The sequence below is a fragment of the Macrotis lagotis genome, chromosome 4, assembly GCF_037893015.1.
Source record: "Macrotis lagotis isolate mMagLag1 chromosome 4, bilby.v1.9.chrom.fasta, whole genome shotgun sequence".
NCBI classification, from domain to species: domain Eukaryota; kingdom Metazoa; phylum Chordata; class Mammalia; order Peramelemorphia; family Peramelidae; genus Macrotis; species Macrotis lagotis.
In genome coordinates, this window is record NC_133661.1 from 65408060 (window position 1) to 65480148 (window position 72089).

Here is a 72089-nt window from a genome sequence, read left to right on the forward strand (position 1 = left end):
CCTGGGAGTTTATTTGGGGGGTGGGGGTCTCTTTCTGGAGGTGACTTGGTATAGTGCCACAATTTCTATTTTACTCTCTTCTTCTAGGATCTTAGCAAAATTTTGCTGTATTATTTCTTAAAAAATGAAATCTAGGCTCTTTTCCAGATTATGACTTTCAAATAACCCAATAATATTTAAATTATCTCTTCTGGATCTGTTCTCCAGATCAGTTGCTTTCCAATGAGATATTTTATATTTTCTCCTAATTGTTTTCATTCTTTTGCTATTATTTTATTGTTTCTTGGTTTCTTGCATAGTCTTCAACTTCCTTTAGCTCCATTCTACATTTGAAGTAATTATATTCTTCAGAGAGATGTTTTATCTTCTTTCCTAACTGGCCAATTCTTCTTTTTAAGACATTCTTCCCCTTATTTTCCTTTTTGGGTTGCTTTTTTCCATTTGACCTAAACTGGTTTTTAACGTATTGTTTTCTTCAGTATTTTTTGTATCTCCTTCACCAAGCTGCTGACTTAATTTTCATGATTTATCTACATTTGTCTTATTTCTCTTCCAAATTTGTCCTCTACCTCCCTTAATTGCTTTTCAAAGTCTTTCCTAGGTTCATCTATAACCTGAGCCCATCTCATTTTTTCTCTTGGAGGCTTTGGATATAGAAGCTTTGGCTTTTTCATCTTCTGAATATGTATTTTTATCCTCCATGGGAAAATAATTTTTCTAAGGTCAGGTTATTCTTTTTCCTGTTGTTTTCTCATTTCCTTGGTCTATCATTGATTTACTGCCCTTCAAAGGTATGTGAGGTTTTGGGGATAGCCCACAGGGCCATTAATTACTCCAAGTTCTTATGAGAAGCTCTGACTGCTGTCTTTTCTGTTCTCTGGTCTGTTGATGACACCAGGCCCTCCCCTCTTCCCTGGAGCTGTGAGGAGGGTCCCTGCTCCTCTATCATAGTATGGGGGCCCAGACTGTGACTTGGATCTGAGTGTGGGCAAACAGCAGAGTCCTGCCCCAGGGAGAGCAGAGAGACCTGTGCAGTTCCTCCCCAACCCCTTAGAGTCTGTGGGGTGAGGACTTTGGAAGTGTTGGGGCCTCCACAGGTTCCTGTTGCCAGGCTGCTCTGAGGCTGGCACTGACTCAGGCTCTGCACTTACTTTAGTGCAGCACAGTTCTCTCATTACCACTTTAAGCCATCCCTGGTGATCCCTGATTCAAGACCTCTGGAAACATTAATCTGCCAGGGTCCCAGGCACCCTCAGGAACCCAAGGCACCCTGTGGGCTATTTCTGGAAGGCTGGAGCTGGCTTGCTCCAGCTGGGCTATGCTGCAGTTTAGCTGCACTGTGGCTTGTGCCAATCCCAGGTTCTGGTGAAATAAACCATTTCCATGTATCTTCTAAGTTATCTTGGACTTGGTAATTGTATCATTCAGTCATTCTGTGCATTGTGCATTATAAATTTTGGCTAGAATCATAATTTGACAGCTTTTTTCATTTTGGGGGGGATGAGTTTCTGAGAATTCCTGTCCTTACATTGCCATCTTTTCTCTGTGCCTCAGAATTACTTATATTCTTAAAAATTTGATTCAGTTTTCTATATGTTTTAGAAATGAGGACTTTATCAGAAATACTGAATGCAAAAATTTCAGATTTCCTTCTAATATTGCTTACATTAGTTTTGTTTGTATAAAAATTTTTCAATTTAATGTATTCAAAATTATCTATTCATAATGTTCTCTATATCTTATTTTGTCATATGTTCTTCTACTCTCCATATATCTGACAGGTTAATGAGATTTTGCTCTTCTGAATGGCTATTGGTTTCATCCTTTATGCCTAAATCATGTATCCATTTCAACTTTATCTTGGTATAGGATGTGAGATATTGGTCTGTGCCTGGTTTTTGTCATAATATTTTCTAGTTTTATTAACAGGTTTTATCAAAAGTGAATTCTTATTTCAGAAGTTTGAGTCTTTATGTTTATCAAAAGTAAATTATGATAATTATTTACTACTGTGTTTTATAAATCTAATGTATTTCACTGATCCACTTCTCTATTTCTTAGCCAATACCAAATAGTTTGGATGATTGCCAAATTATAATATAGTCTTACATCTTTTACAGCTAAGTTACCATTCTTTCCATGTTTCCTCATTAATCCCTTGATATTGTTGACCTTTAGAACTTTCAGAAATATTTTGTTATAATTTTTTCTGACTCTATATAATAATTTTTGGCAGTTTAATTGTTATGGCACTGAATAAATAGACTAATTTAAATAGAATTTGTATTATTTTAGCTTTCCTTACCCTTGAACAATTGACTATTTTCTAGTTATGTAAATCTCATTTTATTTATATGGAAAAATAGTTGTAGTTATATTCATGTAATTCCTTGTTTTTTCTTGACATTCCCCCCCCACACACTATTTTCTTAGATAATTCTAGGGGAGTGTAAGTTTTTATGACTTCCAAGATGATGTCATCTGGGAAGAGGTGTGATCACTCTTTTCCTGGTCTGTGCTCTTGTTCTTACTCAAAGAAAGCATCTACACCCTCATGGTCAGAAACTCTTTCCTTTCAAGAACCACAATTTGTCCCCAGAGAGGGTCCCTGCACCCTGATCTTAGTTGCTCCTTTGAAGCCTAGAACTTCAACCTATAACTAGAAGACAAGCAGTGAAGATATTAAATAGTTTCCTGGTTTACTACCATTACCAGTACTGGTTTCCCCTATAATTTCTTTCTGACAGGATCTTCACTTCACATGTCATGTCTGGGAAGTGAATTCCCTTCGTATAGCTTTTCCTGTTCCTGTTGTCCTATTTTCAAAGTCCTCACTTGGTGACATCACCTGTTATGATCCTAGACATCTCACAACCATGTATCATAGACCTCTTCTTCTGACCTAAAATTTTTATATGACAGGGGCTATTGCACATATATAAACTGATGGAAATCTTCCAGGTGATATGGGAAAAGGATGTTATCACCCAGGATTTTAAAGACGTCTCTTGTCCATCTCTATAAAGGTAAATATATTGTTCTGTTACAATCACAGAAGGATCTTTCTTCTAGTTATTGTTGACAAATTCTTATAAGGTCATCCCTTCACCTGAAAGATGACCTTCTACCCGAGAGCCAGAGGATACAATGAGACCCAAAGAAATGATGAGATATTCACTACAGGACAAATCTAGAAATGACAGCCACAAAACAGAGATCTATAAATAATGTTCATTGATCTCTTCAAGGCCTTTGAAACTGTCAGTCATGAGGGCTTGTGGTAAAATGTGACAAAATTTGGTTGCCTGGTGAAGTTGATCAGTATTATATATGTTTCATGATGGCATGCTTGCACATGTGTTTAGATAATGGACAATGCTCTCATTCTTTCCCACTTACCAATAAAATGAAAAAAAAAGATTGTATGCTTTATTGCAAGATGTTTTCAACATTTTTTTCAGACACACTCCAAAAGGACAAAAATGGTTTCAGCTACTACATTTATCCTAAAATTTTTAACTTGAAAAGTTATAAGCCAAAGATACAATTTATGAATTTTTTATTTGTGGATATTTTGTATACTCAATGCAACCTTTGAGGCTTAGACACAATGGGCCTACCATTGCTCACCAAAAAAGTAAGATTCTCTACCATCCATCTATGGAAACTTCAGTTACAGAAAATGGAGGAATATCGAATGGTATGGGTAAGTTCACTGACTTGATAGTTTTTTTTCCAGGGATAAACAAATAGATGAATTTGATGCATCCATTGTCAGGGATGACTCAGTATTTGAGATGTATTAACCTGACAGTTGAAAGTCTACAAAGCTATTGTGCTGAGCTCATTATTATACCTGTGAACCTGCATCAAATACCAGTGCCATGGAACAAACTGAATCCCTTTTATTTGAACTGACTTAGGAAGATTCTGTAGCTGACCTAGCAAGAGGGAATATCAAACAATGGGGCCTTTCTTTTTATCATCATCATCATCATCATTATTTTTATTATTATTATTATTATTATTTTATTATATTATATTTTTTATTTTGCTACAAATGATGTTTTATACATTACTAAAATGTTCTTGTTTAACAGTAAACATAATACCACCCCCAAAAATATAGACCCTTATGAGCAATAAAGAGAAAAAATTAAAATTAAAATTAAAAAATAATAATAGGGGCAGCCAGGTTGTGCAGTGGACAGAGCACCAGCCCTGGATTCAGGAGCTCCAGAGCTCAAATCTGGCCTCAGACACCCAACAATCACCCAGTGGTGTGACCCTGGGAAAGTCACCCCAACCCCATTGCCCCACAAAAAACAAACAAAAAAATAATGGTGATAATAATAATAAAAAGTATGCTTCAGTCTGTGTTCCAACACCACTAGCTCTGTCACAGGTAGATCACATTCTTTATGATGTCCATCACAAAAGCTACTTCCATATTTTTCCATTGTTGCCATTGGTGATTGCAACTCCCTCCATTCGTACTTCCCCACTACCATACACTATATTTTCTCTCTCCTTTCACTCTGTCCCTCTTCTTAAATGTGCTGTAGGGTAGCTGAGAGGCACAGCACACTGATCACCAGCCCTGGGGCCGAGAGGCCCTGAGTCCACATACCACCCCTAAAGTCCAGCAATCACCTGGCCCTGTGGTCCCGGACAGGCCATCCAATCCCAGCCCCTTGCAAGAGGTAAAAAAAACAAAAGAAAAAGAAAAAAGAAAATGTGTTATATCTGACCAATCTCTCCCACAATCCACCCTCTCCTCCATCACTCACATCCCCCCCCCTCCCCTGTCCCTCCCCCTTCTTCTTACTCCACATATCTATACCCCATTGAGTATATATGCTGTTGCCTCTCCTAGCCACCTCTGATGAGAGCCAAGGTTCCCTCATTCCACCTAGCCTTCCCCCTTCCATATCAATGCAATAGCTCCTTGTAATAACATAAAACAATCTTATTACATGAAATGTCTTAGCCTATTCCACCTCTCCTTCCTCTTACTCCCATTACATTTCCCTTTTAGCCATTGACTCCACTTTTACAATATATTATATCTTCAAATTCAGCTCTCTCCTGTGCTTGATCTATAAAAGTTCCTTCTACCTGCTCTGTTAAATGAGAAGTTACTTATAAGTATTATCAGTATCATTTTTCTATGCAGGAATATATGCAGTTCATTATCATTAAGTCCCTCATATTTTCCCCTTCTCCTCCACTCTCTATGCTTCACCTGAGTCCTGTATTTGAAGATCAGACTTTCTGTTCAGCTCTGATCATTTTAACAGGAATATTTGAAATTCTCCTGGTTCATTGAAAGTCCATCTTTTTCCCTGGAAGAGGATGTTCAGTTGTGCTGGATAGTTGATTCTCGACTGCATTCTGAGATCTTTTGCCTTCCAGAATATTATATTCTAAGCCCTATGAGCCTTTAATGTAGCGCACCACTCTGCCACAGGGCTGAGGTGGAGCAGGGCCTGCTGTTCTGTGGCGGGGCTAAGACTGTGATCAGCATCTGAATGGGGTCAGTGTCCCAGAGTTCTGTTCCAGGCTGAGGACAGACCTTGGAAGTCTCTCTCCACTCCTCTACCTTTGGTAGGCTGAGCATTCAAGGCTCAGTTGCCTGGAGGCTCCTGTTTACGGGCTCCCCCTGCTTCTGTTTCCTGGATCTGGGCTGTTGGGCCACCACTGCTTGCTGAGTGCCCTGAGGGCTGGGCTCACTCACTGGCAGAGGTTCCGCACTGATCTTCCAACTTGTGCCCAGTGCTCCCCAGGGTGTAGGTCAGGAAATTGTCCCCACTTCTGTGAGCCACAGCTCCCAGTGCCCTGAGGCTGCCTCCAGGAGGCAGAAGTTCCTTTACTCGGGCGGCAGCCCCTCTAAACCCATGGAGCAGAGCCTTTCCACTATTTTCCTGGTTACCTTGTTCAGGAGAATTGCCTCACTGGATTCCTCTGTGGGCTCTGACTCTTGAAAATTTACTTAGAGCCATTATTTTATGAGTTTTGAAATATTATGGGGAGAGCACCTAGGAGAGCCTCTTCTCTTGTCACCATCTTGGCTCTGCCCCTCCCCACAAAAGGGTTCTTTTCTTGAGCTTAACTGCCAAGCATTCAAACTTCATTGGAGAGAGCACAACTCCTATGACTTAATCCTGGTTTTCAAATGTCAAATGTATGTTTACCTAAAAGACATTTTTGGACAATTCACAAAAGGCAAGAGTTCACGTTGATTTAAGATGAAAAGATAAAATGACACTTTTTTAAGTCTCTATGAAGAACTTTGTAATTTATTGGGTGATATAGGAGATATTGGTAAAGGATGGGCAACTTGACATGCCTACATCACATTTCCACTGTTTATGTGATAATTTGTATCTGATCTGAAGTAGAGCCTCCCAAGCTTATATTCATCTGATTAGCAACAATTGGACACACTGTTGTATTATGACCACAATATATTGATGCCATTTTGATTTTCTTTTAGAACAATTGGCAAAAACATAAACATACTCATTAGTGGATGTGGGTGTAGGGTAACTATGTGACTGTGTCTTCAATATTTAGTACAATAAAAGTATTAGACATATATACAATCCATATGTACCATATACACATGTATTTACATACCCATATGGATAGGCAGAATGACATGATAGAGTCTTGGCTGTGAAGTTTAGAAACCTGGACAGAAGTACTTTAGACCTACTTGTTCAATAATTATCTTTGCTACCTTAGATGCATTTAGTTATGGACTATATAATGACTTTGTGATTCTACATAATTCATTTGACCTATCAGTATTCAACCAACATTTAAAGACTATGTATTACAAAGGTATCAGGGTTTCTGTAGTGTAGTGGTTATCACATTTCCTTTAATTTAATAGTTCTCCCCTATGATACTGGATGGAAACAAACAGCTTTCCTTTTAATCAATAGATAATCAGAATTTATTTATACTGGTTATCATAACAGGTTAATATATTCTACTTCTACTGCTAAATGTGACTTATTTTTAATAAAAAATAATCTGCCAATTTAAACTGGTAGACAAATATCTTCATCAAAAGTTCCTTAAACAGAGAAAATCACAGGTTCTATAAACAAATAAGCACACAACTAGTATTAGCCATCCAATTTTTATGAAACTGTTTTAAAATTGTTTTTACTATGTAAAATAAAAGAATTGTTATAGATGATTTCTAGGGTCCCTTCTAATTAGAAGTTTTTATATTCTGACTTCTGTACTTTCAATACATTTTGTTCAAATATACATGTCTATGTATGAATGGAATGAATTCTGTGTTTGTGCACCTACAGGCATGTATGCATATACACATATATTTGCTTAGTGATTGAAAAGACCTTTCATAAAATTTATTTTGTGGTATAAATGAGAACATTTAATGTTCTTTGAATTAATGGCATATGTTTGGTAGTCTGGTTCCCTGGGACTCTTTTCTGCTTCACTGTACAATTCCATAAATTGCTTGTAAGAACTTCTGAAAATTATCTTCATATGCTTCCTCATTGGAAGTTGAAAAGTGATTCACTTTTTACATGTCTTGTATTCATTGTGAAAAGCCTATGGGCAGATACTATCAAGAAAGTGATTTAATATTCCCAAAAAATGGTAATAAATTGGGGCAATGTAAAATGTATTTATTCAGTTTTGGAAATATTTGTTGATAAAAATCTCAGTTTTCCACTGTGCAATCACATTGGATAAAATATTCTTTCATCCAGCAAACTTTTATGATTTTTTAATATTTCTGTCACATATAGGAACACTAGATTATTATAAACAAATAAGTTATAAATAAATTGAGAATTTTATTTTTGATATGTAATATAGTTGAACATATAAGGAATATTAATGCATGTTTGTATTCTGTTTAGAAGTTGAAAGTATGTCCTTAATGATTCAAAGAAACTGCGTATCTTTTGTTTTGTTTTGTTTTGTACTAAAGGATAATTAAATCCAGATAGCTCAATGTATTGTCTTATTTTTCTACACCAGGAATGACTAATCAAATTCAGATCATTTCAAATTTAGAATGAATGAAAAGGGAATCATTTCCCCATTCCTACAAATTATTTTCAAATGGTTATTGAAAGTTTTTGTGAATATACATTGATTCAGAATTCACATGCATATTTGTGACACAAATGTGTAATTTAGCATTCCTAGCCCATTTCAGAATAGAAAATCAGAAGGACCTAGTGACTACCTGATTAGTACTCTTCCTTTTGAGCATTCCTTACTTATTCAAACAGAGGCAGAAATATTGTAAAGTACCAATTTGCTATTTCAATATCTCACTTAACATTAAAATAAATGAACATAAACAGAAAAACCAACATTTCACTTGATCCAACCATCCTTGAGAGTTAGCATCTTATGACTCTTTTTCTTTTTTTGGCTAAACTTCTTTATTTTTTATTTTTATTTTTTGCAAGGCAATTGGGTTAAGTGGCTTGCCCAAGGCCACACAGCTAGGTAATTATTAAGTGTCTGAGTCCAGATTTGAACTCAGGTACTCCTGACTCCAGAGCCAGTGCTCAATCCACTGTACTACCTAGCCACCCTAATGGCTAAACTTCTTAAGAAAGCTATCTGCAATCGTGCCTCCAATGTATGTCTTTTTTTTTTTTCAGTGTAAGTCTTCTTATTTTATTTTAACCTCTTTGCAATCTGGCTTTCTACATCATAAGTGAACTAAAATGATCTTTCAAAAGTGTCATGGTCTCTAAAGGGCAAAGTCTTATTTCTCTTGGTTTTAATCCTTTATTTCTCTTCATTCACTCTTTGTCATTGGTAGTCACTCTCTGCTCCTAGAAACTATCTCTTGTCTAGATTTTTTTTTGACATTGCTCTGTTCTGATTTCTTTTGGTGCTTTTTCTCTGTTCCTTCCCAATCTCATTCATAGTGCATACATTTCTATAAAAGTGCTATGAATGTTATCTGCTTCTCAGTCACTAAGAGCCACTGATTAAGCAACAACCTAAAATGAGCTATGTATTATGACAAATAGAAGTGGTACAATCATTTAAAAAATAAGCAGAGGAATATTATTTCATATTATTGTACTCACCACTATCATTGTGAAATTTTGTTATAATTTTCTTTTTCTATCCTAGTCATTCAAAAAGTGTGAGATGGTACTTCAGAATTATTTCAATTTTCATTTCCCCAATCAATAGTGAGTTAGAGCATTATTTTTTGTATGACTATAGGTAGATTTGATTATTTCACTTGAAAACTGTCCATATCTTTTCATCATTTATCAATTTGAAAATGATTCTCATTTTTATAAATTTGACTTAGTTCTCTTTATATTTCAGAACTGAAGCCTTTATCAGATAAACTTGTTTTTTTCAGTTACCATTGCTAACCATATTTCTTCCATCTTAGTTCCCCATTTCTTCCATTCCCTCTCTCTCTTTTCACCCTGTCCTTCATCAAAATGTTTTCTTTCTGACTACTCTCTCCCCCAGCGTGCGCTCCATTTTCTCACACTCCTTTTCTCAAATCCCCTTCCCAGCTTACCTTTATGTAGAATAATAATACCCAATTAAGTATATATGCTATTTTCTCTTTGAACCAATTCTGATGGCAGTCCAATAATTTTTAAATCATTTTAATTTTTTTGGTTTGGTTTTATATTTCTTGTTTTATCATAAAGTCATTGACTTTAGTTTGCTCAATTCTAATTTTTTTAGTTGTTTTTTTTTTTTCGCAAGGCAATGGGGTTAAGTGATTTTCCCAAGGTCACATGGCTAGGTTCAATTCTAATTTTTAAGAAATTATTTTGTTCAGTGATTTTTTTACCATCTTCTCCATTTGGTCAATTGTACATTTAATCAGGTTTTTTCCAGTGAATTTTTGTATCTCTTTTTATATTTGGTCAATTCTGCTTTTTCAGACATTCTTCTCCTCACTGGATTTTTTTCCTTTTGGCCCATTCTGTTCTTTAAGTTTTCATGTGTCTCTTTTTTGTGTCTCTTCTTCCAAAGATATTTGGGGTAGAACTGTGGTAAGTCCCTACCTTTACATTGCTGTCTTGGCATTGTTTCAACTTTGATGTTATCTTAATGAATTTGCTTTCATTCCCTTCAAATCTCAATAATTATTTTCTATATTCACAATGACTCTCTTCTTAGACAGTCATCAGCTGGGTAAAGACCTGCACTGCATCATCCATTAATTATAATAATTAATACTATTGTTTTTTCCTTCTATTTCAAGTCTTTCTACTCACAAGATTATTCTTCATTAAACTGTCAAAGTGATTTACTTAAAGCCCAAGATTGTACCATATTATCCCCACTTAATAAAAAAACAGTTATTTCCTATTAACCTCTAGAATCTCCAGTTTAAAGGTTTCACAGTTTCACAGCCTTGTCTCTTTCTTCTTCCCAGTCTTTATTACACTTTACTCCCATACACATATTCTATGAGCAACACTTGCTTACGTACTCTTGCTCTTATATAATGTTCTATCTCATGACCCTTTCCCATTCGTACTTTTCTTCCACTGATTAAGCCTTCCTTCTGAAATTATCGCCTAATTGCAGGGTACAGAAAACTCTGAACCTGTATGTATGTAATTGTCTGCAAGTTGTGTCACTGATTAGAATGTGGGCTCCTTGAAAACAGACCATACTAAAAAAAGGCCTTGAATTCTTGGAAATTGCGACAGTGCCTGGTAAATAATAAATGTTGGACTGATTATTTAGTTAAAATGGAACAGAGGACATCTGGGTGGAATAATGTAGGATTTAAGAATTATATCATAATTTGGCAATGATAATGGTGATGATCTCAATATGTAATAATATTCATCTATTTATTTTTTTTTAATGATTGAACCACTGACATTTGTCATAACAAATTGCTCAATTTAGGTTGTTGTTTAATCAATGGCTCTTGACTGACAGAGAAGCTATTTGCACTCTTGAAACTCTTAAAAAAAATGTTTGCACTGGGAATGAGAATTTTGATCAAGTATCTGAATGTTTGTTGGTGGACAGTGAATCCAACTTGTTCTTTCTCTCTCCAGAGGTTCAAATTAAGAACAATGAGTGGCATTCACAGAGTAGATATTTCTCTCTAAAATGCAAACAAAGCAAATGTATATATTAATCTTAGATCTATTCGAAAAATGGAATTGACCAACCCAGGAAGAAATGGGATCATCTGCTACTAGGGGATTTTAGTGCATATGCTCAATGACTACTTATTAGGTATAATAGATAAAGGATTGTGTCAAATATTGGTGAAACTACATGGATTTTTCAACTCCTTCAAAATCTGGCCTTCTATGATGGTATGGATATAATCAAGTTCTTTCTTTAATTCCTACATTGAAGGGAAAAGATGAATTATGAGAGCAACAAATATCTGAGGAAATAGGATTAGAAAATTTAGCCAATAGAGACTTATTTTGTTCTTTCCAAGAATCTTATCTTAATGAAAGTGTTTTAAAATGAACAGTATTTTAGAGGAGGTTAAATGAATGATGATATCAGTAGAATGATCAAAAATGGTAAAAGATACACAAAAGGCAAAAAACAATAATTTTATCTACAAACTGTGAATAACTTTTATTAGTAACTGTATAATAGTAAAATAAGCCTCAATTTCCTACAGTGTTTATTGATGAGGCACATCCTGTAGCAGTTGACAAGCATACATAATTTGCAGATATGCTAAACAAGTATAAGACATGCAAAGAAATGCAACATACAGTTTATTTTCTTAAGACAATCACAGTCCAATAGGATAGAGAACATGAAAACATCTATATTCAAATGAGATATATATACCAGTTAATTGGAGAAAATTAGTTGAGTGAAGATACTAGGAACAATATGTTTTACAGTACAAAAATATTAGGGGAAAAAAACACAAACTATTCAATATTGTCCTGGTTTCTGAGTAGCGTAAGATTTTAAGGAAGCATAGCCTATGAATAAAATATAGGATAATATAGGATAATGCCAAAGTATTTTTAGGAATGTGGCATAGATAAGAAGAAATTCAGAAAAAAATTATGGTCTCTAAAAATGCTTTCAAAACATTTTCTCATGCTTTATTATCCCTACTTAGAAATGGAGGTAATAATAGTTATATTAATTTATAGATGAAACTGTGAATATTGAAGATTTTATGTGAATCCAGTCAACAAACATTTGTTAAGTGTCTACTATGTGTCATTCACTAGATTAAATATGTACAAAGAAAAAATAAAGTAGTCCCTGCCTTCAAGCAGAATACTCTAATGGAGAAAGCAATATGTGTATTGCTATATACATGGACATACCTGTATACAAACAACATCTATGCATGTATGTTTATACGTATGTGTGTGCTTGTATAAACATGCATATATATATATATACATATATTCAAGAAATTTATAAATCATGCAAAATTCAAATTGGAACTATTAGATTTATAGGCTCCAGAGTCACTATGCATCTTTCATATGTTACCAAAAAGATAGCAAAAAAAGGGTAATTGGGGATTTGAATCATTTTCATTTCAATTCAATACAGCATCCATTGCTTAAATGTATAGGATACATATGGGACACAATGTAATGGTTCTAAGGGCTTATAAAGGCAAAAAAGTAACCCTTTCCCTTAATGCCTTTGTGCTTTACTGGGTCAATTTTTATCAAAACAAACCTGGGAAGCTGGATTTTTTTTTTCTCTTCCAGTTTTCTGGCTAGGTTTGTTATCATTCATTTGTCCTTGTTAATTGACCTAGCGACATTGGAGAGATCATGATAAAAGAAACCAAATTTATATAAATCAAAATATCTGCAATTCCCAGTAACATTACTTCCATTTAATTTTGCCACCTATTGTCTTTCCTTATAATTCAGTCAATCCAATTAGAAAGATGAATCATAATTCCTTGAACCAAACTACTCTCTGAAGCATCACACCTTTTAAGTTCTTTTAAAGGACATTTTCTTTTCTTGATCCTTTGTAACAAATAGTATTAAAAGTGTAAAAGAGGGAGCTCACCTAAATGAGTGGGGATTCTTATTGAGTTTTTCAATAGGTCATACTCTTCTCAGAGTTTGTCCTAATCAAGGACAAATGTTAATAGAGGTTTTGGCCCCAAGAGAGAACAAACAGTATTAGGTTAACAAGTATATTTACTAATATTTCCATAAGTTGAAAATTATGCTCTTGTGTATGTTTGTGTCTGTGTGTGTGTGTGTGTGTGTGTGTGTGTGTGTGTGTGTGTGTTTGTGTATGTATGGGGGGTGGCTAGCTGGAGACCTAGACTCCCCAGGATGGAGACATACTGTCTTCTTTAAATTGCCTTGACCATCAGAAGACAGTGATCTGAATCACAATATATATAACTCCCTAAAAGAATATGGGGCAGGGGGGAGGAAGGGAGGAGTAAGGTAGGGAAAAGATGGAAGGCAAAGCAAAGTATAATATGAGGACCTCTTTTTGAAATTAGGAAGGCAAGGAATTATTCTGTTTATATTTAAAATAATTCTCTCTAAACATGTTATTCAATTGCTAAATTTACTTGATTAAATATGACCTCACCCAAACTCTGCTCAAATAGATTAAAAGGCAAGGTTGAAAGAACTATCCTGAACATAACTCACAGGGTGAATTTTTTTTCCCTCTTTTTCTTTAAATGAAATATAGTGAAAGTCACTTTTTCATGACAGCAATGATATCCAAAACCTTTTCTCTAGGGGATATAAATGTTTTTTTCAAGAATATTCTGGTAATTTTGAATAAATGACTTGCGTGTTTTGTGTGTGTGTGTGTATGTGTGTTTGTGTTTGTCTGTGTGTGTGTGTGTGTGTGTGTGTGTGTGTGTGTGTGTGTGTGTGTGAGGAGGTAGGGAAAAGATGGGGCAGGGAGAGACAGACAGACAGAGACAGAGAATCTGTTGTGGATGCCAAGATTCCTAGAAATTCAGTGGAATATTTGATAGCATTACATTTTACCATATCCTTTCAAGTTTAATGTTTACTTTCCAGAATGTGAACTACTCCCTAACCCAACAATGCATTTTGAAAGAAGTGTTGACATTTTTCCTCAGACCTTTTCTTTTAATGTAATTCAATGAAAAACATTAGATTTGCATATCTTCTGAGAGCTACCTTTTTCTCATAAACTCTGCCTAAAACATTCCCACCTTAAATTCCAGATGGTCTCCAGTATTATTCATCCTCCAAGGCAAAATACCTTACTGATCAAAATGGAACAAGGAATGACTTCTGTCTTTGACAGAGTGTGAAAGAGATTTTAGAACTGCAAAAAAAAAAGTAAAGGCAAAAAATAGATTCTTTTGATTGCTCCATTATAGTGCCACCTTATGGAAGAACTTCTGAATTCATACCAAAAAAGCTATATATACCCCTCATAGTTGAATGAATATATTCTTAGGTGAAAGAGATGTCCTTATTTACTCTTTTCCCCTTCTCCATGGCTATTTATTGACAAGCACTGTCATAGAGTCCTACATTCTAATCATAGTAAGCATAAACAAAATAATATTTCAATTAATTTTTCCAACCATTTTAAAAGTAGGTGTAAAAAAGTTTTATGAATAGATCCATCCAGTAATGTAGATCAATGTTTAGTTAGCAAATTATAATTTATAAAGTAACCTGGAAACAGTGAGGGCCAGAGTGATTGTTTCCTTATTTTATGGAAGAGACTTTCAGATCAGTTAGCATAATATAGCAGAAAAGGAAAGTCATAAATGTTGGAAGGAATGTTGGAATATTGGGGCATTAATGCATTGTTGGTGGATTTTAAACCCATCCCAACATGTTGGAGAGTAATTTGAATCTTTCTAAAAGGCTATAAAACCCTGCATATTCTTTGATCCAGTCCTTATTAGATCTGTAGCTCAAGGAATTCATAATAGAGGGAGAAGGACACACATACAAATATATTCATAGCCTTTACAGGTGGCAAAGTATGGGGATAGAGGGGATGCCCATTAATTAAGGAAATGATGTAACTTACTGAGGTATATGAATATAATGGAATTTTATTGTTCCATAAGAAATGAGTATGTTGATTTCAGAAAAATCTGGAAAGACTTGCATGAACTGATGCTGAGTTAAGTGAACGGGGCAAGAGGACAATGTACACAGTAACTGCAATGTTGTGTGATCATCAGCTATGATAGACATAGCTTTTCTCAGCAAGACAGTGATCAAAGACAGTTCTAAAGATTTATGATGGAAAATGTCATTTATAATTGGAGAAAGAACTGGGGAGCCTAAATGCAGATCAAACTACTTTATTTTCATTTTTTTAAAACTTGTTTTTTATTTTTCTCTTTCTTGTGGCTTTCTCTTTTGTTCTGATTCTTCTTTCACAGCATGAGTAACATAGAAATATATGCAATATGATTGTGTATGTATAACCTATATCATATTCTTGTTATCTTGGAGTGGGGGGAGGAAAGGGTAAGGGGAAAAATCATACAAAAATGAATGTTGGAAATTATCTTTGCATGTAATTAATAGATTAATCAATCAACAAATCTTTATTAAATACCACCTATTTTCATATCTTGTCTTAAGTACTGGGAATTCAAACAAGTTGTAAAATCCTAATTTTTCCCCAAATTTTCCAATATTCCTATATTTTTCTCTTACTTTGAAGATACCCCAACCTCTCAATTGCTTAGTTTCATTACCTAGGTGTTATTTTTGATTCTTCCCTCTCTCACTCTCTTGTCTGTTGAAGGGTTTGACACCATTAGTACAACATTATTCATAAACAAGATCATATAAGACATTTCCCTATCTTTATGGGTTAAATTTGAAGACATTCTTCATAGAGTAAACAGTTTTGTACAGAAGGGATCAGGTACTCAACTTTTCACACCTGGCAATTACTCCTTTGTCATTGATTGATTGATTAATAGTCAAGTATTCACTTGTTATGAATGATAGCTGGTCTGAGTGTGATTGTGTTTGAATCAGGTAACTTTGAGGGAGATTAAATGTGTGGACAATTGTACTATATAATAGAGGGAGAAAACATTGTGACTGTGATTGTGTGACACAAAAGATTGTGTCATTTGAATAAATAAGGTATGTTCAAGAGTTTCAGTAACTCCAGTAGCTTATGAGTCTGAGGGCTTGGGACAACTGGAAGATTGTATTTATTCCTGGAGAAGGGAGAATTGACTCTAATAGAGAAATCAAGGATCTGGAAACTTCTAGACCAGGAACGGAAACAATGACACCTTTAATCAGTGCACAAGCAAAAGGCATAATGCGTGAACTCTGAATCATATTATCAGTTTCATAGTGGAAGGGATGGTTGAGATACAAAGAAAAGAGAATATTATTACAGATTTTTTTTCAAAATATCATATTTCTGAGACTCCTGAAGTGTTTGCATAGGACAAGAGTACACATATAACTTGACCTGGAGCCCAAATAGATTTGTAAGCAATGTCAAACTCAGTGCTTTTAGTGAGTGACTATGAGTGGATCCAGAGAAAATGGAAATCCCTCTTCCACTTAGTTTTTTTGTGAAAAGCAATATTATGTTAGAAGTAAGCATAAGGGAGAATTTCTTGCCTTTCATAATACTGACAGAGGACAAATTGGTATTTGTAAAATTATCTTTGTGGCTACATCTCTATTTAACTATTTTTTTTAATGAACTTTAGGTACACATATGAAACACAAAGGAAGAACAGATGAAGTTTTTTTTCTCTTCTGAGTCAAATACTTTTTTTTAAAAAATTGAAAAAATACTGCTCGATTTTATATTCTTTAGAATTCTTAATCAATTTTGTGATTATGATGATGTGTTAGGAATTTTTCCATTCTTTATTCCTGAATTTTCATCAATGAAATACATAAAACTTACAGATTATTCTCATAAAGAATTTTATAGAGATGAGAAAGTTGGTCTTTAATGTAGCAGTTTCTGAAAACTCTCATATCACTTATTAAAGGATGACTTTGTTGCATAGTAGATAGATCACTCGGTCTGGAGTCAGGATGACCTGAGTTCAAATCTGATCTGGGATATTAACTTATTAAGTCACAACCAGGAGTTCTGATAAAGGTCTCATTTTTAAAATATATAGAGAATTGCATCAAATTTATAATATCACAAATCATTCCTCAATTGATAAAAAAGTCAAAGTATATGAACAGTTTTCAAATGAAGAAATTAAAGCTCTATATAATCATATAAAAATGTTCTAAATCATTTTGATTAGAAAAAAGCAAATTAAAAAAACAATGAGGTATTACTTCACACCTAATAGATTAGCCAAGATCAGAAAAAGGGAAGGTGATCAATGTTGGAGAGGTTTTCGGAGGATTGGGACATTGATGCATCGCTGGTGGAGTTGCAAATAGATCCCACCTTTTTGTAAAGCAATATGGAACTATAGCCAAAGAGCAGTAACACAGTTCATACTTTTTGATCCAACAATTCCAATTCTAGGTCTATATCTAGAAGAAATTACAAAATATGGGAAAAGTCCTTCATGTTCCCAAATATTCATAACAGTTCTTTTTGTGGTGGAAAAGCATTGGAAATTGAGGGGATGCCCATCAATTGGGTAATGGCTAAACATGCTGTAGTACATGAATACTATGGAATATTTTGTTCTATAATCTTAAATGGTCAGACTCTAGACAAGCATGGAATGACTTATAGGATCTGATGCTGAGTGAAGGGAATAGAACCAAGAGAACAAGGTACATTTAAAAATAGCATTGTGAGATGTACAAACTTGATGGAAGCACATCAGCAGTCCAGGGAGTTAGGACTATTGCTTTTGAATGGTTATGGATCATACTATCACAAACTAGAGGAAGAAAAGTAAAATAAAAAAAAAAAAAACACACAGAAAAAAAACAACCCTCCAGAATCTGATGAATACTTTGTAAAAATTATCTGGTATGTATCTCTTTCCCTTAATCCTCATTCTTAATTCCAAAAATTACTAATTTGTAAGCATGTTTAACAAATTATCTCTCTATGTTTTCCTTCCTCATTCACATGAGAAATCCACATTTCAGTTACTGGGTTTAGGATAAGTTCACTTTTCTTCTTACTGAACTTCATTCTTATATTTAAGAACAAGCAAACAACTTGTAACTTATTCCATGTGTGCTAGGGTGGCAGATGTCAATAAAGCAGAAGAAATTTATACAAAACAAAAAATTATTATAAAAAAAATATATATATGTAAAATGCTAATCTAACTGTTCCTTGCTGAGGGGAGGGGAATGGGAAGGGAGGATGGAGGGAAATTTTGTAATTTGGAAATATGTGTGCACATGTGGATGAAAACAAATTTTTAAAAAAAAAATTTAAAAATCAAATGAATAACTCTCTCTTTATATATGTATATAATATATATATATGTATATATATATATATATATATATATGGAGAGAGAGAGAGAGAGAGAGACATTATTAAGGTAATAATATTTGTCAATTCGTTTTCCCTCATTGTTATGGAATCATCCCCATAAAAAAAAACTTGAAAATCAACCCCTAAGTGCCCATAATCTTTTGCCATCTTCAGCAAAGATTTTTTTTAGGTTTTTGCAAGGCAGATGGGGTTAAGTGGCTTGCCCAAGGCCACACAGCTAGATAATTATTAGGTGTTTGAGACTGGATTTGAACCCAGGTACTTCTGACTCCAAGGCCAGTGTTTTATCCACTATGCCACCTAACTGCCCCAGCAAAGATTTTCTTTGCTGATATATGACCAATTCTAGACACTTTTCTTGAGTTTATTTTCTTGAATATTATTTGAATATCAGATACTGATGTATGAGAGAGGCTAAATATGTTGGTTCTGCTGTCATTCATAATGAAAATAGATTACTCTAGAAATCCTTGTTGATGGATTTCATTTCACATTTATTTGTTTCCTCCTCCTTGTTTCACCTGGACATTCTATTGGGATAACTTGGCCTATTTGAATCTCACATCCCACTTTCAGCATTTTTTTTTTCTCCTCACCATTGCATTTTCCTATTTTTGTTAGGTTATGCTAATCATAATTTTCCAACCATGTCCTCCTGAATGTTTTGAACTGAATTCAAACTCCAAACCAGGAATTCCTTTGTCTTTCATATTTCCGAATTTGGGAAGAGATCAAGAACTTCAGGGATTATTTTTTTCAGTCCTTAGTAGGAGCCATTCCGTTGTATTTGAATGTAATCTCCTTGAGGGGAAGGATCAGTTTTTTTTTTTTGTAGTTTTACAGCTTAATACAATCTATGATATGTTTTAGGTGCTTAACAAATGTTTGCTAATTGATAGAAATTAGTTAAATTTTCTCAAATAGTGACTATGTGATTCAATATTTTTAGTTTTATATTTTTACTTATGGCATAATGGATAGAGCACTTCACCTGTAGTCAGGAGAAACTTAGGTCAAGTTGAGCTTCATACATTACCTAGAAGCAAGATTTTGATCAATTTTAAAATTAGGAAAATAATGACCCTTATCTCTCAGAGTTATTGTGAAAAGTAATATTGGTAAGTGCATTAGTTGTTTTATAAATGCTTGCTCTTTTCCCCTACATAGATTAGGCTTGAAGTACTTAGAATTATAAAAAGCCATGTTCTCATCTCATTTCCTTTAAAGATGTAATTTTTCTAAATTTCTCAAACCATACAATGTTTCAGTTAACCACAACTCTAATGTTGACAATTATGAATGTCCTCTCTGTTAATATATTCAATTAACTTTATGAAATGTTATACAATGTTCCTCATTTCTAGTGGTTAATAATGCTATGTAGCATTTTTTGATGAAAGAGATCTGGTAATTCACTTTTTAAAATTGGATCTATTTCCGTTTTTAATTATGAAACATTTTCCAAAGTGTGGTAGAATCACAGAACCCTTTATTTACTTTAGCATTTAATTACATGAAAATCAAGATGTATATTGACTTGCATTCATTTATGAGGTCAAGCTCTTCATACAATTGTTCAATTTTATTCTATTTACATGTGTGTGAAAAACTCAATTATCTTCATAGTGGTCCTTTGCTGAATGATGATGGGCCAAATATTAAAAGAGCAAATTGAATATAAATTAATGTTGGGTTAGGTGACTGGAATAAAACAAATCCATGTTATAAGCATAAGATGGATGAGGTAGACAAGAGTTTCTTGAGGGAAATGATCTGGAAGAGTTAGTAGATTACCAGCATAATATATTTCAATATTGTGACAATAGTTAAAACAAATACAAAAAAAAACCCTAATGTAATATTGTACTTCATTTTGAAAGGCAGTGTATCCATGACTAAGAGTGTGATAATCCTAACCCTGGCCTAGGCAGATTTCAAAGAAAAGGTTTTTTTTTTTTTAATTTATTTTAACTCAATGGGATTAAGTGAATTGCACAAGGTCACATAGCTAAGCAAATATTAAGTATCTGAGGTCTGATTTGAACTCAGGTCCTCTTGATTCCAAGACCAGTGGTCTATCCACTGCTCTGCCTAGCTGGAGCTCAAAGAGAATTTTACATTCAAATCTGGCATCACAATTTGAAAAGGCATCAATAAATCAAGGAGTATCCAAAGGAGGGTTCCACGGTTGGCCAAGATGTTAAAAAACAAACAAACAAAAATAAACAAACAACAAAACAGTGAAAGATTCTCAGAATGCTTAAAAAAAAGGATTAAAAATTAGGGGCAAGGTCTATACACTCCATTCAGGAATCAAAATGATTTTTCTAAGTCTTGGTTTGACCATGTCACCCACCCCCCCAACCCGTATGAATTTCTGCAGTGCCTTGTTACTTCAAAAATATAATATAAAGGGGTGGCTAGGCTGCTCCTTACAAACTTATAAATAACACCCCATTTTGCTTCTCCATAGCCTTTTACATGTCCCACATACATATAGACTATTATTGAATGTACTCTCTCTCTCTCTCTCTCTCTCTCTCTCTCTCTCTCTCTCTCTACCTCTGTCTCTTAGAATCTTGTTTCCTTCAAATTTCACATTCTGCAAGAGTTCTTTCTGGTTCTGCATCTCTATATTGACTACCATTTTCCCGAGATTATTGGCTAATATTTCATGCTTTCATTTTCAAAGAAAACTACAACAACAAGGAGGTGATGCTATGGTAAGCACATGAAATGGGTTTGAGTGTGGGGGTGCTGTGCTAAGTCACCAGCCTCACTTTCTCCTCCGGTCATCTGGGTCCAGTGATCAATTATGAATCAGGTTCATTGGAGATGATCCTGGATACAAGGCAATCAGGGTTAAGTTTCTTGCCCAAGGTCATACAGTCAACTATCTTAGGCTAAATTTGAGCTCCTGTCCTCATGACTCCAAGGCCAGTGCTCTATCCACTGTACCACCTGGCTGATTTGAGGTAGCTATTCAAAGATTGTATGCTCCATTCAAACCTGAATAGGAGGGTGGGTCTAATCTCATACTGATAGACAAACACATACATACATATATACATTTCCATACATATTTTTTATCAGAGTTGTTTCCCTTTGTGTCTCTGGAATATAATTTGTTCTAACACAATAGATGTATTAAGGGACAATTTGAATTAAATACCCTTGATTTTAAATATCATCTTTGAATTTGAATGTGTCCTTTGAATTTGAAAATCATCTAAATTTCTCATTTGTTTATGTGCAAATTTTGTCTGTGAAAAACTAGGCGAACACAAAAAAGTTCACCCAGTTAAATTAAGTAATGTAGAACACAAAATAAACACAGTGACACACTCAAAACATCTATAAGATATCTAAGTTCAACCTGTGTCATCTGGCAAGTGGTGCCAGATTCAAAAGAATTTGAATTTGTAAACTCTTCTATATTTGAACAAATTGCCACTCATTAAATATACATTTATTCATATATATATATATATATATATGTATATATATATATTTTAAGTGTCTAGGTTCAAAAAATAAAGCCTTCCATCAGAAAGGAATAAGTATCATTGAGATACTGAAAGTAATAAAACATTTTGAAAGAAATGAGAGAAATATAGAAATACAAAGAAGATAAAAGAATACTGATCAAGGTTTTTAAAATTCTTTTTTTAAGAGTGCCCAATGCTTGGATTATGAAATGAATACAAAATTTTATAAAATATTTGTTTTTCATAATGCTAAAAGCAGGAGACCTTTCTACTTTAGGCTACTAAATCAGTATATTCTGAATCAGATGATTGTGACATCAGATTATCATTAAAATATAAACTTTGACATAGTTATTATAATATTGCAGGTAATGCAATTATTATAATTGCTATTGGCCAAATAGGTTGTAATTTTAATACATATAAGCTCAACCATAGCTTTAAGGAACATAGAAGGGAAAAAGCAATGTTTATTACCTACTATGTGACATTATTCTAAGTACTTTCCAAATAGTATCTTATTTGGTTTGAAAATAAACATCATAAAAGTCTATGAGGGAGTATTATTACTAACAACATGAGTTTATTATTCCTTTGTTGACACTTCTATTCTCAACTTAATGATCCAGATAGTTTTATATTATGGAATCATAGAACATCTGAAGATTTTTAACAAATAAATACATAAGCATCTATGAATGAATGGATGAATTACCAACTGTATGAAAGTATCAGTTCACAGCTAATGGCTTTTTTAATGTAATCCACAGTGTCAAGAACTCTCACAACCCAAAGCATTGTATTATAGCTTCCCCTTATATTTGACTGGAGAAAACTGCAACTTATCACATCATATATGGTATCATATACTCACTTGAGAATCTCAAATACAAAGAGAAATCTATAAACACTAAAAAGTACACTCCAAGACAAAAATGTGTCAAAGTGCAAATACATTCTTTACTGTTATATTTTAACTTTGATTTGTCTCATTGCTCAACCTATTAATTATTATTATGATGATTATGATTACAATTATTATTATCACAGTTTCCCTACAGAAAAGAGGACAGGTATGACATGTGTGATATAAAGTCATTAAATAATACTTGATTTGATTCTATAATACACTATGCTCACCAACACATATTTTCCTATTTTCCACAAAGAGTGCCATGAAAGCCCTTGTCAAACTCCTTGCTAAAATCCAAATACACTATGAATTTCTCTGATATAAAGTATTTCTGAATGAATTTTTTTCAATCTCTGAATGTCAAAATATTTAGCTAGATAGTTATCTGATTATTTACTTAAATCTCTGCCTCAAACTGGAGTTGGAGAGCAAGATCTTAACCTTGGTAATGGCAATGCAAAAAATTGTCCCTGATGCTTGGGGATGACATTCAGGCCCATCCAGATTTTGTTTACATTGGGTAACTAATAGAGAAAATAAGCTCTCATGTTGACAACTGCAGGACAATAAGTAGTAAAAGTAAAATCTTGAAGCATGAAAGATTATGCTGCATTAAATTGACCAGGAAAGAGATTTAGGTTTTATTATGAAAATCTCTACTGCCACCTCAGCTGAGTACACAGGTACAATGAAAGAGGCTATGAAGATGTTGATTTGTTGTAGTGTCCATAAAACATAATACAAACCAGAATGAGAGATTGTTCATGAGTTACTGAAGTACTAAATTATAACTCATTGAATGGTAAAACAAGAGAAAATGGTACAATTATGGGTATTCTCTGGACATGGTCCATTATTGAAAGTCAGCCAATTTCCATGGGCATATTGGTGTTTTGATTAAATGCAAGTGATAAAAGATGACCTGAAACAATTCATTTCTTGAGACATCTGCAAGTAATCTCCCTTCATAAGGCAAAATTGACTGAGAAGTTTTATTTGTTCAATTGCAGAGGATGTAAGTATTCTTTAAAACTTTTAGTGGATATTAAGATTGATAAAAAAAAATCAGTACTTCAAGAGGAAGCTTTCTCAACTATATTTTCACACTTAGGTACTAAAATTGTGAAACTTAGGTGCTAAAGTTGTGAAAAGTTGCTGGAAGTGCCTTTCAAAAAAGAATATAACACAAATAGAATAGCATTGTAAGTGAAAAGCTTTATGTACTTTTAACTCAATTTATTTATTCTGGAAAGATAAAGAATGCAAGAGGAGATAGAAATGAAACAAAAAGGCTAGGAGGAATGAATATGATTTTTATCATAAAAGTCCAGAATATTCTTATTTAATCCAGAGGGGATTTCTTAAAATTTGAAAAAATAAATTTAGAAAAAATTCAATCAAATTTAACTTAAATAGAAAATAACAAAAAAATACATGAAATAATTCTCTAAGAGGTGTTCTTAGCTGAAACATAGACATTTAACTCAAGACATAAGGAAAAATTTTATTAAAATAGGGTGGATAAAATATCTAGCAAATGTACTACTAATGGGTCTTATGGGAAACTGACTTTATAAGGTTTATTTTAAGTAATCAATAGTGCCTTTCATAAGACAAAATTTGGTGACAATATAAATTGGAAAAGCATTGAAGTCTGGCTTCCTTTTTGACTTCTTTCTTTATCATTCTTCTTATCCCATGTTGATCACTAGGTATTTCTAATTACACCAGAGACTATCAGGAGCAAGTCCTATTCCACCTATAACTGATAGAAAATTATTCTGTGAATTTTATCCAAATATTCAAGTAGTCCTCTGGATGTAAGTGTGAGGGTATCACTTATCATTAAATTGGTCCTTTCTTGACTTTTCTATTTAGATAACTTTGAATCTTTTGAACCAACCAATTTTCTAATGATTGGACTTGGTTTCTGTAAGTATGAATTGAATTCAATATAATTCAATATAATTGAAGACTTTTAACCAAATCTTTACTAAAAAATAATGAATCTTCACTAATGAAAATTTATGAAATCACCTGTTAGAAAAAATAAAACAAAACATAATGAAATAATGCCAGTGGAATTTACTTCTGATAACAATTTAAAAGTACTATTTCTCCTGTGGAATTGGTATTAAAATGTAGGATTTGACTCTGCATACTCTGTGATTATAAATTACATGAGTGTAATTTTGCCTTTGAGCCTATTCTGCATTAAAGATAATTATAATATAAATAATATTTTTTATTTAATAGCATATTTATTGAGGCTTACTTTTTGCATAGTGTTTTTTTTATTGGAACAGAAGCATGAATACTTATATAGGTATGTCCAATCAATAAATATTAATAAAACATTCATTTTATGCCAGGCATTATATTAGGTGCTAAAGGAAAAATACAAATAAAGAATATAGACTCACAAGCATCTTGTATTCTAACTAAAAAGGCAACAAGCATATAAGTGAATATATATATATAGAATAAATACAAACAAAATGAAATGTAATTATGTAAATGTTTGGGATAGTTTTACTAGATCCCAGAGGACAGAAGGGGAATGATTTTAAATGAAAATGGAAAAATTGTTCAGGAAGCAGATTTAAAGAAATTTGAAAGACCAAAATTTATATGAATCAAAAGCAAGAGTTACTATAATTGTGTTTCCTAATGTGTGCATATCTATCTATATATCTAATTATTGTACATAATGCATGTATATATATATATGTATATATATATATAGATATAGATATATATATAGATATATATATAGATAGATATACATATAACAAAGTTATGTTTCAGGCTTTGTGGCCATAAATACCTCATTTCAAATCCTACAGGATTTGAACCAGAGGTTATATCTACTCTTCAACTGAACAAACATTCCAGTTATGGTAAAGGCAAAAATTCTCTCAGTGCTTCTAGGTAATTTTCAGAACTATACATTACAGATGACTAGTTGGAGAGTGTGTCCATACTGAATTTTCCCCAAGAAAGAAATCGACAGATTAATTGGGAACAAAACAATAAATGTCCATACTAATTTGGGCAGTAATATAATCAATCCCTGGGAATGGAGGACAACCAAGCTTCCAAAGAGATGGCAAACCCGTTCAGTTTGGGGAAAATGAACCAGATAGAAGCTCCCATGCAAATCTATGAGTGAGCTCTTTAATTTCAACTTGGCAAAATAGAGAGAGATAGAGTTTCAATAAACAAATGAAGGAAGATCTGGAGAAAGAGAAAGTGACAGAGATAAAGACAGTGAGACTGAGAATCAAACAGAAACAGAGCCAAAGACAAACATGGAGCAACAGCAAAATAAGCAGAGACCGAGAGAAATATAAAGAGAATAATTTTTTTCAAGATGATTACCAATGTTGTTCTTCAGAGCTATTAAGATAATTGTTTTCAGATTATTTACTACAGTCTGCTATCTATCTTTCTTTAATATTTGGAAGTTAAAGAGAACCAGAAGTTTTACTATTCCAAAGGTAAAATTATAAGCTCATACCATTCTAAAAAATGTTTTAAGTTACTTAATGAACAGTTTTATTAGACACATGTGTTTTAAAATATTCTGAATGATATTATTTAGCCATAGGGAAACTTTGAATTCATCATAAAGAGTTGATTAAATGGGATTTTTCTCACTTTTCATTAGTTTTAGTCTCAATTGCTACAATAATAATTAATATTGCATTTACTTAAGTGATTTTAATATAGTGATAATGTAGTTCTTTAAGGTTTCTAAAGTGCTTGTATCAAAAACAATTCCTTAAAATATTTATTATTAGAAAAAAGTATTCTTGGAGAGGAGAGGTTGCACAGTGGATAGAGCACTGGTCCTGGAGTCAGGAGTACCTGAGTTCAAATCTGGCCTCAGACACTTCATTACCTAGCTGTGTGGCCTTCTTCAAGCCACTTAACCCCATTGCCTTGCAAAAAAAAAAGAAAAAAAAGAATCCTTTTTAGGAGGAATATAAGATGAATGAGAAATAATGATTAACTATGACACCCAAAAGACATCACCTTTGCGAGCAAAGGTCCTATTTCATTCTGCCCAGGTCAGTTTACAAGTGTGCTAAATTATTGTTGTTCTATCATTTCAGTAAGGTTCAATTATTTTGTAATCTTTGGCAAAGATACTGGATAGTAGATTACCATTTTATTCTCCAGCTTATTTCACAAATGAGGAAACTGAGGCAACCAGGGATAAATGAGTTACCCAAGGCCACATAGCTTTCAAGTGTCTGAGGCCAGATTTGAATTTAAGTAGATTAATCTTCCTGACTACAGACCTGGTGCTATATCCATTGGACTACCTGACTTCTGTATGTTAGGAACCAACTACAAGTATCACAGTTTAGCAAGGACATTGGGAAACTATAAAACCTCCAGAAGAAGGAAACCAGGATGATGCTGGATCTTTAAATTATGATTTCTGAAGTTCATTTGAAAGAAGAGTATATCTATGGCTTGAAGGGGAAAAGAAATAGAGGGAGAGAGAGAGAGAGAGAGAGAGAGAGAGAGAGAGAAACAGAAAAGCAAACAAAAGGGCTTTAAAGAAGTTAAATATCAGTCACCTATTAGAACAGTTAAAATTGTTTCACTTTTTTCCCAAAAGGCAAAAATGGAGCAATTATGAGGAAGATACAAAAAGAGCAAATTTAGGGTTGAAACAAGGAAAAAACAAATAAACAAACAAACATAACTATCAGTTATTACTTTCTGCAAATAAGGCTAATTATCCCAAGTGGTGAGTAATTGTAGGTTCCCCTTCACTGCAGCTCATCAAGCAAAGGTTCTATGATCACCTATCCATTCTTTCATTCTATTCCAAATAAAACTAAAACTATTTTGTTTATAAGGTACCTTCAAATTCTGGATTTCTCATTCCAATATTATTTCCATTTTCAGAGAAGAAGATACTGAGATCTGGGAAAGTTGAACACATGGGGACACAGCTAGTAATGTGGTGGTGACTTTTTTTAACCTGGTGTTGAGTTCTTTCCTCACCAGTTTTGAGTCACTGTGAATATTTTCTTCCTATAAATTGTCTTGGGAAAAATGGGCTGAGTAAAATATGTTACTTGCATTAGGTAGCAAATAATTAGAAAATGACATAAACTAATGGAATTGTTTACTGTCTTGGGGTTTTGGGAAATCACTTATATGCTCATTTTAAAAAATGACCAAAATAATTTTCTTATAATGATTTCTGACCATTGGAATAATTTACTCCCATATGAATATCTCTACTTGGTTTACTTCATTTACTGAAGTTGAGTTGATGATGAACATCAAAGGAATTATTCCTTCTCATTTTTTTCACCTTGACATAGACTGGACTTTTTGAAGGACTAGATATTTCTGGTTTCTTTCCCCTCTCAGGGACACTTCTTTTATAAAGGTGAATCTATTTCACATCACTGATTTTCCATGATGGGACTTTGCATCACACTGGCTTCTGAAAAAGAAGGCAAAAAACTAAGGCAAACTTTAAATGATATTGGCTACTCAAAGAGAAGTGTTCAGCAATTATACTTGAACAGTTACTTCATTTTAAGGGCAAAAAATAATGAGCAGAAAAATAGAGATGCTAAAAGACTATTTTTTTTTCTAACAGAGAGGAAAAATAGCTGAAGAAGAATGTGGAATAAGAGCTCATTTTTGGAATATTGAAATATTGTTGAGATATTCCAATTATTTTTCTATTGTTCAGTGAAGCATTTCTTACCTTCCTACTGAGCACATCTTGTTCAATCCGTAATGCAAATAGCTTCAGTTCCAATTCATTTCATTCCCATGTTTTACTTATTTGTATCCCACTGAGACATTTTTTTAAAGCCAGCTATCAACTCACTATTTTTTATTTTATTTTAGAATTTTTCCACTTATTCTTCCTTCTTTGCAGTTGTGTTAGATATTAGACCTGTCAATACAATACTTGGAATGCAGTACCATTAAAAAAATTCTTATGGGTAATAGTAATAAAGCTCTAAGATGAATCTCTTTGAAGATTTGTATGAGAGAATTATGGGAGGCTGATTAATTCTGACCTTTTAATGGGGCCAGCTTTATCAAATCTAATTAAAAAGCAATCCCTTTTAAAACTGCATTCTACTCTTAGTCTGTAGCCAAATGAGGGTCTGTTTATGAATATTTCAATATGGTTTTAAGTAAATAGCATAGTATCTGGGTAAATATGGATCCCTTTATTCACAGAGTGATACTGTTTTTTTTTCAAGGAAGAAAATCAACTGAATTTGTTTCATACAACAGATAGAAAAAGACACATATTTTATCTCACCAAAAGTGCAATTGTGAATATTTGCAAAATAAGTTTGGTAAGATTGTCTGTGTTATTTCCCACTGCTATGATACTATGTCCAAAATAAAGAGCTGTCAATCATATAGCTCTCATCCCAGTTGGAATCTCTTAGAAAGTGTAAAGGAGAAAGGACCAATAAAACAAAAGCTAAATGCCAACTGAAATTCAAAAGAACAGGAAATGAAATAATAAACTGAGAATTTTAATGAAGATAGTATGCTGTATCTCATATAAAGGGAAAATAACTATGATGTGATCCATAAAGATTATACAGATTCATTATTTGTTTCATTATTATTCATTAAAAGTGATTGTAGTTATTTGATGTAAAGTGGTATTTAACCACTAATTTCTATATGCAGGATAATTAATTACATTATCTCCTTTATTCCCTTTTTGTTGCTTTTCAGAATAGATTTATGGATTCATAAAAATGTTAGAGGTCAACTTGTGTTCTGTATTTATTTAGCACTTGATGAAATTGTGATCAAAGAAATCAAATGTTTTGTCAATATTTACAAACTATATAAGTGACAGAATTAGAATTAAAGTCCAGACTTCTAACTTTAAGTTAGAATGGTCTATTACTCATATTTTAATTCCTGTTACTACTTGGAATTTCTCCTTTTATTTCCAATTTTATCTTAGATTTAGAGCTGGAAGAGACTTTAAAAGACCAATAAGTCAGAGTACGTCATTGTCATTCCCCAACTGTTCTTCAGTGTAGATATCAATCTATACCTATTTATCTTCCTTATTACTCATCCATTTCCCCAATAAAGTCTTCAAAAAATATCTATTCTAATTTGGAGATCTATTTGGTAGCTCTATCCCTAATTACATGAATACTAACCCTATTATCCATTCATCCATGTTCTATATTATATTTTCTCTTTTTTAAAATTTATTTCTCTTATTTTCATTCTTTTTTTCATATACATTCATCCTTTTGCAAGTCTTTGCAAATTTTCTATCATGCTCTCCTTCTGCCTCCCTATGAGAGTAAACAATCTGATATAGGTTGTACATGTATAATCGTGTTTAACATAATTCCATATTATTTAAAGTATGAAGGTGCAGCTTTGGGCGGCGTTGTCGGCTCCTCGGAGCAACTCCCCCCACCCTTCCCGATCCCGGAGCCCCCGGGGCCGAGGGGGCGGCCCGGAGCCGGGGCCGGGGACAGCGACGCCGAGGGCGAAGACATCTTCACGGGAGCCGCCAGTAAGTCCCAGACCCTGAAGAGAGCATCCATCCCCTCCACCAATCACTAGCAACTCCAAAGAGAATGGAGTCCATGAAGAGCTGGACCAAGATCAACAGGACCTCTTTGCAGATGCCTCGGTAGAACTATCTCTGGATAGCACACACAAGCACCAGAAGGATGAGTTGGCCAAAGTGCCTCCTTCATTCACTTTCCAAGAAGTCTCAAATTCTTGCAAGTCACAGCCAAAGAACTACGAGGAGCTGGAAGAACAAGAGGACCAGTTTGATCTGACAATTTGCATAACAGATCCAGAAAAGATAGGAGATGGTATGAATGCATATGTGGCCTACAAAGTTACAACGCAGACCAGCTTACCAATATTTAGAAGTAAGCAATTTTCTGTGAAAAGAAGATTTAGTGATTTTCTGGGACTCTATGAGAAACTTTCAGAGAAACAGTCGCAGAATGCATTTATTGTCCCTCCTCCTCCAGAGAAGAGATTAATAGGAATAACTAAAGTGAAAGTTGGGAAAGAAGATTCTTCTTCTGCAGAATTTCTAGAAAAAAGAAGGCCTGCCCTAGAAAGGTATCTTCAGAGGACTATGAATCATCCCACCACGTTACAGGATCCTGATGTCAGAGAGTTCTTAGAAAAGGAAGAGTTGCCAGGAGCAGTGGGTACACAGAGATTAAGTGGAGCTGGTCCCCTCAAGATGTTTAACAAAGCTACTGATGCAGTGACCAAAATGACCATCAAGATGAATGAGTATGCCATTTGGTTTGAGGAGAAACTCCAGGAGGTAGAGTGTGAGGAGCAATGTTTATGGAAACTGCATACTGTTGTAGAAACTCTAGTCAACCATAGGAAAGAGCACTCAACACAGCACAATTTGCAAAGAGTCTGGCCATGCTAGGGAGCTCTGAGGACAACACTGCCCTGTCCCGGGCTCTATCCCAGCTGGCAGAGGTGGAGGAGAAGATCGAACAGCTGCACCAGGAGCAAACCAGCAATGACTTCTTCCTCTTAGCCGAGCTCCTGAGTGACTACATTCACCTCCTAGCCATAGCCAGGGGTGCCTTTGACCATCGAATGAAGACTTGGCAGCATTGGTAGGATGCCCAGACTATATGGCAGAAGAAAGGGGAAACTGAGGCAAAGCTTTTGTGGGCCAATAAACCTGACAAACTGCAGCAAGCCAAAGATGAGATTGAGAATGGGAGTCTTGTGTGACTCAATATGAAAGTGACTTTGAATGAATTTCGACTGTGGTCGGCAAGGAAGTGATAAGGTTCGAGAAAAAGAAATACAAGGACTTTAGAAACCATGTGATCAAGTACCTTGAAACTCTTCTGTATTCACAGCAGCAGTTGGTGAAGTATTGGGAAGCCTTTCTCCCTGAGGCAAAGGCCATCTCCTAATGGACCAAGAAAGCCAGAGCCCACCTGAATTTACGCTGCCTTTTTGTACATTATACCTCTCCACCTTTAATGGATCCCAGTTGCACATCCTGCTGAGTCTAGAGACTTAACCCCTTTTCCCCTTCCCAGGACCAAGCTGCTCCAGTAATTCTTCTAACTGCATTTTTCATTTAGCTTCTATATATATTTTCTTACTGAAGAGAATAGTTTCCTGCTTTAAGCGAAAGATCTACAGTTAAGTGGTGGGATTATGGGGTAGGGTGTTATAAATATATAAATAAAAATGTATATTTTTCAGGATGTGGTTTAGAAACTGGGAATAACATTTTCTGTTACTCCTGATGGTTCCATGAAAAGATTATGTAATAAAATATTTTAAAATCTGAAAAAAATAAAGTGTGAAAGAAGAATTAGAACTAAATGGGAAAATAATAATAAAAAAGAAAAGAAATTTTAAAGATTATTCTTTGCTCTGTATTCAGATTCCATTGTTTGTTCGTTTGTTTCCAATAGAAGTGAATGACATTTTCTATAACAGACCCTCAGGGTGTCCTTGATCTCTAAATTGCTGAGAGGGGCTGTATGGATCATATTTGATCATCTCACAATTTTGCTGTTAATTTGTATAAAATTTTCTTGGTTCTGCTCACTTCACTTACCATCAGTTCATGAATCAGGATGCCTGGAGATTTCCCTGGATGTGAGGCAATCGTGGTTAAGTGACTTGCCCTAGCTCACAGAACTATTAAGTGTCAAATGTCTGAGACTGGATTTGAATTTGGGCTCTTCAGGGTCAGTATTCTCTCCACTGAACCACCTAGCTGCTGCTATTTCCATATTAGTTATGCTGTGAAAGAGGAATTAGGACTAAAAGAGAAAAAGATTATGAGAGAGAAAGAAATACCATAAAAGAAGTTTTAAAAAGTGAACATGGTATACTTTGCTCTACATTCACAGTACATGAGTTATTTTTTTGCTGCATGTGGATCGCATTTTGCATAACTAGCTCCCAGGATTGCTCTTGATCACTAAAACTGATAAGAGGAGTTGAGTCCATCACAGTTTATCATCTCACAGTGTTTCTGGTAATGCATGCAATGTTCTATTGATTCTACTCATTTTACTCAAAACAATTCATGCAAGTCTTTTGAGACTTTTCCAAAGTCTGTCCATGATATATTTCTTAACAAAACTTAACTGTATACTTTCCTACTTTCTGTCTTCCTTCTAATCTTGGTTACATTGTTTTAATATGTGAAAAAAAATCTTTCTTTCACTAAACTCTTTCTTTCCCTTGTTTGTACTTTTCTTTCTCCTTTCTCATTATTCCTCCTCACCAATATTTTCTTTTGACTATTGTCTGCCTCATTGTCCTTTTCCCTTTTCTCATTATGGCTTTCAGATGGACCAATAATTCATAAATTATCACCCCTGACTCAATTTTCCAGGTCAGTCATGTTTCCTAAGACATATTTTGCATTTTCTTCTATTTTTTTCAGACTTTTGATTTTGTTTGATGGAATTTTGGTGTCATAGCATCAATAGTATTTATTTGTTCAACTTTAATTTCTAGGGTTTTATTTTCGTAAGTTAATTTATGTTTTACCTTTTCCAATTGGTTGATTTTGCTATTTAATGAGTTGATTTCTTTTTTTTCTCTAAGATATTATTTATTTTGTGTTTTACAATCCCCCCCATCTTCCTCCCCCCCCCCACAGAAGGCAGTCTGTTAGTCTTTACATTGGTTCCATAGTATACATTAATCTAAGTTGAATGTGATGAGAGTGAAATCATATCCTTAAGGAAGAAAAATAAAGTATAAGAGATGGCAGAATTACATAATAAGATAACAGTTTTTTTACCTAAATTAAAGGTAATAATAGTCTTTGCTCTTTGTTCAAATTCCATGATTCTTTCTTTGGATACAGATGGTACTCTCCATTGCAGATACCCCAAAATTGTCCCTGATTGTTGCACTGATGAAATGAGCAGGTCCATCAAGGTTGATCATCACCCCCCTTGTTGTTAGGGTGTAAAATGTTTTTTTGGTTCTGCTCATCTCACTCACCATCAGTTCATGCAAATACTTCCAGGCTTCCCTGAATTCCTATCCTTCCTGGTTTCTAATAGAATAATAGTGTTCCATGATATACATATCCCACAGTTTGTTAAGCCATTCCCCACATGAAAGAAATTTATTAATTTCCAATTCCCTGCTACCACAAACAGGGCTACTATGAATGTTGTTGTACAAGTGATGTTTTTGCCCTTTTTCATAATCTCTTCAAGGTATAGAACCAGTAGTGGTATTGCTGGATCAAAGGGTATGCATGTTTTTGTTACCCTTTGGACATAATTCCAAATTTCTCTCCAGGAAAGGTTGGATGAGTTCACAGCTCTTTTTTGATCAGCTATTTTCCTTTTCCATTTTGTCATTATTATGTTTTTTTTTTTAGTTTTTTTTTTACAAGGAAAATGGGGTTAAGTGATTTGTCCAAGGCCACACAGTTAGGTAATTATTAAATGTCTGAGTCCAGATTTGAACTCAGGTACTCCTGACTCCAGGGCCTGTGCTCTATCCACTGTGCCACCTAGCCACCCCACTGTCATTATTACTTTTAAAGGAATTATTTACTTCATTCAATTTTTCATAATTCTCCTGCATGACTCATTTCTTTTTTCATTTTTGATATTGTGTTTTTCCAATTGTATGTTATTAAAGCTTTTCAACATTCATCCACATGCATATTTTTAGGTTACTCATTTTTCTACCACCCTCTGTTCCTAACACCTTACCCTAACTGGAAAAAGTTATACAAGTACAATTGATTTGTCATTTTTATATATTAGTCATTTTGTGCATGAGGAATGGGGACTAAGGGTAAAGAAAGAAAATCATGGGAGAGAATGGAAAAACAGGAGAAAAGTTTTAAAAAACAGTGAATATCGTATCCATTCAGATTCTGTTGTTTTTTTTTTCTCCTCTGGATGTGAATGACATTGGCTATAGTAGTCTTCCTGAATATTCTAGGTCTCTGAACTGCTGAGAGGAACTGCATCTATCATAATTAATCAACTCACAATGTTGTTGTTAATGTGTACAATGTTTTCTTGGTTCTGCTTCCTTTGCTCAGTATAAATTTTTGTAATTCTTTCCATGTGTCTATAAAGTTTAACCATACATGGTTTCTTATTGAACATAATACTCTGTGATATTCACATATAATAACTTCTGCAGTCATTCCCTAATTTATGGGTATCCCCTCAATTTACAATTTTTCCCACTTCAAAAGAGCTGCCATAAATATTTTTGAACATTTTTAAAATTTATTTTGGAGATAGATCTAGTATTGGTAATGCTGGGTCAGAGGGTATGATCACTTTATTTGCTCTTTGGGCACAGTTCCATATTGCTCAGATCATCAATTTTATTGGCATACACTTGGGCAAAATAGCTCTTATTTATCTCTTTTATTTCCCTCTCATTAGTGGTGACTTTATCATTTTCAGTTTTGATACTCCCAATTTGGTATTCCCCCATTTTTTTTTGCTTAAATCAGATTAATCAAAGCTTTATCTATTTTATTAGTTTTTTTTAATAAAAACCACCTCTTAGTTTTATTTATCAGACCAATGATTTTCTTGCTCTCAATTTTATTAATCTCTCCTTTTATTTTTCAGAATTTCTAATTAGGTATTTTAATGGGATTCTTTAATTTCTTCTTTTTTTCGCTTTTTAGTTGCATACCAAACTCAATGATCCCCTCTTTTTTCTATGTTATTCATATAAGTATTTAGAATTATTAAATTTCCTCTAAAATTATTTTTCGGGGAGAGGAGCCAGGATGGTAGAAGGAAGGTCATAATTCCTAGAAGCTCCTCCCCAGATCACTCTAAATGGCTTAAAATTATGACTCTAACCAAATTCTAAAAGCCACAGAAAGACAGAGTAAAACAACATTCTGACCCAAGAGAACTTGGAAGATCCATGGGAAGTTTCTGTTCTACCAGGGCCAGAATTGGGAAAGGTTCCAGGGCAGCCCTGGCCACAGCCACACCAGAGTGAACCAGTTTCAACCTTCTGGGAACAGCCCAGGGGAGTGCCTGAGCTCATGGCAATGGGAATAATTTCTAGGACAACTCTGGGAAAATTCTGCTAAATTGTTTTAATATGTGCAAAGCAAAAGTTTTTCTTTCACTCAATTCTTTCTTTCCCCTGCTTGTACTTTTCTCCCTTCTCACCAATATTTTCTTGTGGCTATTGTCTGCTTCATTAAGGAGCCTAGTGCAGCTCAGCATTCAGTGCAGCCCTGCCCAGCAACTGCTTTTAGAGGGCTCAGTCAATGGATGGCAAGAGTGTCTTGGAAGACGGTTGAAATCTCTGCACTTCTATTTCTCTGCCCAAGCTTGTAGCCAGGTTACAATCTGGGCCCCCATACAGCGATAGTGGAGCAATGACTCTGCTCACATCTCCAGAGGAGGGGGAAGAACTTGTGCTCATCCACAGACAAAACCACAGGCTAGGGGAGTAGTCAGAGCCTCTCAGAAGACCTTGAAGGGATTAAAGTTCCTGCGGAGGAGTCCCAAAAACAATCCCAAACTTCAAAATATGTTAAAAATCAGTTCATAGGTTAGGAAAATGGTAAATAACAGAAAAAAAAATAATCTGACCATAAACAATTACTTTGGTCCCATGGAGGATCAAAATTCACACTAAGAAGATGACAAAGTCAAGGCTTCTGTATTCACAGGCTCTAAGAAAAATAGGAATTGGTTTCAGGCTTATTGAAGAACTCAAAAATGATTTTGAAAATCAAGTAAGGGGAATAAAGGAAAAATTGGGAAGACAAATGAGAGCAATGGCAGAAAACCCATGAAAACCAAGTCAACATCTTGGTAAGGAGTTACCAAAAAATACTGATGAAAAGTGATGCAAGATCACTCTCAAGGTTTCTCTAAAGAACTTTGAAATGTTATACATGACATGAGAATTATGGGTAAAGAACCACTCTGCATGTCATGCCCAAATTGAAAAAGGAACTATGTTCTTTTACTACCCCCCCCAAAAAAAAAGACAAAAAAAAAAAGCCTGTAATGTTCATGTGGACTATTTATGCCCAAATTTTGGTAGAACATTTAGAGTTTGTTTTTGCCTGATCAGTTATAGTTAGACACACTCTATCTTTGCTCCAACATAGTGTGACAATTTGGACATCTTCTAGAATGAAGAACAACCATAGAGGAGCTATTTTCAATTCCAGTTTTCTTACTATAAATTTTGATGAACTTATGATCAAATTGCTGATCATTTATATTTTTTGAAAATTACTTGTTTTTCTACTATTCCAAAAAGATTATTAATCTTTTATTTAGTTCAATTTCCTATAGAATTTGCATTTTAGACAGATAGCTTTTTTATAATATGTCTGTGTGTGTGTATGTTTGTATCATCCAAAAGAGTTCCTTAAGAATAGAGGATATCAAATCTTTCCTTTGGGATTCTTTGAACTTTGTTCCAAGAATTATACATAATAGGAAAATAATACATAAAAGGAAATTAGTGCCAAATGAATCTTTTTTTTTAGGTTTTTGCAAGGTATATGGGGTTAAGTGGTTTGCCCAAGGACACACAGTTAGGTAATTATTAAGGGTCTGAGGCCGAATTTGAACTCAGGTATTCCTGACTCCATGGCTGGTACTGCGCCACCTAGCCACCCCCAAACCAAATATTTTAAAATTTGAGAAAAACTACTAAATTTATTGGCTTTTACTCTAATTTTGGATATATTCAAACACTAAAAGCACTCATCAGTATCTGTGTTCAGAAAGCTGAACTTATTGTTCATTTAAGCTCAGGAATTCTGAACTCCAGTGACTCAAAATAATCAGATATCTCCACTAATCCTAGAATTATCACAATGATGGACATTATAATCTGCCAATTCCAAAAAAGAGCAGATCAAAGCTAATGCTGATCATGATTCAGATAGTCTTTCAGTGGCCTCTGCACTTCCAATGTGGGTAAGATCGGGGACATCAGTCTTAGAAAAACAAACTAAATTGAAAAAAAGTAAAAGAGAATTATTTTCCAATAAAGTATTTTCTTGAGTTTTTCAAACACTGGAATCTTATATTTGCCTCACTCCCAGGCTATAATTATGAATGTCAATTCACTGATGTTTCTTTAAAGTCCAGAATAAGATAGTTTTAGTGATAAATTATTTCTATATATCTGAAATATTACAAATTAATCCATTTTGTTCTATTTTTCAAATTTTCTTTTATTTTTCTTAATGATTCATTCTTAAAAAAATTTTTAAAAATATTTTTCACTTGTACAATACATGTTCATTGTAATTTGATAGGCATAACATTAAATCTGAGCATGATTTTATATTACCACCTTTTAAAATATATTAGATAGGGAGTCTATCAACTAGGATTAGCTCTATTTATTTAGTCTTTCTTGTTTCCAGGAAAATTACTTTAATTGTTTTATATGCTAATTCCTACATATTTAATGCTTTTTATTGCTTTTGTAAAATGAATTTTTTAAGGTCTTTTCCTCTGGTTTTTTTTAGTAATATTTAGAAAAAATGGGGAAAAGATGGCAAATTAGAGGCAACCCAGCTAGACTTGCTGAACATTTCCCTCCAACTGACTTAAAATAAGGCCTGTCCTCAAAAAGGGAAGAGTGAGATATTTTTAAAGGTTAAGGAAGCTTAAAATTTCACAAAATAAGTTTGTTACATGAGTAAATATGTAATAACAATAGCAGAGACAGCTATAACAGCTTCAAGAGCTCTCAGGCCAGAGCTGGTCTGTGTGTTTGTGTGTGTGTGTGTGTGTGTGTGTGTGTGTGTGTGTGTGTGTGTGTGTAGGGGGGGATTGTCACAGTACTGATGAAAAAGAGTTACAGGGGTCCTTGTCCTGACATTGGGTTCAGCTTACATTGTTTTGGCAACTTCATTCCCCAAACTCAGTACCAGGGAAGAGATTAATAATAGTAGGAGCTTAAGTGAACAGAATAAGCACAAAAAAACAAAAACAAAAACAAAAAATCCATTGACCATTTAAAGTTATTGCAGTAGCATGGAATAGAAAGCCATAAACTTAGAAGAAATTGACAACTATGTGAAAATTCCTTTTATGACATAAATATGGTTCCCAAGCCTAAAGCAGGAAGCACCAAAACCAAGAAAGAAAACAAGAAACTAATTTCCATAGTGAATATTGTTGCAAAAATTCTAAATAAAATGTTGGCAAATAGCTAACAGCAACTTAACATCAGTATAACATTCTTTGATCACAAAAGAGCTATACCAGGAATGACAAACTATATCTTAGGAAAACAATCAGCATAATTGATCATAGCAATAATAAACCTAACAAAAGTCAGATGCTGAAAAAGCTTTTACAAAATAACACCAATTCTTATTAAATATAAATATGTATACTAGAGTACATGGGATTAATGGATTTTTTCCTTAAAATAAGCAGTCTCTAGCAAAGCCACCAGCATTATATATAATGGGAATAAATTAAAAGCATTCCCAAGAGTGAAATATGGATTCTCATTATCACCACTATTATTCAATATTGTACAATACTAATTTTAGTGAAAAGAAAAATACATTGAAGGAATTAGAGTAGGCTATGAGGAAACCAAATTCTCACTCTTTGCAAATCATGTGAAGGTATACTTAAAGAATGCACTAAAAAATTCTTGAATAATTAGCAACTTTAGCAAAGTTGCAGGATATAAAATAAAGCCATACTATGTATTCTTGGTGGAGTTGTGAATTAATCCAACCTTTCTGTAGAGCAATAGGAAAAAATAAGACTCACATGTGCAAAAATATTTATAGCAGCTCTTTTATATAGTTGCAAAGTATTGGAAACTGAAGGATGCCCATCAATCAGGGAATGGCTGAACAAATTGTGATATATGAAATTGATGGAACACTATTGTTTTATAATCAATTGTGAGAGACAGAAGTTGAAAATAGCCTAGAAAGACTTTCATGAACTGATGCTGAATGAAGTGATAAGAATTAAAATGACATTGTACACACAAGCTGCAACTTTGGATGATGAAAATCTATGATGAACTTGTTCATTTCAATTGAACAATAATTGTAGACAATTCTAAAAGACTTGTAATGGAAAATATCATCCATATCTAGAAGAAGGAACTGTGGAGTTTAAATGTGAAACACGTAATTGTTAATTTTTAAAAGTTGTCTTGTGTATTATGTTTCTTTTATCTCTAATGCTTTTCCTGTTTTGATTTGATTCTTTTTCTTTCACAATTTGATAAATATGAATCTATGTTTAGTATGGTTATACATGTATAGTATATATTATATTGTTTTCTGTCAGGGGAAGGGAGAGAGAAATGAAGGAGGATATGTGAAACTCAAAACCTTGACAAAAACAGTTGTTTAAAATACTATTGCATTTTAGTTTGTAAAATAAATAAAATATTAAAATAATAATAAATTAAATCCACATACATCAACAGTATTTCAACATATTAATAACAAAACTCAATCAGCAAGAGATAGAGAAATTCCATTCAAATTAACTTTAAACAAATAAAATATTTGGAAGTCTATCTACAAAAGAAACCCAGTAACTATATGAATGCAATTAAAAATACTTTTCTCACTAATACAATCATATCTAAACAATTGTGAAAATGTGCATTACTCTTTCTTAAGTTAAAGCAATATGATAAAAATGACAATTTTGTCAAATCAATCCACTTATTCAGTGTTATACAAATGAAAATAACAAAAACATTTTAATAGTGTTAGAAAAATAATAAAAACATTTATTTACAATAAAAATTAAAGGATATCAAGGGATTTAATTAAGAAAAATATAGATAGCTTTACAAGATTTAAAATCATATTTTAAATCAGCAATATCAAAATTTAAAATCATATTTTAAATCAGCAATATCAAAATTATTTGGTCCTGGCTAACAATTATAATTATAGAGTAGTTGAGTAGGTTAGATTGATGAGATACACTAGTAAATAACTAGAATAATATATTGTTCAGCAAACTCAAAGACTCCGGCTTCTGGGAAAAGGACTCACCATTTGACAAAAAAAAAAAAAAAAACTGCTGAGAAAACTGGAAAATAGTATTTCAGAAACAAGACCTGCTTTAGTCTCTCACACTTATGCAAGATAAAGCCAAAATAAGTATATGATTTAAACATCAAAGGTGATACCATAAGTTAATGAGGAAAGCAAGTAGTTAATCTCTTAGATCACTTAAGAGAAGAGATGAAATAAGAGATGAAAAAATTTATGAAATGCAAAATGTATAATTCTGAATACATTAAATTGAGAAAGTTTTGTAAAAACTAAGCAATACATCCAAGATTACAAGGAAAACAGAAAACTAGGTAACAATTTTCATACAAAGTGTTTCAGATAAAAGATTCATTTCTGAAATATAGAGAGAATTTAGTCAAATTTACAAATACAAGTCATTCCTCAATAGAAAATTGGTAAAAGAATATGAACAGGAAAATTTTAGATGAAGTAATTAAAGCTATATATAGACAAATATAAAATGCTCTAAAGCATTATTGATTAGAGACATGAAACTCACACCTATAAGATTGGCTAATATGACAGAATAGGGAAATGACAAATGTTGGAGAAGATATGGAAAAGTGAGATAGTAATGCATTTTTTTTTAGGTTTTTGCATGGCAAATTGGGTTAAGTGGCTTGCCCAAGGCCACACAACTAGATAACTCTTAAGTGTCTGAGGCCGGATTTGAACTCAGGTGCTCCTGATTCCAGGGCTGGTGCTCTATCCACTGTGCCAACCCCACTAATGCATTTTTGATGTTCTCCATGGTGGAAAGCAATTGGGTATATCTTTTGATTCGACAATATCACAATTAGTTCAGTATGCCAAAAATATCACAAAAAAGGGAAAAAAGATCCATATATACAAGAATATTCATAACATTTTATTGTTGTTGTTGTTGAGGTCAAGAACTGGAAACTGAGAAGATCCTATCTAATGTTCTATAAGAAATGATATGCAAGGAGTTATCAGAAAAGTCTGGAAAAACTTAGGGGTGGAAGCTAGGTGGTACATTGGGTAAAGCAACTGCCAGAGAGTCAGGGGAACTGAGTTCAAACCCAGCTTCAGAAACTTAATAATTACCCAGCTGTGTGACCTTGAAGTGATACTGAGTGAAGTGAATAGAACTTTGAGAACATTATACACTTTAGCTTGCCTCTTCTAAAAATGCAGAAATCAAAGTTAATTCTAAAACATCAATTATGGAAAATTACATCCATATTAAGAGAAGGAAGTTTGGAGTTTGAATGCAGTGGAGTTTGAATGCAGATCAAAGCATATATTTTTACTTCTTAAAATTTATTTCCTTGCTATTTTATCCTTCACATGGTTTTTCCTTTTCTTCTGATTCCTCTTACACAGTATAAATGATAAGGAAATACATGTAAGATGATGGTTGTAATATATTACCTATTTCAGATTTCTTGCTATTCTTTGGTGGAGTGAGGAAAAGGTCAGATGGAAGAAAAAATTACAAAAATAAATGATGAAAATGATTATTATATAAAATTATAAATCATTAACTAAAAAAAAGATTCCACTAAGGAAGTAAATCCCATAAAGGAAATGAAAGATTGTAAGAGGCAATTTTAAGAAGAAAATATTTTACAATAATATGGCCCAGCTTTTTCAATGCCATATAAATGAAATATGAAATGTGGAATCTTTGAATAGTATGAAGAAAAATAGGCTGAAACAGTGTTTAGGAAGGAAGGATGCAATGTAACATAAATCTGAAAACAGAATGGAATCAGATAATCAGACTTTTGAGATGGTAATTTTAGAAAATTTCATTTTATTCTAGAGCAATATGATATCACTTAAGATTCTTTAGCACATGACAGAGCTGCTGTTTAAGGATAATATTTAATATATTTTTAGTTATATCCCTTTGATTTTTGCTAATTTCAAAAACAGTTATATTTTGAATATTGGTAAAAATTATCTAATGTAAGACAAATCTGTCATAAAATTAGAGGTTGGCAATATAAATTTTATACTTTCAAAATAATGAAAAGATTTTTATATTCGTTTTAGTCTCTAATTATATTCTCTCTTTACTTGTATGTCTACTTGTTTATTATACTGCAGGTATTTAGTGAATGATCAAAATATTCTAAGTTTTTATATGAGTTTTTCAGTGGGAGAATTGTCCTTAGCTTTTCAATGCTCTGTATTTCTACCCACATTGAACCATATTCTATAATTTTCAAAGCAGCATTCATTCTGCTTATAGTATCCTTCTTTGTATGAGTCAAGGTAATTTGTATAAAGGAAGATAAGATTGTTGTAAAATTTCTGGTCAGTGTTTCAGGCTGGTGAAATTTGCATTGCTTTGTGTTTTGTTAATTTAATGTCTTGAAAAGATTCTCTCTTTGAATAGATAATCATGAGTCATTTTATTAATTCTAATTGAATTCAGCAGCTTCCAAAGTATTTTCTTCATGTAGTTTTTAAAGATAAACCAAAATGCCACATGCCTTATTGAGCTGCTTTATCTGTTGTATATTTCCATTTTCAATGTCATTAGACATTTGTTCATCTTAAAAGAAGCACCAGTCTCCATAATGAAATGGGCTTTTAAATAGCTTTTCAGAGACCTTGCTGATTTTATTTAAGATTTACAAAAGAAAATAGAAAAGAATTATCTTTTGGAGAGCTGAACTTTGAATAATAATATTAATGATACAATTATATTGGCTTTAAGCCTTGCAAAATTCTTTACCTCCATTAATGTATTTGAGTTTCACATATCTGGAGGTAGATACCTCAATTAATATTACCATTTTATAGATGAGGAAATTAAAGTTCAGAGAAGGTGAATATACAATCCCTACTCACATTTCTAGGTCAAGGTTGGATTTGAATGCAAATTTTTTTGACTCAAAACCTATTACTTTTCCCACAATATTACTGATTTCTTTTCAAGATTAAAAGTCAGGGGTGGGGGCAACCCAAGATGGCATCATGAAGGTAGAAATTCCCAGAAGCTCTACTCCAGATCACTCAAATAGATTAAATTTAGGACTCTAACAAAATTCTCCAGTGAAGAACCCACAGAAAGTCCCAGTGAAACAATTTTCCTGTCCAAGAGAACTTGGAAGATCTATGGGTACTGGTTGTTCAACGGGCGTGGAAGGACAGCAGTACAGCCTAGATCATAGCTGATACTGTAGCAATGAATTCCAGCCTTCAAGAAAAAGACAACTAGGAAGATCAATGGGAAAACACTGTGGCACTAGAGTGAAAATGGAATGCAGGCCAGCCCAGGTCTCAGCGCAATCCCACCCCAGGAACCTGCAAAGTCTTCCAGCAGTGACTTCCAGAGTTTCTCAGTCTAGGGATGGTAAGGGGGTAGGGGAAGATTGTGAAGGTTTCTCCACTATACCTGGGATGAGGGGCGAAGGCATGACTCTGCTGCTTTGTCCATTCTCAGATACTGGTCACAGTCTAGGACCCCACACTGCCACAGTAGAGCAGAGATTCTCCTCACAGCTTCAGGACAGAGGGGAGTGCTAATGGTCTAGTAGTCAGAGCCTCTCATAAGAGAATGGAGGAATTATGATCCCTGAGGAGGTGTCCTAAAAACATTCAAAATCTTGAGAAGTTTTTTTTTTTTTTTTAACCAGGTCATAGACTGGGAAAATAAGTAAATACCAGAAGAAAAAGAATATGACCACAGATAATTACTTGGGTCCTGAGGGAGGTCAAAACATACTCTCAGAAGATGACAAAGTCAAAATTTCTTTTTCCAAAACCTCCAAGAATAATAGAAACTGATCTCAGGCTATAGAAGAGCTCAAAAATAATTTGAGGTAACTTCTGGGCAAGATGGAGGAGAGAAGCCAGGTCCTGTGCTAAGGTCTCCTGATCTTCCCTCATGAAGAATATGAACCAAACCTCTTAAAGGATAGCCTATGGACAAACCCCAGAAAGAGAAGCTAGGAAAAGAACATTTACCTCAATGTCTGTCTTCCTGTCTTCAGTGATCAGAGCTGTGTCGACTGCAGGGCAAGGACTACAGCCAGTGGGGGAGGGCAAGAGCCAGAAAATTTTAAGATCAACCCTGTGGCCTTTTTCTATGGGAACCACATCTCTCTGAGAAGCAGCCAGAGAGTGTGTGAAAGACTAGGACTTACAGGAAGGGCTGGAGGGTAAGTTCCACCTTCTAGCACCTCCTTCTGGCCAGGAGTAGATGTTACATCCAGCGAGAAAAGCCTCCAACACATCTTAGTAGCCACTCAATGAGCAAAACCTCTAGCATGCCCTACTGGACAGGTTGAGATATTACATTCAGTTAGTATAGGCTCTAGGGATCTCAACACCAAGCCTCTTGAACCAGTCCCTCCCCCCCCCCACAGAAGATCTTAGGAAAATGGAGAAAGGCCAGCAGAAAGGGGGGACTATAGAAAAATTCCTAGAAGAAAAGTACCCTAATTCAGAGAGAGACATAAAACCCCTGAGGAGAACATGACATGATCTCCCACACAGAAAGGTTTCCTTGAAGAAATCAGCAGAAGTTTAAAAATCAATTGGAAAATATGGGAAAAGAAATCCAAGAGAAGATTAACACCTTGCACCAAGAAAAGAAATCTTTAGAAAATACAATTGGACAAATGCGAAAAGAAAATAATTCTCTCAAAACCTCAAATGATTGAAGTGAAAAATACAAAACTAGAATTGATCAATTGGAAAAGAAGTTGCAAAAGCTAAATGAAGAAATATTTTCCCCAAAAAAAGAATGGAGTCTATGGAAACCAATGACTTCATGAGACAATAAGAATTTGTTAAACAAAACCAAACACTGAAAAAAAGAAAATTTAATATACCTCATCAGCAAAACCACTGACATAGAGAACAGATCAAGAAAAGACAACATAAAAATTATTGGTCTTCCTAAAAATACTGAAGAGAAAAAAAAATCTGGGCTTAATATTACAAGATTTAGTGATGGAAAACTTCCCTGATATCATGGAACCAGAGTGCAAAATAGTTATTGAAAAAATAGATCAATCCCCTCCAGAAGGGGATCCCCCCCAAAAAAAACACCAAGGAATATTGTAGCTAAATTCTAGAACTATCAGACAAAAGAGAAAATCCTACAAGCAGCCAGAAAGAAACAATTTAAATACCAAGGAGCCACAGTAAGGATTACACAGGACCTGACAGCATCAACATTAAGGGATCAAAGGGCCTGGAATGTAATATTCCAAAAAGCAAGGGAGCTTGGAAGGCAGCCAAGAATCCATTATCATGCAAAACTGAGCCTTCACTTCCAGTGCAAAGGATGGATATTTAATGAAATAGGAGACTTCCAACTTCTCCTGATGAAATGACCAGAAATAAATAGAAAATTTGGACTTCAAACAGGAGACTCAAGAGACATATGAAAAGGTAAATTCAAAAAACAGGGGGAACCTGTTATCAAATAAGATAAAACTGGCAATTTCCGTACCTGGAGGAAAGTCTTTAATAACTCTTGAGAATTGTGACTCAATTAGAGAGAAATTAATTAGCCAGAAGAGATGGAAATGCATGATTTATTCCAGAAACTGTTATCCAGCAAGATGAAACTGTATATATCCTTCCTGGGAGAAAGACTCTAATGACTCTCAATAACTGTAATTCTAGTAGAGAGAACAGCCAAGCCAGAAGTGATAGACACTAATGAACTTTCTGTGACTCAGAATGATTTACAAACAATACCTCCTTAAAAAGGAGGGCAGTAAGGAGATGGGAGGAAGGAGAAGACTGAATGGAGTAAATATCATTACATTAAGAGGTACAAAGGACTTATTGCAATAGAGAGGAAGAAGGAAGGAGGTGAGAACCACTTCTATCTTACTCTCATTTGACTGGCTAAAAGTTAACATACACACAATCAGGTTAGTTGAGAAATTTATCTTACCTTTAAAATATTAAAAGGGGAAAAGGGGTGGGGAAGCAAAGGGAAATGAACTGAAAGAAGGGAAGGAAGAAGGGCAAAGGAAAAGTGTGGAAAAAAGGGGAGGAGGGATGGATATAAGAGGGGAAACACACTGAAGGAGGTGATATTCAGAAACAAATCACTGGGGATATGGATAAAGGATAATAAAGGGAAAAATAAAAACAAAAAGAAAATAACATGGAGGACAATAAAGAGTTAGTAATTATAACATTGATTGAGATTGTGGTGTTCGTTCCCTTAAAACATAAGCAAGAGGAGTTCTGGCCAGATGGTGGAAAGGAGACAGGCACAGTTCTAAAATCACCTGATCTTTCCTCATATAGGATATGAAACAAACCTCTTAATTGAAATCCAATCAACAAAACCTAGAAAGAAAAACCAGGAGAAATAACATCTACCTCAGGATTTGCCTTCTGCAGTTGTGGGTAAGTTATGGTGCAGAGGGCAGATCAGCCATGGATCAGCCTGATTAGCAGCCTGATTAGCAGCCTGATTAGCAGCAGAGCTGGAGCACAGGAGCCTGAGGGCCCCAGAAGGAAACCTGCTTTATAAGCAGTGGCTAGATCCTGGTTGACCTCTGGGCCTTGTGTCAAGGAGGGAGCAGAGGCATTGGTATTGGGACTGACCTTCTGGAGGTAGCCACAGGACAGGGGAGAGTTTCAGTGCAGGAGAGCTGCAGACATCATCCCTGGGCTTCTCTGGTTGGGAGGAACTCTGAGTCCATGCCTTCATTTCAGCTGAAGACTCTTCCCAGAACAAACACAATTACAGACCTTCTGCCCCAGGCATAGGTGTGTGTGAGCAGAACAACCAACTCAGCTGACAATAGGGAGAGGGATAACCTCACCACTGAATGAAGACAAAAATATTTAACAGTTTTGATCACATCATTCAGGCTAAGGGAGAAGGCCTCAATCAAGGTCACAGACACTCCAGAGAAAACAACCAGCACCCCTTACTGGACAGCTAGAGATACTGCACTCAGTGAGTGAAACCTCTAGGATCTCAACACCAATTCTCTGTGAACCTGTCCCTCCCCAACTCAAAGTCTTAGCAAAATGGAGAAAGGTCTGAGGAAAGGTGGATTCATAGAAAAATTCTTGGAAGTAAAACACCTTAACTCAGAGAGACCTAGAAGCACTGAGGAGAATATGATCTGGTCTCTAGCATAGGAAGAGGAAGAAGAAGAAATAAAAAAGGAGTTTAAAATTCAATTGTAAAATTTGAGAAAAGAAACCCAAGAGAAGATTAATACCTTGTAACAAGAAAACAAATCATGGAAAATAGAATTGGACAAATACAAAATGAGAATAACTCTCTCAGATCATCAATTGGACAAATACAAAATGAGAATAATTATCTCAGATCCTCAATTGACAAATGCTAAAAAGAAAATAATTATCTCATAACCTCAATGGTCAAGTGTAAAGCTCTTTCAAAAATAGAATTGACTAATTGGAAAAGGAGTTACAAAAGGCAAATGAAGAAAACTCCTCTCTAAAAAAAAAGATTGGGGTCTGTGGAAATTAACAATTTCATAAGACAGCAAGAACCTGTTAAACAATACCAAAAAATAGAAGAAATAGAAGAAAATGTAAAATATCTCATCACTATAACCACTGACCTCAAGAATAGATTGAATAGGACAATCTGATAATTATTGCTCTTCCTGAAAATATTGAAAAATAAAAAAAAAAAAACACCTGGACTTAATATTACAGGATGTAGTGATGGAAAATTGCCCCAATATCATGGAACCCAAAGGCAAAATTGTTATTGAAATAATAGATCAATCCACTCCAGAAAGATATCCTAAAATAAAAACACCAAGGAATGTTGTGGCCAAATTCCAGAACTATCAGATAAAAAAGAGAAAATACCGCAAGAAGCTAGAAAGAAACAATTTAAATACCAAGGAGCCAAAGTCAGGATTACACAGAACCTTGGATTCATCAACATTAAAGGATCAAAGGGCCTGGAATGAGATATTCCAAAGAGCAAGGGAGCTTGGAATGCAGTCAAGAATCTACTATCCCACAATTTTGAGCCTTCTTTTTTTCATGGGATAAGCTGGACATTTAATGAAATGGAAGAATTCTGAAAATTCCTGATGAAAAGACCAGACCTAAATAGAAAATTTGGATAGCAAACAGGAAGATCAAGGGACACATGAAAAGATTAAAAAACGGGGTGGGGGGGGGAGGTAATAAAAAAACTGCTATCCAAATAAGATGAAACTGGCTGGATCCCAGCATTGGAAAAAAAGATTCTCATATCTCTTGAGAATTGTAACTCTAACAGAGAGAATATACCTAGCAAGAAGTGATGGACATTCATGACTAATCCATCAGACTGCTATCCAATGGAATGAAACTGGCTATAACCCTACTTGGGAGAAAGACTCTAATAACTGTCAAGAATTGTACCTCTATTAGATAGAATATACTTAGCTAGAAGTGATGAATACTCAGAATTTTCTATGACTTAGATAGAATGATTTAAAAAACCCTACTCCATAAAAAGGGGGACAGGAAGGAGATTTGAGGAGGGAGGGTATTGAATGGGGTAAACCTCATTACATTAAGAGTCACAAAAGACCTATGGTAATATAGGGGATTAAGTGAGGAGATGACAAACACCTGAATTTTCCTCTCATCAGACTTAGCTTAAAGTTAATTTACACACACATTCAGTTAACTTAAAAAACATCTTACCTTTCAAGTATTAAAAAGGGAAAAGAGAAGGAGGGGTTGGAGACAGGGAGAGTGAGAAAAAGGGGAACTAACAGAAGGAAGGGAAGGGAAAAGGGGAAAATGGAAAGGGGAAAGAAAGGGGAGGGGTGGATATAGGAGGGCAAACATACTGTAGGAGGTGGTATTCAGAAACAAAATACTGGGAAATGTGGATAACAGAAATAAAAGGGAAAAAGACAAACAGAGGGAAGATAGCATGAAAGGCAATAAACCGTAAGTAATTATAACTTTGAATGTGAATGGGATGAATTCTCCCTTAAAATGTAAACAAATGGCAGAGTGAATGAAAATCCAGAATCCTACAATATGCTGCTCACAAGAAATTCATTTGTAGCAGAGAGATACATATAGAGTAAAGGTAAAAATTTGGAGCAAAATATATTTCACTTCAGTTGAAGTGAATAAAAGCAGGGGTTAACAATCCTTATATCAGATAAAGCTGGTGCAAAAATAGAGAGCATCAAAAGAGATAAGGAAAGAACCTATATCTTCCTAAAAGGTACCATAGATAGTAAAGTGATTTCAGTACTGAATATGTATGCACCCAATGGGAGAGCATCCAGATTCTTAGAGGAGAAACTGAAAGTACTACAGGAATACATAGACAGAAAAACTCTGCTAGTGGGAGACCTCAGCCTCCTGGTCTCAGATTTAGATAAATCAAATCATAAAATTAACAACAAAGAAGTTAAGGAGGTAAATAGATTTCTAGAAAAAAACTAGTTATGATAGACTTATGGGGGAAATTGAATGGGGATAAAAAGGAATATACCGCTTTCTCTGCAGTACAAGGCATTTATACACAAATTGACTATGTACTAGGGCATGAAAAACTAATAATAAATTTCAGAATGACAGAAATAGTGAATACATCTTTCTCATATCACAATGCAAAAAAGATATCACATGCAATATTGGGCCAGGGAGATATATACCTAGAAATAATTGGAAACTGAATAACCTCATTTTAAAGATTGAGTGGATCAAACAACAAATTATAGAAAGAAATAATTATTTTATCCTAGATAATGACAATAATGAAACAACATACTAAAGCATAAGGAAATCATTCAAAGTGATTATCAGGGGATATATGATATCTTTAAATGCTTACATGAATGAATTAGAGAAAGAGAAATCAATGAACTAAATATGAAACTAAAAAAATTAGAGAAAAAACAAATTAAAAACCCTCAATTAAATACCAAGTTAGAAATTTAAAAAAAATTAAAGGAGAAATTAATAAAAGCAAAAGCAAAATAACCATTGAATTAATAAATAAAACCAAAATTTGATTTTATGAACAAAGCAATAAAATTTATAACATATAGTCAATGTGAGTAAAAAAAAAAATGAAGGAAGAAAACCAAATCATAAATGAAAAAGGTGAACTCACCACCAATGAGGAAATAAAAGTAATAATTCATAATTATTTTGCCCAACTCTATGCCAATAAATTTGACAATCTAAGCAAAATGGACAAATATTAGCAGAAACATAATTTGCCCAGCTTAAATTCGGAGAAGATTAAATACCTAAACAACCATATATTACAACAAATAATTCATTGAACTCCCCAAGAAAAAATGTCCAACACCTGATGGATTCACAAGTGAATTTTATCAAACATTTAAGAACAATTGATTTGAATCTTTATAAAAACTTTTGTAAAATAGGTGAAGGCAGAACTCTGTCTAACACTTTCTATAGCATCAATATTCTGCCAATACCTAAACCAGGAAGAGATAAAACAGAGAAAGAAAGTTATAGACCTATCTCCCTGATTAATATAGATGCAAAAATCTTAAATAAATAAAATCTCAGCAAAACAATTACAAGTTATAGATAGTACATTCTGACCAAATAGAATTTATCCCAGGATTGCAAGGTTGGTTCAAAATTAGAAAAACTGCTAGCATAATTACTTGTGTCAATAACAAAACTATAAGGAATTATATGATTATATCAATAGATGCTGAAAAAACTTTTCCCTCATTCCTATTAAAAATACTAGAGATTGTAGGAATAAATGGACTGGTCCTTAGGCAGTATCTATCTGAAACCATCAACAAGCGTTATATTCAATGGGGAGAGGCTGGGGTGAAACAAGGATGCCCATTATCACCACTACTATTCAATATCATATTAGAAATGTTAGCTTCAGCAATTAGAGAAGAAAAAGAAATTGAAGGATTTAGAACTGGGAAGGAAGAGACAAAACTCACTTTTTGCAGATGACATGATGCTATACCTAGAGAATCCCAAGAAAGCATCCAAAAAGTTACTGGGAAGAGCAATTTTAGCAAAGTCCAGGATATAAAATAAACTCTCATAAATTCTCAACTTTTCTGTATTTTTGACTAGCAAGATAGAACAGGAAGAGCTCAAAAGAGAAACCCCATTCAAAGTAACCTCAGACATTAATAAAATACTTGGGAGTCTATTTTCCAAGGCAGACTCAGAAAAATTTTGAAAATAATTATAAAACACTTCTCACAGAAATTAAATCAGGTTTAAATAACTGGGCAAACATCAACTGATCATGGATAGGTAGAGCTAATATAATAAAAATGACAATTCTACCAAAACTAAACTAACCTGTTTCATGCCCTACCAATGAACATTCTAAAGAAAATACTTTAATGAGTTAGAAAATGTTGTAAGTAAATACATATGGAACAATAAAAAGTCAAGAATTTCCAGGGATTCAATGAAAAAAAGGACAAAAGAAGGTGGCTTAGCCCTACCTGATCTAAACTTATATTATAAAGCATCAGTCATCAAAACTGTCTGGTATTGGCTCAGAAATAGAGTGGTGAACCAGTGCAATAGACTAGGTTATATGATTATAGTAATCTGCTGTTTGATAAACCCAAAGAGTCCAGCTATTGGGATAAAAACTCACTCTTTGGTAAAAACTGCTGAGAAAATTCAAAGTTAGTATGGAAGAAGCTTAGATTAGACCAACACCTCATACCATGTACCAAGATGAGATCCAAATGGATACAGGATTTAGACATAAGAAACAATACTATAACTTTACCTGTCAGAACTATGGGAAGTGAAGCAGTTTATGACTAAGGAAGTGATAGAGAACATCACTAAAAACAATCTAGATGATTTTGATTATATTAAATTAATACATTTTTTGCAAATACAAAACCACTGTAACCAGGATCAAAAGAAATGTAGTAAATTGGGAAACAATCTTTACAACTAATATTTCTAACAAAGTATTCATTTCTAAAACATACAGAGAACTGAGTCATATTTTAAAAAAAAGGCACTCCCCAATTGCCAATGGTCAAAGGATATGCAAAGGCAATTTACAGATGAGGAAATCAAAGCAATCCAGAGTCATATGAAAAATTGCTCTAAATCATTAGTTATTAGAGAGATGCAAATTAAAGCTTCTCTGAGGTACCACCTCATACCTCTCAAACTGGTCAATCTGACCAGAAAGGATAATAATCTTTGTTGGAAGGGTTGTAGAAAATCTGGGACAGTATTACATTGTTGGTGGAGCTGTGAATTAATCCCACCTTTCTGGAGAGATATTTGGAACTACACCTGAAGGACAACAAAAATGTGCATACCCTTTTATCCAGCTATACCACTAATGGATGTATACCCTGAAGAGATGATGAAAAAGAGTAAAAACATCACTTGTACAAAAATATTCATAGCATTCCTGTTTGTGTTGTCAAAGAATTTGAAATTAAGTAAATGTCCTTCATTTGGGGAATGACTTACCAAACTGTGGTATATGTATTTCATGGAACACTATTGTTCTATTAGACACAAGGAGGGTTTAGAATTCAGGGAAGCCTGGAGGGATTTTCATGGATTGATGCTCAGTGAGATGAACAGAACCAGAACATTGTACACCCTAACAGCACTATGGGGGTGATGATCAACCTTGATGGACTCACTCATTCCATCAGTGCAACAATCAGGAAAAATTTGGGGCTCTAGGAAATGGAGAATGCCATCTGTATCCAGAGAAAGAACAGGGGAGTTTGAAGAAAAACCAAGGACTGTCACTTTTAATTTAGTAAATGAACTGATAGCACATTGTCTGATCTTGCTATCTCTTATACTTCATGTTTCTTCATTAAGGATATGATTTCTCTTTCATCATATTCAATTTGGATCAGTATACCATTGAAACAATGTAAAGACTGACAAATTGCCTTCTGTGAGATGTTCCTATCCTTTAATCAAAGATCATCTTATTTTGAAGTACCACAGAATATGGTGTTACATAAATGTATAAACATATATTTGTGCATATGTTTGTAGATATTTAAGCATATGTCTGCATATTAGCAATTAAAGTAGCCCTCTCTAGGGCACTGATGGGCAAGAAAATATAAAAGAACATAAAATATAAAGTACCCATCAAGAAACAAAAGAAAATCTAGAAAAACTAGGTACCTTTGAAAACAATGTAGTATTTATTACATTGCTTCTCTTGAAATAGAAATTTATTGTTTTATATTGAATTGTCTCATATATTCTTTTGTGTAAATGGAAATGTGCTTTTTCTTTTCTTTTTTCTTATATGTCTGTTTAAAATGAATAAAGACATATTTTAATAAAAGAAAAAATTTAATGTTAACAAAAACAAATTCAAAGGGCTTGTAATATGATATTCTGCAAGGCAAAAGAGCTTGGATTATAATCGAGAATCAATTGCCCAGCAAAACTGGCTATCATCTTTCAAGGGAATAGATGGACATTCAGTGAAAGAGGAGACTTATCAATTTTCCTTTTCAAACTAACAGAATTGAACAGGAATTTTGATCTTCAACTACAGGACTCAGGAGAAGCATAGAGATGGGAAGTAAAAATTATATGGAATTTAATGTTGTGAACTGTCTGTATTGTTATTGATAACTCATTTAAACCTTCAGATATTAGAGCACTTGGAAAGAGAATATATAGACAAGGAACAGGAGGAAGCTGAATATGAAGGTATACTCTATTATGATGATGAAGTTAATGGCTGAAAAAGGAATGTACTGGAGAAAGGGAAAGGAGAGATTAGGCTAAAATATTTCATGTAAAATAGTCAAGAAGGGGTGGCTAGGTGGCACAATGGATAGAGCTTCGGCCCTGGAGTGAGGAGTATCTGAATTCAAATCCAGCCTCAGACACTTAATAATTACCTAGCTGTGGGGCCTTGGGATGTCCACTTAACTCCATTTTCTTGAAAAACAAAAAACAAAAAAAAAATTCAAGAAAAATCTTTTGCAATGGAGTGGAAAGGGAGAAAGTGAGGGGAGATGAGTGAGGCTTCATACTCATCAGAAATGACTCAGAGAGGAAACAACATACACAATCAATAGGTATAAAAATATACCTTACTCTAGAGCAAAGAAGGAGAGGAAGGGAATGGTAGAAAAGGGACAGGGAGAGGGGAGGGGGGGATTAAGTGATAGTAGAAAGGGAAGATTATGGGAGAGGGTCTTTAGATACAACACACTTTTGAGGAGGGACACAGTGAAAGGAGATAGAGAGAACAGAAGAAATGTGAGTGGGGAGGAATAGTATGGAGGGGAAATAGAGTTAGCAATAGCAATTGGTGGGGGGAGGGAAAATATTGGAGTGACTTCTCTTATGGACTTATGATAAAGAATGTGATCCATCCCAGAGACAGAGGTCATGGTATCTGAACACAGACTGAAACTTCATTTTTTTTTTATTTTTCTCTCACTTCATTTTTCTTGAGATTTCTCTGGCTTTGTGGGGGGGTTATGCAGATGATTGCAATGTTAAAATATATGTGCTTATATATTAGCACCCCTAGAGATATGAACAATTAAACCAACAGAAACTTTGAGGAATCCTACAATCAATCCTCTATGCACTTATATAGCATTTAACCAATTTATCATAACTGAATACTTCCTGAATTCACAAATGATACCCAGAAATTTCTGGTATAGATAAGAGGAAAAGCTTTCATTTTTGTTTTTTCATAAAAAAATGGGGTTACAATAATCTACTGGAAAGTTTTCTAAGTTGGGGCTTCTCTAGCAGAGTCAAGGTGTCAACATAAAGCTAGCATACTCCCAGAGCTTTTCACAACACAATGCTAAATGATGTCTCAAAGATATTAAAGCTATATATCCCAAAACAAAAATAAAAGGTCAAAACACATTTTCAATTTTAGACATCATGGAGTATCTTTAAAGCCCAGCTAAATGGGGATGTGGAACAGCCATCAGGAAGCTTTTGGTCACAGTGCAGTCCAGTCCCTGGTAATTAGACAGCAGCACAAGTCCTAAGAACTAGATAGCAAACCAGCAGGGAGTATCCCAACCCCAGACAATATCTGCACCCTTGGAGTGCTGGGACCAAAGACAGGAATGTATTGTATACAAAACACTGCGTAGGCAGAGGCTGGACATACTGAAGGAGCAATTCTCTGTTAGAAAACGACTAGGCTGCACAGGCAACATCTTGACCAATGATAAGCCAGGAATCAGACCTCAGTCAAAGCACAAAAATCTTGGGTCTATACTCCTTATGCCACAGGAGCAAAGTTCATATTATCAAAATGAACAGAAAAGCTAAGAGTGGTAACCATAGAAAGCACCACCTCAGAAGAAGAAAGCTGAGAAAAATTACCTATATGGGAAGTGTCAAAGGAGTCTATGAATTGGACTCAAATCCAAAACTTCATAGAAGAGCTTAATAAATAATTTAAAAACCAAAAAAGAGAAAAAGAAGAAAAATGGAAGAAATAAATGAGAACCATGAAAGAAAATTATGAAAACCCTTGCAAAGAAATCAGTTGCTTCAAATGTAAAAAGAACCAACTGTAAAAATAATGCAGCTCTTCAAAAAATAACATTGACCAACTGGAAAAGGAATGCAACTCTTCTAAAGCTCAAAGCAAGCACCTCTAAAAAATTGCAATTCAACAAAAAGTAAAATTAACCAACTGGAAAAGGAAACATAAAAGATAATTAAGGAAAAATAAAACCCTAAAAATAGAATTTGATAAATAGAAACTAATGAATTTATGAGAAACCAAGATTCCTTCAAACAAAGTCAAAAGGTTAAAAAATATTGAAGAAAATGTGAAGTAACTTTTAGGGCAATGTAGGGATATGATTGGAGTACTATATATGTGTGTGTGTGTGTGTGTGTGTGTGTGTGTGTAGGGCGAAAGAAAATATACATAGAGGAACTGGACATGAAAATATGATGAAGAGATATATACTTTGCTTGACACTTAGACCATAGTTGGAGGTAGGCGAGGGGGGAGGATACATATAATTGACATAATGATTTGATTATCATTGTAGCTTTGATTCATAAGGATTATGTGTCCATTGAGGGTACCTGCAAAGGGTAAGCCCTTTATAATTTGATGTTTCATGACTCTTGAAAACTGTATTTTTAAGGACACAGAAGAGAGTAGGATACTCAATGACTTTGAAGCATTAATCTTATCAATCAGACAATCAGTCTTTGAATCAAATAGTACTCCTAGCAGGTCTGATAAAAGGAGTATATTTAGACACAGGGAACATAAGTACAAGATAGGGTTAAAATAAAAACATGAAAAAAAAAAGAACTATTACTAGGAGAAAGCTTGCCATTAGAAGACAAATAACAAGTGCAGAGTCACAAAGGGCTAGTAGAGGGGGAAAAAGTTAGATGTGAACACTGAGAAAATCCTACTCAATAGATTTGGCACAGAGAGGGAATAATATACATTAGGAATTGAATTTAAAAATCTATCCTACACTTAAAGGAAGTAGAGGGGAAAGCGGTGGTGGAGGGGAAGAGAAGAAGGGACTGATAAAAGGGATGGTGAAAGTATAAGTGGGGAACCTCAACCTCCTTCTATCAGAAGTAGATAAATCTAAGCAAAAATAAACAAGAAGGAAGTTAAAAAAGATGATTAACATCTTAGAAAATGTAAATAAAGGAGCAGCTAGGTGGCACAGTGGATAGAGCACCAGCCATGGAATCAGGAGTACCTGGGTTCAAATCTGATCTCAGACAATTAATAATTACCTAGCCTTGTGGCCTTGGGCAAGCCACTTAACCCCATTGCCTTGAAAAATCTAAAACAAAATTTAAATATGTTAGACCCCTGGAGAAAATTGAATGGGGAAATAGAAAAAGAATACTATATATATATATATATACATATATATGTATATATATATACATATATATGTATATATATATGCTAAAATTGGCATTGTTCTAAGGCATAAAAACTTATAATCAAATGCAGAAATAATAAATGCAAATTTTTTGATCAAGAGGCAATAAAAATTACATATAATAAAGGTCCCTGGAAAGAAAAACCAAAAATTTGTTGGAAATTAAATAACAATTTTAGAAAATGAGTGAATCAAACAACAAATTATAGAAATAGTCGATCATTTCAGTCAAGAAAATAACAATGAGATATCATGCCAAACTATTTGAGTTGTAAACAAAGCAATATATTAGGGGAATTTTACATTTCTAAATGTTTATATGTATAAAATGGAAAAAGAGGTAATCATGAATTGCCTACTGGCAACTAAAAAGTTAGGAAAAAAAATTAAAGATCCCCAATTAAATACCAAATCAGAAATTTGAACATCAAAGCAGAGAGCAGGATATAAAAGAGACCAACATAAATCATCAGTATTTCAATTTATGAATAATACTTATAGGCAAAAGATGGAGAAATTCCATAAAATTCTATCCAAATTAAATTATTTATTCAGTACCATACCAATCAAATTACCAAATAACTATTATACTGAACTTGAAAAAATATTAACAAAATTCATATGGAGCAACAAAAGGTCAAAAATATCAAGGGAACTGTTGACAAATAATTGAAAGGAAGGTGGTCTTGCTCTACCAGATCTAAAACTAATACTATAAAGCTGCAATCATCAAAACTTCCTGGTTAAGAAATAGAGTAATAGATCAATGGATTAGGATAGGTTCAAAAGAAACAGTAAATGATTACAATAATCTACTGTCTGTCAAACACAAAGACATTAGTTTCTGGGATCAGAATTCACTATTTGACAAAAAATGTTGGGAAAACTGAAAATGGTATGGCAAAACCTAAGGATAGACCTCTATCTCACATCCTATACCAAATTAATGCCAAAATGGGAACAGGATTTAGACATGAAGGGTGATATCATAGACAAATTAACATATGAAGAAATTCTCTGTCAGATCTATGGAAAGGGAGAAATTGATCACCAAATAAGAAATAGACTACATTATAAATTGTGAAATGCATGATTATTAAAGCATTATTAATTATAAAAATGAAATGCATTAGGTTAAAAAGTTTTTACACCAATAAAACCAATGCTACCAAGTCTAAAAAAGAAAACAAAAAGCTAGGAAACAATTTTCATAGTTAGGTGTTATGATAAAGGTTTCACTTCTAAAATATATTGAGAATCAAATCAAATTTATAAGATTGCAAGACATTCCCCAATTGATAAATGGTCAAAAGATTTGAACAGGCAGTTTTCAGATGATAAAATTAAAACTCTATGTAATCACATGAAAAAGGTTCCAAACCATTATTTATTAGAGAAATGCAAATTAAAACAGGTATGAGATACTATCTCACACATGTCACATTGGTCAAGAAAACAAAAAAGAAAAAGATCTTTGGATCTTTGGAGAAGATGTGGGCAAAATTGGGACTTAATACATATTAGGTGGAGTGTGAACTGATCCAGCATTCCCTTTTAATTTTTTATTGATGTTTTAGTTTTCAAAATACATGTTATGAAAGTGTTTCAACATTCAACCATATGCTTATGTATATTTTTATTTTACAAAATTTCCTTCTAACCTCCCTTCCCATTCCCCCCAGCTGCAAACAGTTAGGTTAATATTGTACATCTGTTAGGCATATTTTAAAGATTGTTCATTTTCAGTTTGACTAAGTAGGTTTAAGAGAAAGAAATGCAGAAGAGATATTTTTTAAAAAAGTGAATGTAGAGTTCATCAGAATCTGAACGATTTTTGTTTTTCTTCTTCTGGATGGGAACAGCATTGTCCATAGCCAATCTAATATGGGTTTCTGAGCTCTCTGAACTGCTTCATTCATCAGGGCCCATTATCTCACAATGTTGTTGTGATTGTGTACATTGTTCTCTTGTTTCTGCTCCTTTTGCTCTGCATCAGATCCTATAATTCATTCCAGCCTTCTCTGGGTCCGACTGTTTATGGCTTCTTATAAAACAATGGTTTTCATAATATCCACATACCAGAACTTTTTAACTATTTAGCAATTGATGGGCATCCCCTCAATTTCTAATGCTTTGCCACTTCATAAAGAGTTGCTATGAATATTTTGGAAAATATGGGACTTTCCCATTTTTGTGATTTTTTTTCTGGATATACGTCTAGAATTGGAATTCCTAGATCAAAAGAGTTTTATTGTTCATTGGGCATAGTTTTATATTGCTCTTCAGAATGGATCCAGGCATTCCCTTGAATAATCTAGTACTATGCTCAGTAAAACTGACCATACCTTTGACCTAGCAATACAAATACTAGGCCTACATCCAAAGGATATCATAAAAAATAGGAAAATTTCTGCACATTCAAAATTATTTATACCAGCTCCTATTGTATTGTCAGATATTTAGAAATTGATGGGATATATCCATAAGTGGGGAATGGCTGAACAAGTAATGATATATGAATGTTACGGAGTACTACTGTTCTCTAAAAAATCATGAGTTCTTAGATATTAGAGAAGTATGGAAACAATTATATGAACAGATGCTGCATGAAGGGAACAGAACAAAGAGAACATTTTATTCATTATTCATATTGTGTGTTGATCAAGGACAACCTGGGAGATTTGTTTTGGACAATATCATTGATGCCTGAAACATGGTGTTGAAAAAACACGGAATCTGAATGTATACTATGTTCATTTTTTTGAAACTTCTCATATTTTTCATTTTGACCTCATGGTTTTATTTCTTTTTTCTTAGTCCTATTTCATATAAAAGAAAATAACAAATATATAAATATGTTAAACACAAATGTCCATGTACAACTTTTACCAAGGGAAGAAATGGGTGGTAAAAAACTGTTTAACTTATAGATTTGCAAGTAGATGAATATTTAAAAACTACCATAGCATGGAACTGGAAAAATGAAATAAAATATAGCTTATAAAAAAGAGAGAGGGAATTTAAGGTCCTTCACTAGTAAAGTTTTCCTGGCTATATCTTCCAAAAATTCATTTGACTACTTTTCTCAAAATTTGCTTTACCAGGTATCATATATTTTTAATATTGATATTTCCTTATTGTCTATTATACCTTTTAGAAAAATGAAGTTTGCTTCCTTATTCCCTTAAATTAAAGCAATTTTTGGTTCGATTTTGTCTAAAATCAGGATTCCTACCACCCCCATTTTTTTTGCTTCAGCAGAAACATAATATATTCTCCTCCCAACTTTTGTCTTTACTCAGTGTGTATCTCTCTACTTCAAATATATTTCCTACATATTATGGTTTGTTGGCTTTTAATACACTTTGCTATCCACTTCTGTTTTATGGAAGAGTTCATCTCACTAACATTGACAGTTATGATTACTAACTTTGTATTACCCCCCATCCTATCTTTCTCTTCTTTGTATTTTTCTCTCTTCTTTCTTCCTTTCCCTCCTCACCAGTAATTTGCTTCTAACCACTGAATCCCTCACTTTGACCTACTTCTATCAGTCCCCCCTTCATATTTTCTGTCCCCCCCTCTCTCAGTCACTCACTTCTAACTTCCCTTTTAATCTTCCTTAGATCAGTCCCTCCTTACCTTCCTTTTTTTCTTTTCCCTCCTACTGGTCTATATCATAGGATAAATTTCAAAATTCATTTTGAAATATATGATATTCTCTCTTTAAGTCAAATCTGTTAATAGTAAGATTCAAACAATTCTCACCCCCTCCTTTTTATCCCTGTACTATAGTAAGACATTTATGCCTCTTCATTGGATATTATTTACCTTCTTTTTCTACCAATATAACCCTTTCATTCATGTTTTAATTGTTTTATAGTTTTCTTGTTCACACACTCTATAAATATACTTCTTCCAACTGTCCTAAAAGAATACAATTCTCAAGCATTATGAATATCATCAGTTCATAGTCTATGTATACCTACAACTTCTGTCTAGGCAAAGTCTTTTCAACTGCCCTAATAGAAATCCAATTTTGGGGGTGGGGGAGGGAAGCAAGAATAAGGGAAAAACTGTAAAACTCAAAATAAATAAATTTTTTCTAAAAAAAAGGAAATCCAATTTTCAAGTGTTACAAGTATTGTCATAATATGTAATCATGTAAACATTTTAGTCTTATTGATTAACAGTTTTTTTCCTTTAAATTATCTTTTATTAATCTCTTGAGTCTTGGACTTGTAGGTTGTATTTTCTGTCAGTTCTGGTATTTTTATATTTAAGTTTGAAAATCCTCTATTTTATTTAAGTCCATCTTTTTTCCCTGAAAGAAAACAGATTAGCTTTTACTTGGTTGTAATTCATGCTCTTTTGCCCTCCATAATATGATATTTGAGGTTGTTTATTGTTTAATATTGAAGTTAAATCCTATGTAATCCTGATTTTGGTTTATTGGTATTTAAATTGTTGATTTTTGGTTCCTTGCAATATTTTCTCCTTTAGTTGAAAATTCTGAAATTTGGCTATAATATTAATTTAAATTTATATTTGGGGATCTCTTTCTGGGCTGATTGATGGATTTTTTGAAGGATTACTTACCCTATTATTCTAGGAAATTAGCACTATTTTCCTTGATAATTTTGTGAAGGATATTTTCTAGGATTTTTATTTGATCATGGCTTTCAGGTAGATCAAGATTTAAAGAAATTATCTTTCCTGGATCTGTTTTCCAGGTGGGTCAATATTCCTAAGAAGTACTTTTCATTTTATTCTGGTTTCCATATTGTTTTTTGATGGATTCTCATAAAGTCATTGGTTTCCATTTGTCTGATTTTAATTTTTAAGAATTTATTTTCTTTAATTAGGTTTTGTGTTTTCTTTTTTCATTTGATCAAGTCTACTTTCAAAGGTAGTTTTCTTCAGTCAATTTTTGTCTTTTTCTTTCCCAATTTTGTACAATTCTCCTGCATGACTCTCATTTCTTTTCTCAATTTTTCTTTGTCCTCTATTAATTGTTTTTTAGAATCATTTTTAGCTCTTTTAAGAGGACTTTTTTTGATTTGATACGAATTCATAATCTCCTTTGAGATTATGTAGGCATTTTGTAATGTTTTTTCTCTTCTGAGATGTTGTTTTGATCTTCCATATAATCATAGTAACTTTCAATGGTTAGGGTTTTTTGTTTGGGTTCTTGGGGGGTTTGTTTTGAAAATTTTGATAATTGATCTTTGATCCTGGAACACACACAGGGTACAATCCCATCTGTTTTGTGCTGGAGGCCAGGGGTCTGGTTCTGGCTTTCAAAACAGGAGTCTCAGGTGTTCTATCTTGCTTACTGCATTAGGATCATCCAATCTAGTCTGTTACACTGGTATTCTTAGACTTTCAATATGCCTTTCATGCTGGTGCTGGGAGTTCTCTGATGGCCCAATTACATAGCCTGCTGAGCTAGAAACTAGTTGCCTTGATTATTGAAGTGTTTAGTGGCTAAGTACCTCCTGCTGGTTTCCCAATTTTGCCTCCTTTGATTGACTGTAATTCCTTTTTCCGATGTGTGATGGACCTTTCCTTAAATTCTTCCAGGTAATCTTAAGTTGAAAATTTGGTTCACTCTGTCTTTTTGTGGGTTATTTTACTTTAGGTTCTATTTATAGGCTTCATTTAAATTTATTTCAGAGAAACCTGGGATAAGTTCCAGGAGCTTCCATCTTGACTTTACGCAGAAAGGTCCAGGATTTAAAATTTTGAAATATAATTTGATGCAATCTCTACTTGACAGTATCAAAATTAATCTACTTCTATAAAGGATATTCGTATCTAAAATAACTGAAAAGTGCTACTTTACCACAACTATAAATTCTTAGTTTCAATTGTGAAGACTACCAAACACATAAAAATTATGCAGTGTACTTGACTCTAACCATCTGCTACATGAAAAAAAATGGTTGTTGACGCTTTTGCTCTCAGTGTTTCCAAAAAATGCACTCTTCCTTGAGTTTATTTTACTATTCTTCAACTGTAAAAAGTGAGATATTTTGTTTGTGGTCCTAAATTACCACTGTTCTGCCCAGAACTACCTCAGGTTTAGAGCAGAGAAAAGAGAAAAAAGAACTTGAATTATGGCCCTATGAGTTGTGAACACACTAAAAAGTGATACTGGTAGGATGATTTGAATACAGGTAGAATATCCATTTTCTTTAGCATTTTGTTCATAATTTTCTTCCACAGTTCAATAGCAACATAACATCTGATTTTTCATAGTAATTAATGGAAATGCAACATCTATGTTCAGAGAGGCTTCACCAGTCCCTATACTTTCCACATTTTTTGTTGTCACTGCCTGCCTGTTTTTTTTTGAAGATAAGTAACTTAATTCAAAAATGACCTCTCTCAGTTAAACACAAGGAACAAAGTACATTACAGATAAACCTCTTGTCTTCTGTTCCCAGAAGTACGCAAGACAACCTTGGAATTCCTAACTTTTAATCATAAGCCAAATGCTTCATCATAAAAGGAAAATAATTTGACCTTCATCTGTTGGATTCAAGGTTCTAACATGGAGAAAAACATACTTGTCATTTATTGTACAAAAATTGTGCATTATTTCAAAAGTTAATTCATAATATAAAGCAGAATGCAAGTTTCTTAGGGACACAGACATTTTTTGTTTATATCTGTATCTATAATGCCTAACCCATTGACTTCCTTTCCCCAAGCACATGCTTAAACTGGTTTGTTATATTATCTATAAAAATGTTCATAACATGAATTTTAAGAGGAAAATATGAGGAAAAAATGTGCCCATTCAAAATTGAAAAAGATAAAAAGTAGAAAATTTGGCTATTATACCAGTATAAGTTTATGTTACTAGATGCTGAAACTAGGAAGCAATTTTCCATTTGAATATTAATGTATATTTGTTTTTATGATAAAACATAAATTAGTAAATAGTTGTATTTCTGGATAAACAGGCAAAATAAACTGTGCACACAATAATAAAAACACGGGTTGATTAGATCACAAACAAGTAATTTCCAAGAGAAAAGAAAAATGCCAGAATCAACCATTTATTTTCATTATAACTTTCAGAGTCTAAGGATAGAGATGGATATGACAAACTCTTGACCATACCCATCTTGAAACACTTTGGGAGCTTTCTATTGCCTCTAGCATTTAAGGCACTTTATAATTTGACTCCAAGTTTAATTTATTTCATTTCAACTCACCCACTCTCTGATTCATTCAAATTTATCACACTGCTATATATCTAATATATGATATTCCACCTCTCACCTTCACATTTTTACAATTCTCCCCTTATACCATGGAAAAGTCTCCCATTTTTTCTTTCTACTAGACTCAGTTCAGTTATCACATTCATTATCATAACTTTACTCTCTCAATCTTTTCTGAGAATTTTAACACCCCCAAGAATTGCATCAATATTCTCCTTTCATCACTATTAACTTGTCCTTTCTTCCTACCCTTCTCTCTCTCTTTCTGCATCTCTCAGTCTCTGTCACTTTCGCTCTTTGTTTCTCTCTGTCTCTACCTCTTACTGTCTTCCTTCCCTTCTCTCTACTTTCTTATTCCTTTCTCTTTCCATGTCTCTCCTTTTTTTATTACTTTCACCTTCCTAGGCAAGTCACCTAATTTCTCCCTAACTAAATTCCCCTATTTGTTAAATAGGAATGATATCCGTACCTCCAAGACTATAAAGATTTCCATAGAGATGAAACAAGATAGCAAATATAAAATGATTTGCAAAATCTCTTAAACTGCTAAAGAAATACAATTATGATCTCATGTGATTTTACACATACACATGCATGCATCCAAATACATGTAGGTAAGAAATATAATTAAAATAATATAATGCAATGTGATATTATATTTTGTACTGCATTACTAAATACCATTAAATAATATTAATGATACTCTCTCTTTCAACATTCATCATTAAATTTTGACAGTGGTTCTTGATATAGGCTGGGAAGTTAGTTAAAACATAGAGCTCTGACGTATTGTATGAATTAGGAATATCTAAATCCCAACATGGATATAGCTTTATACAATTATTTAGTGACCCTGAAAGATTTTAAGTGATTTTGATGCTTTATCTACAGGCAATTTGTGTATCCCTGTCTGATATTTTTAATCATTTTTATTTTAAATTTGGGAATCTATTCACATAATTTCTCTAATAGATGATAACATACTTAACCCTTTAAAAGCTCCCCAAAACATCATTGATTTAGCATCAGAACATTCCTCAGAGAACATCTAGATTAATACCTTTATTTACATATAATGACACTGAAGCTCAGGAAAATTAATTTACCTATCTAAGGTCATATAGTTAAATCTCAGAAATAGAATCCAAATCCCAATCCACTCACCCCTATGTTCTTCCAATTTTTCCTGTATTAAGCCTAATTATAAATAATTGAAGTGGAGATTTACCACAAACAATGGAAGAGAAAATGAAAGTCATTTTACAGATCACTTAAATCTCTTTCCATAGAGCCTTACTTTCCTTCTACAGGAAAGTAATTATAATTAAGATGTCTTTAAAGATTATGTATCTTTACTGGAGGTATCAATTATGGGGAAACTATGTGTGGGTTGAAGGAATATCTTACATAATAAAAAAATAAATATAGTCATAATTTTTCATAGATGATATATAAGAATCACTATCAATGTTTGGGACCTTGGGGGAATGAATATAGTATACTTCTTGATATTCATAATTGTCCTTTTCATTCAGAAAATTATGTCATTTAACATCTTTGCCACCATTTTGAAATCTCCCATCCATGTTCAAAGCTTCTATTCATATTTTTAATCTCTTGGTTAGAACAGAACTGGCAGTCTTACACCATTACATATAAAAATCAGAGCCTGAATTTATGTTTTAAACAGAAGCTGTGAAAAACTGAAAAACCTCTTTGACAATAACATCTCCTTTTCTTTAAGATACCATATCTCAAGTCTTTTCACTGTGAAGAACAGGATTGAAGCCATAGACAAAAGCTATAAAGGAAAAGGAAGTGGGGGCAAAGTGGGTGTTTTCTGAGGGAAGGGAAGAGTGGAAGTTGCTCTTAAATGTGATATTTGTTAATCTTATTTCAGAAATGAGTTCCTTTTACCAAATTCATTCATTGTTTTAAGTAATAGTTGTTTTTCATATATTTGTCAATAATAAAATTTCTACATTTCAGTTCTATATATTTTTAGAGTTTGTTTATCCCCTTTTTTATTAAAATACAATTATATTCCAGACTGATTATATGCAGAATTATTCATTTTAAACCCATTAAAGGAAGCATGAATTAGTCAAAAAAGTCAGGAAAAGTCAAGAGTTGGAATCCAGACTGAATTATCTACTAATTGTGCCACATTAGGCAATCTGCTTAATCTTTGAGTAGTTTTTGTCGATTTCCATGGAGATTACTGTAGATTGTCATGGAGATAGCAGACCATGCTTATGTTCCCTAATGTGATCAAGTGAATCACTGCTGATGGATCTTCTGGCCAAAAAGTGAAATCTATTATCACTCTAATCCATAGAATAATAAATTCATACAGAATTGAGCATATTTAACAGAAAATTAATACATACATAAAAACATAAAAAATGTGGAGAAGTAACAACAGCAGACCTTGTCATCACTGCTTTAAAAATTATTTTCACCAAAATAATTTTGAGTTATTATTTTCCTAATTTTATCAACTATTCTTTTAATTTGACAACGTGAACAATAAGGAATGATTCAAAATGAGGTGATACATTTTTGTGAGAGAAAGTGAAACCTAATTATTTGGACATCTAGAAGAGGAATTAAGGATCTTTAGCTTTGTGAAGGAAAGAATATTCAGAAGAGTTCTAAGAGAAATTTCAAATACTTCCTTGAATGCTTGTCACATTGAAGAGATTCTATGATGACTTAAAGGAAGGAAAAAAAATGATTGTAAAAAAGATTTATGTATAGCATAAGAAAGACTTTTATAAAAGTCAAATCTGGTGAAAAGAAGAGTGAGTGGCCTTTGTGAGATGAGTTATAATTGAGGTTTACAGGTATAAGTCATGGAACATAATCAAAGACATTGTAAAAGGGAGGTTAGCATCACAAAAGGAAAATTACAAAAACCCTAGGATTCATTCACTGCCTTAAAATTAATAAATTTATTTGTTGTTCCAAATACATACAAAGATAATTTTCAGCATTCACTTTTGTAAGATTCTGAGTTACAGATTTATCTTTCTCACTCTCCTTTCTCACCCCCTCTCCATGACAGTGAATAATCCAATATGGGTTATACATGTATAAGTATATTAAACATATTTCAATATTAGTTATATTGTGATAGAAGAATCAGAACAAAAAAACAGTCATGAGCGAGAAAAATGCTTAAAGCATAAAACAATTTTAAAAATAGAAAATAGTATGTTTTGGTCTGCATTCAGACTTCATGGTTTTTGTGCACTTGTGGATGGTGTGTTCCATCACATGTCCATTAAAATTGTCTTTGATCATTGTACTACTGAGGAAAGTGAAGTCACAATGTTTTACTTTCTATGTTGATGTTCTACTGGTTTTGCTCACTTCATTCAATATCAGTTTTGTAAATATTTCTAGGATTTTCTCCTATCTGCCTGTTAATGATTGCTTACAGAATCATAATGCTCCATTATATTCATATATCACAATTTATTCAGCCATTCCACAGCTGATGGACATTGCCTCACTTTCTAACTCTTGGACTTTATAAAGAAACTGCTGCTATGAATATTTCTACACATGCAGGTTTATTTTTTTACCCTTTCTGTATCTCTTTAGGAAATAGAACTGGTAGTTCTATAACAGGATCAAAGGATATGCACAGTTTGTCCTTTGAGCATAGATACAAAATCCTCTCCAGAATGGTGGGGTCACTTCACAACTCTACCATGAATGCATTAATGTTCCAGTTCTCCCACATCCCCTCCAATATTGATCATTTTCATTTATTGTCATATTGACCAATCTGATAGTATGAGGTAATAACACAGTTTTTTTTTCATTTGCAGTTCTCTAGTCAATAATGATTTATGACATTTTTTCATATCACTACAGATAGTTTTACTTTCTTCATTTGAAATTTGTCTATTCATTTGTTCTAACCACTTTTCAAAGGGGAATGCATTGTATTTTTATAAATTTGGCTCAGTTCTATAAACATGCATACATACACACACATAATTAAAAATTAGTCCTTTATAAAAAATATTAGCTGTAAAAAATTTTTCCATAAAATTCTGCATTAGGCTTCTTTTTTCCATCTCTGAATCAAAGATCATTTATTGATAACTTAGATTGTCTAAACATATATTGAATTCAAAAATATGAATATGAGACCCCAAATTGAATTATTAATTATGATTTTCTTTCTTTTTTAAAAAGTTATTTCATTATTTTCATCCTTTTGTATATGCATATTTCCAAGTTACAAAATTTCTCTTCTCCCTCCCTTGCCACTCCCACCCCTGAGCAGGGAATAATCAGGTTAGCCTTTTATATACTTATTTTGTTAAAAAATATTTACAAATTAGTAATTTTTGGCACGAGGAATTAGGATTAATGGAAAGAGATACATAAGAAAAAATTTCAGTTTCAGAAAGGTTGTTTTATTTTTTCTGTGTGTTTTGTTTTGTTTTGTTTTTCTTCTTCTGGCTGGAGATAATATAGTCCATAATCAGTCAAATACAGTTTTCCTAACTCTCTGGACTGTCAAAAAGAGTTCTTTCCATCAAGATTGTTCATCTCATAATGTTGTTGATATGTACATTTTTCTCTTACCTCTCTTCTGTTCCTTCACCATCAGATCCCGTAAGTCATTCCATGCTTCTCTAGGATCTGACCATTTATGTTTTCTTACAGAACAATAGTATTCCAGAGTATTCATGTACCATAATATTTTTACCCATTCCCCAGTTGATGGAGATCCCCTCAATTTCCAATTCTTTGCAATACAGAAAGAGCAGCTATGAATATTTTGGAACATATAGTACTTTCCTATTTTTTACAAGTTCTTCTGGATATTTTCCTAGAATTGGAATTGCTGGGGCAAAGAATGTGAACACTTCCATTGCTCTTTGGGCATAGTTCTATATTGCTTCCCCAGAAAGGTTGGATCCATTCACAACCCCACCAGCAATGCATCAATATTCTAGTCCTCCCATAACCTCTCCAACATTGACTATCCTCCCTTTTTCTCATCTGGGTTAATCTAATAGATGTCAGATGATACCTCATCGTGGTTTAATTTGTATTTCTCTAATCAATAGTGATTTATTCTGTAATTTTCTTTCTCCATTTTGAATCTTCTTGGTTTAGTTATCAGCAGAATATTTCTCCTATAAAAGGAATTTGACAGAGCTCCTTCTTCATCTATTTTTAAAGTACTTTATTATGGAATTGGAATCATTTTTTAAATGTTTGGTAGATTTCCCTAGCAAATCCATCTGACCCTGGATATTTTTTTTCATAGAAAGGTTATTTATGATGTCTTCAATTTGTTTTTTTATTAGGCTATTTAAGTATTTTATTTGCTCTCCTGTTAATCTGGATAGTTTATATATTTGTAAATATTCATCCATTTCCCTTAGATTTACACATTTACAGGCATACCATTGGACAATAGCACCAAATTATTACTTTAAATTGAACTTCATTGATGGTAAATTCATCCTTTTCATTCTTGATGCTGGTTACTTGGGCTTCTTTCTTTTTCTAAATTAAATTACCTAATGTTTCATCAATTATCTTTTATTTATAAAACAAGCACAATTTTATTTAAATTAAATAATTTTCTAAATTCAATTTCATTAATCTTTCTTTTGATTTTGAGAATGTTTAATTTGGTATTTAATTTGTAATTTTATATTTTCTGGCTATTTTTACTTGTATGCCAAATTCATTGATCACTTCTTTTATTAATGGAAGCAACAGATCTAAAATTTTCCCTCAAGACTGCTTTGGCTACATTTCACAAGTTTGGGAACATTGTCTCATTATTGTTAATGTCTTGGATGAAATTTTGATATTTCTAAGATTTGTTGTCTATCTGACTTATTTTTTTTTTAGGTTTTTGCAAGGCAAATGGGTTTAAGCAGCTTGCCCACACAGCTAGGTAATTATTAAGTGTCTGATGCTAGATTTGAACTCATATTTTTTAAAATTACATTATTTAGTTTCCAATTAAATTCTAGTCTATCTTCCAATGGTAATTTACTACACTTGATTATTACTATAGAATTAGAATCTGTGAAAGATACATTTAATGTTTCTGCATTTCTGAATATTATTTGAGGTCTTTGTATGCTACTTTTGTCATCTATATCATTTCTGTTTAGGATTGATATTACTTCATTTTTGTGGCACATTTTGGGAAGATATAGTTTCATTTCTTATCACTTAATTAGTTCTATTATTGCTTTGTTGAAAATCATTATTGATAAACCTGCTTTTTTTTACTTCTGCTAAAGTTAATGGGTAAAAGAGAAAATATGTCTAAATGTGTTGAACTTTTTGCATAGGTGACAAGTACACTGATAAAAATGTATATTCCTCTTAATCCATTTTCTAAATATATATATATATATATATATTATATAAAGCTAAATAGAAAATTTGCACATCAATCAGGAGGTTCAAAAGACACATGAAAAGATCAAATAAATAAATAAATAAATAAAAAGTGGGGTGGTAAGAGCAAAAAAAAAAAAACTGCTGCCCAACAAGTTGAAATTGGCTATATCCCAGCATGGGGGAAAAGATCCTCATAAATCTTGAGAATTGTAACTCTAACAGAGAGAATATAACTAGTCAGAAGTGATGGACATTCATGAGTTATCCATAACACTGCTATCCAATGGGATGTAACTGGCTTTAACTCCACTTGGGAGAAAGATTATAGTATCTCTCAAGAATTTTAACTCTATTAGATAGAATGTACTTAGCTAGAAGTGATGGATTCTCATAATTTTCTATGACTCAGAATGATTTTTAAAAACACTGCCTCCTTAAAAATGGGGACAGGAAGGAGATGGGAGGAGGGAGGGGTTTGAATGGGGTAAATCTCATTACATTAAGAGGTAAAATATACCTACGGTAATAGAGGGGAAGAAGGGAGGAGATGAGAAACACCTGAATCTTCTTCTCGTCAGACTTGGCTTAAAATTAACTTACACATACTTAATTAACTTAAAAAAACATCTAACCTTTCAAGTATTA

General features: G+C 33.5%; 1 pseudogene; it reads left to right on the top strand.

The window, feature by feature from the left end:
• Nucleotides 1–3610: 3610 nt before the first annotated feature.
• LOC141522661 (sorting nexin-1 pseudogene) lies at nucleotides 3611–31802 on the top strand (annotated as a pseudogene).
• Nucleotides 31803–72089: the final 40287 nt, after the last annotated feature.